At 43.4% G+C, this 60,333-nt stretch overlaps 2 protein-coding genes and 1 long non-coding RNA gene across 4 annotated transcripts; 2 read left to right on the top strand and 1 right to left on the bottom strand.

Annotated features, from left to right (window-relative positions):
• The first annotated feature begins 14,459 nt into the window (after positions 1 to 14,459).
• Positions 14,460 to 19,144, top strand: LOC146890459 (uncharacterized). The gene is made up of 3 exons (XR_014998863.1): positions 14,460 to 14,591; positions 15,302 to 15,423; positions 18,967 to 19,144. It is a non-coding gene; the product is annotated as an uncharacterized LOC146890459 (long non-coding RNA).
• A 123-nt stretch (positions 19,145 to 19,267) lies between these two features.
• Positions 19,268 to 29,695, bottom strand: LOC146890460 (interleukin-37-like). Of its 2 annotated transcripts, XM_085681204.2 has the most exons (6): positions 29,599 to 29,695; positions 23,194 to 23,281; positions 22,097 to 22,153; positions 20,808 to 20,927; positions 20,059 to 20,201; positions 19,268 to 19,606 (listed from the first exon to the last, which is right to left on the bottom strand). In XM_085681204.2, exons 2-6 carry the CDS (start codon positions 23,276 to 23,278, stop codon positions 19,379 to 19,381), a joined length of 633 nt encoding a protein of 210 aa, XP_085537330.1. In that variant the 5' UTR covers positions 23,279 to 23,281; positions 29,599 to 29,695; the 3' UTR covers positions 19,268 to 19,378. The 2 variants fall into 2 exon arrangements, with proteins under 2 accessions (XP_085537330.1, XP_087756047.1); XM_087899921.1 differs by lacking the exons at positions 23,194 to 23,281; positions 29,599 to 29,695 and adding an exon at positions 23,015 to 23,093.
• Positions 29,696 to 51,305: 21,610 nt separating this feature from the next.
• Positions 51,306 to 57,186, top strand: Il36g (interleukin 36 gamma). The gene is made up of 5 exons (XM_048426013.3): positions 51,306 to 51,385; positions 51,910 to 51,962; positions 52,441 to 52,548; positions 53,338 to 53,477; positions 56,296 to 57,186. The coding sequence occupies exons 2-5, from the start codon at positions 51,929 to 51,931 to the stop codon at positions 56,503 to 56,505; spliced, it is 492 nt and encodes a 163-aa protein (XP_048281970.1). The 5' UTR covers positions 51,306 to 51,385; positions 51,910 to 51,928; the 3' UTR covers positions 56,506 to 57,186.
• The last annotated feature ends 3,147 nt before the right edge of the window (positions 57,187 to 60,333 follow it).

Genomic DNA, 60,333 nt, shown 5'->3' with positions numbered 1-60,333 from the left:
GGCACCCAGAGGCAGAGAAGGGCTGTTGGGTTGGCTGGGGCAGACGAGGCTAGAGCCCCCACTGGTGCTCCCACCGCCACCACTGGACTTGCATAAGTTGTCATGGCCCCGGGAGAGCAGTAGAAAGTTAGCGACGTGCACTGTGAGGAAAAAAAAAAAGGCATTTTCTCTTACGCTTTTCCTTTTTTCCCTTTTCCTCCTTCTGTTCTCTTTTCCTCCTTTTCCCCCTCCCCGGTTTGTAGCTTAGGGTAGCCACAAACTGTCCCCCAGCCCCCGAGTGCTGGGATTACAGGGCATACCACCATTCGCAGACTTCTCTGATGAGGCATCTTTATTATCCTTGTTTATCTCCATTGATGTGTGCGTGTCCATGTGGCACATTACAGAGCTCACGTGATGGCCAGATGACAGCTTTCAGGAGTAGATTCTCCCCTTCCAGCATGTGGAAGGAACTGGAGGCTCGAACTGGAGAGTGGCAAGCTTGGTGGCAAACGCCCTTACCCACTGAGCCCCCTCACCACCCAGATATGACATTTCTGTTATTATTTTTCACCGTCACAACCCAGGTAGCTTTTCACCAATCACAGGGAATTTATCGACAGCTGTGTCAGCCCAGGTAGCTTCTCAGCAGCTACAGGGAATTTACCTGCGGCTGGGGGTTCCACAGTTAGGGTCCAGACAACTCTATGTCCAGAGAAGGCTTGCTTTTTTTCTTGAAATCTTTAATTCGAATGTCGTGGCTTGAACTGTGCTGGATGGTTCTAGAAACAGACACTTGCATGTGCGTTCTGCAGGTACTAGAACTCCCAACCTCTGAAAAAGCAGCAAGCATCCTTAACTGCTCGGCCATCTTGCCAGCCTCTAAAATAGATGTATAACTATGTCACATAGTATATGGCAGGCAGAATGCTGAGGTGGCTCCCCAAATCGCTGTCCAGATGAACCAACCATTTACACATCTCCCAGTTAATCAGAAGCACATCTAGGTACTCTTGGATTTTGCCGATGTAATTAAAATTACACATCTGCTGTTTGGAAAGGAAGGGAGAGGTACTTGACTAACGCTGACCTTACCTGCTGAGCTTCTACAGAGGAAGTGGCTGCTCTTCAGGAGGGATTTCAGAGCATGAGGTAACCTTGCCATGAGGAAGGGAAGATTCTTCACTGCTGACACTGAAGATAGATTGGGCCTTGGTGCAAGAAATGTGGGTGACTTCTAGGGCCTCAGTGGGCCACATTTGATAGCTGACAAGCAAATGAATACCTCAGCTCTCCAGTTAAAAGGTATTAAATTTGTCCGTCAAAAAGGAAGGATCTTTGAAGTGGTTTCTTTCTCAAATTAGACCAATCTCTAATCGCTGTGTTGGTGTTGTCTAGCCCATATTCACCGTACAAAATGCTGGTTGCATTGTGGCATTCCAATACAAGCATGTGCTATTCTTCAGTTGTGCAGGACCCCACTGCTCTCCCATACCCTCCTCCCCCATCTGCTTTCCTTTTCCTTGGTAGCTCCTTCCACTTTCGTGGCATTTTTCTAGGCTCCACATATGACAGGAAACACGTCGTACTCATTTTCTGTGCCTGGCTTTGTTGTGTACCTGTCCTCTTCTATTTAACATAACCGTTTCCCACTGGGCAGTTTTTCACAAGTCCTCCATACTGCAGGAAGGAATCTTCAGTAATGTGGCTGCCTAGAAGTTGCCCAGAGGGCTTCCTGGAGATGTAGCTGCCTCTGAGTCACTCGTATTTCTATCATTAACCCCAGTAAATGTTTGTTTCACCAGTTAGGGCATTTCTCCATGAGGAAATGCTAATGGGTCCAAGCTCACGCTGTTCACGTGCAGTTCTTTGGGCTATGAGCACCCTCCCTGTTTGCATAGAGATTTTGCAATTAGCTTATTACTCTCTTTGCTTGGTTATCACCAGTTCAGTGTATAAGATGCTTTTGTTCTTTTTCTGTGGCCAAATAATGACCCATTGTGCATGTGTGCATGCACACTCACACACACATGCACACACGCACGCGTGCACGCGCACACACACACAATCCTTTCCTTATTCATTCATCATTGACTGGCATCCAGGCAGATGTCATAACTTGGCCGCTGTGAATACTGTGTAGATATGCAGGTATCTCTCCTGTGGCACCTCTGTTCCTTCAGGGATGAGAACAGGGGTGCAAAACTGGGTAAGGTGTAAATTCTAATTTTAGTTTTCTGAGAACCTCTCCATGTTGCTTTCCATAGGAGATGGATAGATTTGCATTCTCACCAAGGGTATATGATCTCCCCCTACTGAATCCTTACTAGTATTTGTTGTTTGTTTTTCTAATTATCGTCATTCTGACTAGGTTAAGGTGGGTTTTTTTTTCTGTCTTGTCTCTTTATTTGCTTGAGACAGGGCCAGACCTCTGTCTAGCTAGAACTTGGTGCATAGACCAGTCTGGCTGGGAACTCACAGCAATTCACCTACCTCTGCTGGGCTTAATGGTGTGTGGCACCATACCCAACTCAATGTAGTTTAGATTTGTTCTTCCCTGATGCTAAGGATGTTGAGCATTTCCTATTGTAATTAGAAAAGCTATCTTTGATTTTACCTTTAGCAGTTTTTCCAGTTACATTATCATCAATTTGGGGTCTACACAAATGTGCCCTTACGAGATGATACTGTTGTGAATAAATATGTGATATTTATTTATCACATGGGAAATGAATAATCATTAGTTGTGAACAAGTCAGGCATTGTGGCTCATGCCTAAAATCCCAACACATGGTGAGAAGTAAAAGGATCAATTCAAGGCCAGCCTCAGCTACCTAGTAAACTCAAGGCTATCCTGGGTTACAGTATACCCTATCTTAAAACTCCAAACCAAAAATAAGTTATCAGTAGAAATCAGAGACCAACATCGTAGTGATCTGCAGCTCAAGCGACAAAGAAAGGACTATGATGTTATTGATAAACAAATTTTGGTAAAAGCTTGGAGGTAGGCAAATGTTCCTTCTACTTTGATCTTCGCAACTTTTCATTCATTTGAAGTTATTTTAAATGAAAAGTTTCAAAAGAAAAGACTAGTGACTGTCTTTTGGGGTGATTTCAGTTGTTTTAGTAAACATTATCTAAAACCTTAAGTTGTTTTTTGCTGGGGTTAAAAAAATTGGCATGCTTCCGTTGAATCAGAGCTAACTGCTAGCATCCTTAGGAGGTTACCACACTGGCTAAGGGCTTCACATATCTGGACTCTCTTAAGTGCCACAACAGAGCTGGGACTAAGCACCCTCCCCATCCTCTGCATCGCTGTGGGTTGAATCCAGGACCTCATACACACCAGGCAAGCATTCTGTCACTGAGCCACACCAAGTCAATAAGCACCCCTGTTTAGTTGCTGAATATACTGACTTATTTTTGTTTAGGAATTTATCATATTTTTTTACTTTGGCAAAAAAATGTGAGAAATAGAAAGATTGCAAACATTAGGGAAACAAGCTTTATCCAAGGATGTAAAGTCACTTTGTTTGCTTTGTCCTGTTTTCTTTAACTTTTGCTAATGGCAAGCTCTCTGTCTGAATTCCCGAGGAAGCAGAGTAGTACTAGGCTAGGAGAACTGGCTTTGGATTTGGTGTCCCTGCACAGATGAGTGACTGCGTCCCTCCGAGCCGCAATCTTTCTGTCTGTGAATAGAGAATATTTAAAGCAATTGCCGCTGGGCATGGTGGCACACACCTGTCATCCAGCACTTAGAAGGTTGAGGGAGGAGGATCATGAGTTGAAAGCCAGCCTGGGCTACATAGCAATACTCTGTCTCAAATCAAGCGCACAGACAAACAGAACAACTGCCAAAAAAAATTAACATGTGAAACTTTTGGTTCATTGCCTAACCATTCATGGGGATTCCAGATATATTTCTAGGAAACACACCATCTTACTAAAGCATATCATTTTCTTCATCCCAAGCTTTAAAAACCCTGCAGTAGTTTCCCCTATTATTGTTTGTAATAAAACACAAATTCCTAAGCATGGAATCAAAACCACAAAATCTCTCCAGAGTTCTGTGGTCTCCAGGCAACACCTTCAGTCTCTACCGCTCTCTAGCGGTATTCGCTGGGACGTCACCTTCCAGGCTCTCTCTCTCTTGGGACTTCCTCTTAGTCTACTTCCACGTGGATCACCTTCCCCTGATCTCCCGCGGCACAGTCATGGTGCCTTTTCTTCTGGATGCCCACATCATGACACTTGACTCAGTTCTGTCTGAACTTTGTTTCCCTGTGTCCTGTATTAGAGCGCTTTTTCCTTCAGTACGGAGCGGTCCTTGAGGAATGGTAAGCCAGGCAGCCTTCCTAGACACCGCCCTGCCTGGTAGAACTCCTATGTGATAGGAATACAGCAGCTCCTATGGTTTTTTAGCGGCACTTTACTTACAGAGGGGCTAACAGGAAATAGCTGGGAAGCAATATCTAGATTCCTTCCTTCCTTCTGCCTTTCACAGGAGCAGCAGCAGAGATGGGGCTTCTGGGTCTCTGGATGTTTGTGTGTCTGCCTGTAGCCACCTCCTGGCTGGAGAAGAAACAGAAATCCACCTACATCAGAGGCCAGCCAGGGCCCCTCCCTCCTCTGAGTCAGTAGGTATTAAATCAAGCTGCCATCCGCTCACCCCAGAGACCCACAAAGCAGCAACTCATTACCCCAGCATAGAAAATCATGAGAGTGAGACCACAGATGGGCAGCCTGGGTGACTGAGAGCCGACTTCTTTGGGAGGAGGTGGTGGGCCATGTTGCCTCCCGTTGCTCATCATTTATACGATTCCGTGACAGTGAAATTGGAAGCCAGCTGTCAGCTTCCAGGTGTTTCTAACTTCTGCAGCTGGCTGCACTTAGCTCTGCTTTCACGGTTTAGTAAAGATAGACTCAAACGCCGTTCCACATGCTCCAGGCAGTTGAGCTCCTTTCCCAAGGACCTTGAGAACTCTTGCACAAGGGCACATGAGCGAGTTCATGCCCCGTTTCCTCTCTCTGCTGCCACTTTCAAGATCTCCTCACTCAGCATTCTGCCTCCTACATGTCATCACCTTTGGGCATAACCCGACTACACATTGGACTCTTCCACAAACTCCCAGTCCTTGAGGGGCCACTGTTCAGGGCTGTGTTAAACAATGGTGTGTGTGTGTGTGTGTGTGTGTGTGTGTGTGTGTGTGTATGTGTGTGTGTGTGTATGGTGTGTCTCTCTGTGTGTGTATGTGTCTGGATGTGTGTTTTGTTTTTGTAGGTTTCACAGTTAAGAGTTGTTTTGACTGTCAGAAGAAACTTTGGACTTTTGAACAAAGTTGGAACTGTTAAGATTCTGAGAGTTTTAAGATGGATTTTTACATTACGCAATGAACATGAGACTTTAGTGGCCAGAAGCGGGATGTTAGAATTTAACATAATGTGTTTCGGCGTCATAGTGACAAACAAGGAGCAAACTTAAGATAGATCATGTTTATTGTCAACTGAATGTAGACTCACCTAGGAGATACACCTTTGGAGATGTTTGTCAGGCTGCTCCAGAGAGGTTAAACTGAGGGAATTAAGACGTTAAACTCTGAATATGGGTGCTGTCACTCAGTGTCCTGAAATCATGGGCTGAATGAAAATGGACAAAGTAGAAATACAGCTCAGTTCCAGTTTTTCCTGCTCTCTGCAATGTACGAAGGCAAGGATTCGCAGTGAGAACTGCTTCTGCTCTGAGCATTCCCTGCCGGACAGCACTGTAAGCTCAAGCATGAGTCAATGAGAAAGTCTTTCCTCCTTTAAGTAGCTTCTTGTTGTGTATTTGGTCACTGAAAAGAGAAAAGAAACATATCTGCAAACTTGGAGACTCAATAAGTTAGTTTCTCAGTTTTCATATGTGAAATGACATCAGTCCTTGCTCCACTTCCTTCACTGTGTTGACCTAGACCAATGCTGAGATGCCTTGAAGATTGTTTGCTTGTTTACTCTGTAGCCCAGGCTGACCTGGAATTTACCTTATTGCCCAGGCTATCCTTTAACTCATGATCATCTTGCCTCTGCCTTCCAAGTGATGGGATTGCAAGCATGAGCCACCGTATCTGGATAGTAGGAATTAAGCCTTTTGTGATCTCTGGAAACTTGGTTTTTTATGAGAGTTTATAAATACATTATTTTTGTTTTTGTCAGACAAAGATCAGGCTGTTTTAGAGAATCATAGAGCTATGCAAAAGCTCAGGTAGTATTTCCAACTTTGCTGGCCCAGTTACTCCTCTCTCTCTCTCTCTCTCTCTCTCTCTCTCTCTCTCTTTCTCTATCTATCTCTATCTCAACAGTCCTCCTATAGCATCTTTAAAGCAGCCATGGATGATAAGTTAACAGGGCACAACTATTTCCTAATAAAATTTTAACAAAAAAAGAAGCAATAGTCCAGAATTTGCACATGGGCTTTCTAGTCCCAGGTCCAGAGCTCTGTATTTTGAAACTATTTGATTTTTATAAAATACTTTGAAAAAACCCACAGAAATGTGGTCATGGTCCATATGTTGACACTGAAAGCCATTATTTGGAAAACACTGCTTTGGTGGAGGGGTAGGCAGAAGAGTGCAGTCTACCCCAAAAGCCTCCCTGGATGCAGTGAGCATTTCCAAACAGAGATGAAGGTTGACTGCCTCTTCAGTACTAATGACATCCTGAATGGTATTCTGAGGTGATAGCTGGCTGTGACAGATCCTCTGCCTGTCAACACAGATCCTGTGAGACTCCATCCTCCCTCCTATTTCATTAACATTGAGAACATATGATTTGGAGAAGAACTCTGATGTGGGATCCCCCTTTGTATGATGCAATTAATAAAGAAACTTCTTTGGACCTGTAGCATGGCAGAACAGAGGTAGGCAAGGAAAACTAAACTGAATGCTGGGAGAAAGAAGGCAAAGTCAGGGAGATGCATGTAGCTCCACCGGAGACAGACGGCAGAATTTTACCCAGTAAGCCACAGCCATGTGCAGATACACAGAATAATAGAAACTGGCTAAATTAAAATGTAAGAGTTAGACAATAAGAAGCTAGAGCTAATGGGCCAAGCAGTGATTTAATTAATACAGTTTCTGTGTGGTTATTTCTGGAGTCTGGGTGACTGGGAAACGAACAAGTGGCCTCCTACTACAGAACTCAGGAATAAAAAAGGACTTCAATGACTAGGGAAAAGATGAGCCCCAGTGCTACTCAGGTCAGATATTTGGAAAAATCCACATCAGAGACAAAGTACAACTTTGAAAGTAGGCACTTGCTAGTTCTGTGCCTCAGGTTTTGCATGGCTGGTAAACCTTAGAGCATCCCCAGCTGATGAATTAGATAAGAGAAGTCCTGGAAGGAAAAAGAAAGATTTGCTTCATGTACCCAACTTCTCAGGTGATAGACACGAATCATTTCCACCCAGAGGTTTGAGGTAGTAGGCTCATCCACAAAAAGAGACAGCTCTATATTCTTCTAATGAATCTTTCACCATCTGTCCTGCCCAGGCCCATGATGGGGCCCAATGGTACCCAGTGGTGGAAGGGCTTTCTAAGGCAGGTTGAAATTTTCATGGAGAAAGAAACCTGGGTGTCACCTCAAAGATGGCAATGAGAGGAGGCTTTTGGTCACATGACTTGTCCGATGTGTGGAATGTGAAGGATAAGACCTGCAATTTGTCACAGGCTAACCCTATGACTAGTGCATCTCTGTTTTACAAATATTTACATAGCTGTCTTTTTGCTATGTCTTATTTCACCCTGGAAAATCCTACTTGATTGTCTTCATCATCTCTTCCCATAGACCCAGAAATCCTCTGGAGACAGGTCCAAGTCACCCTCTATGACCTTCACTCATTCAAGTAAGTTTTCTGAATAGAGCAAGGGCAGGCTAGGTACATCTAAGGGTACTAGGGTGAGCTGGGATTTTTCTTTTTGCAAAGATCAATCCTATCAGGAGAGAATAAGAAAGATGAGCTGAAGGTGGGCCTTGGTAGAAGGGGCAGAGTACATATCCACTAAATGCAATCCAGTACAGGGAAAGCAGACTTGTAGCTCAGGGACCCTCTGAACAGTGATCTTTAGAAAGAAGAGGGCTAGAGAGATGGCTCAGAGGTTAAGAGCTGGCTGTCTGAGTTCAATTCCCAGCAATCACATAATGGCTCACAACCATCTGTAATGAGATCTGGTACCCTCTTCTGGCAGGCAGGGATACATGCAGACAGGACACTGTATACATGACTAATAAATAAATCAAAAAAGAAAAGAAAGAAAGAAAGAAAGAAAGAAAGAAAGAAAGAAAGAAAGAAAGAACCTGACCTTCTCTCAGCTCTGCTGAAAGGGAAGAGCATGTCCAGCAGAGGGTGCCCCTGAGTGTTCACTGCCACCATTTTGGAGTCAGAACCTTAATATGCTGCCTTGTGTACCTTACAACAACCCAGGAAGAAATTATTAATAACCCATTATCCAGGTGGTAAAGCTAGAGGGAAGTTTGTGCTTTGAAAGAAAATAACCCCCACAAGCTCATAAGAAGTGGTACTTTTAGGAGGTATGACCTTGTTAGAGTGGGCATGGCCTTGTTGAAGGAATAGCTTCACTAGGGGTTGGGTTTTTAGGCCTCAGAAGCTCAAGTCAGTTACTTCCAGTTGCTTGTGGATCAAGATGTAGAACTCTCAGCTACTTCTTCAGCCCCATATCTGCCTGCATGCCACCACACTTTGTACCAGAATGATAATGAATTAAACCTCTGAACAGTAAGTTGCATGGTCAAAGTGTCTCTTCACAGCAGTAAAACCCTAACTAAGACCTAGGTAACATAGTAAGAAAGTCTGTTTTGGACGATAACTATCACAGGATTATGTGGGAATACCAAGTCTCATTTCTTCCCAGGTCAAATAATAGTGAGGACCAAAGGAGATAGGAACATAAGGGTGCCTGTATGGCACCTTCCGGTTCCTGTATGGAGGGGCTGCTGTCATTGCTCCACTGTTGGCTGTTACTGCTCCTGGTGGCTGTTACTGCTGCTGCTGCAGCTGCTTTTGTTTTTAGTTGTAAGGTTGTTGGCTCCTGAGTAGTGTTGTGCTCCACCTGGGTAGAATCCACTTCACCTACCTATGGGGTCTGTTCTGATGCCTCCTTGTCAGTGTTGTACTTTCTATGATGTACAAGTTTCCCAAAATGTGGCTCTCAGATCACCAGCAGCAACAGCTTTTAGGAACATATTGAGAATGTAAATTCTAAGTCCCCAACATGCACCATGGACCCCCCTGCATCAGAAACTCTTGGATTCAGGCTCATGGGTCTGTTTTATATATGAGCTTCTAGGTTATAGTGATACACACAAAAGTCTAAGAAGACTACCCTACAGAAAATAGTAATAATCACCAGAGCCTGGAACACATGCCTGCCTCAACCTTGGCCTTGGGAAGGAAGTTTACAGAAGGGAATGGGGGCCAGAGAGTGAGAATACTGCTACTATACAGGTCTACGATGGTGAGGCCCAGTGACGACACAATGATTGAAAGACAAAGTGAAAACGAAAGCAGGTTTAAGAGACACTATTTAGGCGGTAGAAAAGCACAATACTAGTACTACCAGGGCAATGTCTAGGCTCAAATTAGACCATCTGAATATGACCTAAGAGGTATGTGGGGGCCTAGGCATTCATGGTCTGTATATATCACATTCTCAGTGCTCAGTGTAGAGCCAAGGTTGAGAACTTTTTAGGTCAGGCCACTCCAAGGCTTACTTCAGTGTAGCATCATGGGACCTTGGAGAGAACCAGGAAGACAGACCCTCAGCCCAGCCAGACCTACCAATTATAACCTTCAGGTGATTCAGGGCATGGTAAAAGGTAGAAAACCGAAAGGCTTAGTTTAGCTCAGTAACCCAATCAACCTGCACCTGCCTTGTGAATTCAGACTCTCTGGGGCCAGAAAAGGTTTCAAGGAGAGTCTAGCATAAACCAGTACTGAGAGGCTCATATCTCCTGTGGCCCATATCACTGTAGTGCGTTAAGCTCTTACCTAGAGCAAGACATCCACACCATCAGCACAGAGCATCCTGATACATTGGACACTGTGCTGCAGGTTGATAGGATAGGACCATGGGCATTTGTAAGCAGGTCTGAGTCATTATTCTGAAAGTCGGAGAGAATGCAGACCCATCCCAGAGAGGAGAACTACATGGAGGAGGCAGCAGGAGGGCCAGTGTGGCAGAGACGCTGCCCCATTTTCTGGGCAGGAGACTAGAGGAACACTTTACTGAGTAAGGGTCCACTGGTAACTTTGTGCTCATGCATGGGAAGAGTGAGATCTTAAAATAACTCTGCATTATAATTGCCTGCCATAGATACAGTGCATATTAGCACATCTGACCCATTATATCCAACTATGACTGAGAGTCTTAGCCAGTCCTTGGGGTATTCCTCTTTGACTTAATACAGAGGGAAATGCACAACCCCCAGGGATAAAGAATGTCAGATACTCTTGGGTATTTCTAAAGAGGAAGTGTGCCTTTGCTGTGTGAACAACAGAAGTCATCCAGCCCTCCAGCTGAAGGTGAGTGTTGTGTTCCAGTCCAATTTGGCACCCTCTGTCACCCCCAGAAGGAAAGCCAAGGCCACAATACTCTTGTCCTCTCTGTGGGGTCTTACTTTGGTTGATACCAAGAGTACCATCCTTCTGGAAGCACTGGACGGGAAGGTTTCTAACCTTACTGCCTCTGTAGCACTTCTAGAGAAGGAAAATGGGATCTACACAGTGGGGAGCCAGCAGGATCCAGTGCCTGCCTCAGACTTTGCTCCCCCTCTGACTCTCCTTCCCTGGTCACCCTGAGCCCTTCTGCTCCAGCAACACACTTGGGGGTAGGACCTTCGTTGTGCCCTATAGAGAAAAAGGACGCGAGACAGCCATCTGGAACAATCTGCTTGCCTCACAAACTCAGTCCTAGGATGGTGCCCTTTATTTGGTGAGAAATTTTAGTGAGAGCAAGTTTTTCTTTTGCTCTAAAATAGATTCTCTAATCCACGTTTAAAAGCTACACACAGACACACACACACTCATCTTTCGGCATGTCTGACTGCTCCTTCTGCCTCTTCATCTAGTGTGAATTGTGGAAGGGGCATGAGTTACTTCTGTGACACTCTCCCTGACAAGAAGAAGCAGAAGGGAGGAAGGGTTTGTTTGGGCTTGAAGTGGGTACAGTCCCTGGAGATGGGAAAGGCAGGGAAGTAGGAACCTGAGACTGATGGTCACACTGCCTTCTCCGTTGGCAAGGCTCACATTCTCCAGCAAGCTTTACTCCCTAGACATTCTAAAAACAGTATCCCCAGCTGGGGACTGAGAGTTCAAACACAGGTGTGCTGTGTGGATGGGGGAGAGGATTTCATATCCCAATCACAACAGAGAAAATGGAAAAAGGGTGAGATTCCCATGGCCTCTGAAAACATTAGAAATGAGGCTGACTCTGGGATACCTCTGGGGCTAGGGCATGCATGAGATTTTCAGAGATTTTCGACAACCGGAGCTCTGCAGCCTAAATAATCTTCCAGAAGTACCTTACAGAAGATGATTCTGAAACTGGTCTGGCAGGAGGCGATGCCTTCGTCTTTTATAAGGCTGCCTTGTGTCCCAGAACACCTTGGAGTCAGCTGCCTGCCCTGCTTGGCTCATCTGCACTTCTTGAAATTCTGGTGACGCTGTTGGAGTTGACGGATAAAGCAGACAGAAATAAACACCCTTAGTTCTTTTTGTAGGCTAGCAAAACTGAAAGGAGCCATTAAGACCAGCAGTTAGGAAAATACTCCATCAAATCCCTTTCTCAGCATCTTCTCTAACCCATATCATTTGCAGAGCATGAACTCTAGCAATGGCAATGGCTATGGGTCCTATTCTCATTGATACACCCATTTCTTCTTGCTACCTTGAACCATCAGGCATCTGTAGTGCATGTGATGTTGTATGATTTAATTAGCCCTAACCTAACAGTTGTAATAGGAAGAAGTAAACGTTGGCTGCATATTGTGCTTTGGAGTCAGCAATACCATTTGGCATTTGGTAGACACTGTAGGAATTGGCTCTCAGGTGGAAGTACACTGAAGTGGCTGATCCTGTGTTGGGGTATAGTATGCAAGGAAGCAGAGCAATAGTGCATTATCATCTAGTCGGATAATGGAAAAGGGTGGGTGGCTCTGAGCCCTGATAAAAGTGGAACAGCATATACCCTCTGGTGTGGGTGCTGCCAATCAAAACAGAGCCTGACATCTAAGTAGGGTTCTGATTCTCATAAAGGGTACCTGATGTGGGGTTCCCCTCTGTGTGCTATGAGTATGTTTATTCCCATTGGCTAATAAAGAAACTGCTTTGCCCTACGGCAGGCCAGAATATAGCAAGCTGGGAAATGCAAGCAGAGATAGAGGAGGAAAGAAGGGGAGTCATGCAAATGCTATGTAGCTACTGAAGGAGAGAGATGCCAGAAACTTACCAGTAAACCACAAGCCTCGTGGTAAAATATAAAACAATAAAAATGGGATAATTTAAGATATTAAAGCTATAGCCTAGATATGGGGGGGCGGGCTTTGTCCTGCCTCAAAGCAATGTGCTAGACTTTGTTGACTTACTGTCTCTGAGGAGTGGATGGGGGGGGTGGGATGGGTGTTGGGGGGATGGTGGGGGCAGGAGGAGGGGAGGGAGTGGAAAATGGATTTGTCATGTAAAATGAGAAAAGATAGTTTTTTAAAATAAATTTAAAAATAAAACAAAAATAAATAAGTAAGCAAAAATCAAAAGATATTAGAGCTAGCTAGGAATACGCCTGAGCCATTGGCCAAACAGTGTTGTAATTTATATGGTTTATGTGTGATTATTCGGGTCTGAGTGGCTGAGAATGAAAGCACCATCTTCATCTACAGTGCCAGTGTTGACAGAACAGAAACTCAGGGTCTAGAATCAAAATAATTGGAAGAAGACTTCGAAATAAGTTACCTTACCACTGACTTTTTAGTTGCAAGCAGTGATAGTTGCTTCAGGCTAAATTAAGAGAAAATGATACTAAAACAAAAAGAAGCTTGTTGGAAGAATACGAGACATAGTCATATAAAAGAGATTACATGAGCACCAACCATGGAGGAATTCCATCACATGGAACAGTGATGGCTCTGCGCTGGTCCCAACCAGGAGATGACCAGCAGAGGGCAGTGTGGAGAGATGCTTTTTAACTTGGCGCTCCAAGGCAAGGGAGCGCTGAGTAATCCTTCTGCCAAGTGACTCCCTTAGGGTTGAGGATAGAAGGTTGAAGAGGGCCGAGATGCAGGTTCTGACCTCAAGGAGATCAATCACAAATATATACGGAGAATTAGTACCCAGAAACCAGAGAGGAAGACATTAGCTTGCCAAGCAAGAGCTTTTTTTTTTGCTACCATTGAGGGGTCTTTATGACTTTACTAATACAAAAAGAAGGAGGAGGAGGAAGTAGAGAAAGGAGGTGGAGGAGACATGGACACCATGGAGCCAGCCATAGCTCTGTATCTGGTGAAGTGATTTATCCCAGGTCCTAGTATCCCCATCCCTCCATCTACATTTCTCTGGATGCATCCAACCCTGTCGGGTGCAGACGGAAGCAGCAGTGGTTTAAAGGTACCAGGAGTGCCTTGGAATGCTTAAACACGTTTCCTGGTCTCACAGATGAAACACGTTTTGCAGAAAGAACAATGAATGAAAATGGTCTTTGTGTACCCCAATGACATGGAACGGCCCACCTCTTCTTTGGGCATTGGGGACAAAGTGTACCTTTTTGTGCTTCAGGCTCCAGAGATGTTCTCTGCTTCCTCTACTCTCTGAAGCTATGGCTCTCCTCACATCTCCATATCAGCCTGACAAGACTCACTGTCTTCATCTCACCATGGAGTTGCAGTAATCCTCAGTCTGTGAGCCTCAAAGTAGTTTAGTGTAGGGGATTCATGCTCTCCTCAACATTTTACCACACTGCTAGGAATTCCCAGGGTGAACTGTCCTAAGTTCTCCCAGGTAGTCAACCCATTAGAGCATCTTGCTTTTGCTGGAATGACATGAACTATCTTGTAGTAACCTGTAGGCCTGGATGAAAGTTTGGGGAAAGTTATCAGAATCAATACAGTACTTGTGTCAATACTAACAAAAATTAAATGCAGACGGATGTTAAGAATGTTGAGATTGCCTGACAGTAACTGTCACAAGAGACTATCAGAATCACGAACTTGCATAGAGGTCAAATGTAAACACCAACTAAAAGTACATCAGCCGAGATGGGCCCAAAACTTTCAATTCAATTTCAGACTTCTGTCACCCTTGCTATCCATCACTGTGGCCAAGTGTGCTGATTTGAAAGAAAATGGCCCCTCAAAGGGAGTGGCACTATTAGGAGGTGTGGCTTTGCTAGAGGAAGTGTGTCCCTGTGGGGGTGGGCTTTGAGGTCACTTTTGCTCACGTTTCCCTCAGTGTGACTGACAGTTGTTTTCCTGTTGCCTGCAAGATGCAGCTCCCTCAGCTCCAGTAGCACATCTGACTGCGCACCACCATGCTCCCCGCTATGATGATAGTGGACTGGACCTCTGAAACTGTAAGCAAGCCACCCCAATTAAATGTTTTCTTTATAATAGTTGCTGTGGTTATGGTGTCTCTTCACAACAATAAAAAATACTAGCTAAGACACCCAAAAATATTGTTTCAAATAGCTGGTGCAATCTTCTTAATTTTTTACTTTAAAAACTAACCCCTTGCTTCAACCTCTTTGTCTCCTGTGACATGAATTTCCCCACAACAATGATCTGCTATTCTGAAATGAATGTCAATATTCTTTGAAGAACTTTTGCATTTAGGTTGACAATTATATGAGTATGCAAGTATTGATTTAAGTCCTGGTGATTTCAATGTCATCATAACCCTTGTTATTTTACCTAGTCGCAAGTCCTTTTTGGTATCTCTAGGAGTTTCTGGTTTCTACCAAACACTAAACATCATCTAGTGTTATTTATGCAATTAGTTATCGAGTCCATGGCATGGTTTGTGGTTAGAGTGAGTCATGCAGGTATTTTTCCCCCTTTGGTGGTGAAAAGACTGAATTGTTAGAATATCTAAATTTGAGTCCTCTTGCACTTCCCAGAAGTGAAAGCCTAGCAGGGCAGCCTTTCTGAGCTTTGGTTTCGGAGGCAAAACAGATATCAAACCAGAGATGAGAAATAGCTGAGCTCTGCAGGAAGACCATACAGTGCATTTATTCAATAGTTTGTTGAAATGACATTAAGGCCATTTACCCAAATATGCTTTCAGGCTGACCCCTGGGAGACTTGCCACGTGAGAATCTGGAAAGCAGTCTGGGAGCCTTGAATTCTTTCCCAAAAATGGGATCCCAAAGGAGACCAGAGTAGTAGTTTGTTGAAACTACACTGTTGGTAAGTAACTCAAGGCAGCTGGGCCCCACTTCTAACGGTTTTATTACTTTCCAAAAGAAAGTATTCAAAAGAAAGTTTCGAAAAGAAAAGTACTTATCACCCTTGGGGAAATATGTGTTTTAAACAACTCTGTGAGGTACGCTTTAAATTCAAGTTATAACACTAGTATGCCATAGCACACTGAATGAGATGTAGGTTTTCAACAGAAAACATCTCTTATCTATATCCACAAGGCTTCTGATCCCCTTGCACATTGTCTTTCTTGGCCCATCCATCCTGAACTACTAATGTTGTGTTGTCAGTTTACGCAGTCTTATCTACGTCCCCACATTGAAGTATTTATCTTAAATTTAGCTTCAGTCCTGACTGAGCAGCATGAAAGACGGGCACTCATTTGGAAGGAAAATGATGAACTAGACGGATACCAGCCTGACCTGTCCCGCCAGTGTCAGACTTGCCACCTGAGGGCTTTACTGCATGAATCAAATACACTTAGGACACATCTAAGACCCTATGTAGGGTTTTCTCTCACCGTCTACACATTCCTCCTTGACCCCAGGGAGTTGAGTATTGTAAATAACAGAGCCTGTGATTTGGCCTGGGCTCATTTGAGGGTAGCTATTAGCCAATGCGAGCTGAAGATCCATTGAGCCATTTTGTGAGATAATTAAGTCAAAACCAAATGCCACTTGTCACACAGACCACATACTACCCAAGGCTGTTGAGGAGTTGAAGGAACAAGGTCATTTCAAACTATCAGTTACTGTTAGTCTTTTCCTGCTTCACTCAATAAAGTGCTACTATCAAGGGACAGATTCAGACCCGTGATGGCGAGATGACCCCCGAGATGGAGGTAGCACTAATTTGTTGAAAGAAGCTATGGTCTGTGTCTGGCCTGCAGCTTGTAATCTAAACCCACTACAAATCCCATCATTTGAGATTCTGCTTCGGAAAGCGTCTGTCTTCTCTGTAGTAAACAGACACTACAAAGCAAGGCCTTTCACAGTGAGTGATATTGTCATATGCCAAATCACAAGATCAAGATCTGCCTAGGTTACAGAGTGAGTACAGGGAAGTACTTGGTGACTGGGAAAGGCACCAAGACAGTGTCTCAGAATAATTTATGACAGTGTAAAGAATTTCCAGCATGTACAAGTCTCTAGGTTCAATGCCAGCAGTGCAAAATAAATAAACAAAATATATAAAAAACATTTTTCCCAACTGTACTGTAAAATATAGATTTTGTTTTTATAATTCCTACCATACACCGAAGGTCTTTCATACATTGTCTTGTCTATTTGAAAAGTCGACACCTAACCTCACTATTTTGCCAATTTAAACTTCTGTGTGTTAGCTCTTTGGTTTGTAATGAGAGAATTAGCATGATTTTTTTTTAAAAAAAATAACCAATGACATGGTTTAGCCAACTGAGAAATTAAATAAGTGCTGTCTGAATGAAGCATGGAACCAGTTTAGAATGTGATTAAATCAATGTGGTTTAAAAATGCTAAGTGGCTATTAGTAAAATGTTTGTTAAGTGAATTAACCCAATATTGTAAAAAAAAAATTCAAAAAAGTTAAACTCTACTTCTCTGTGAGGACATGGTCTAAAGCCTTTGGTGGATTCTTGAAGCTGTGGAGAATATCAACAGTTAAATGCTGAATCTCTATGAGGGCATCATCTAAGCCTACCATAGATACCTACCCCTCCTTCTTTGTGAGGACATGGTCTAAGGCCTATGAAGGATGCTTGAATCTGTGATGTATCAACCATTAAATTCTCCTCTTTTGAGGACACGGTGGGAAGCAGTGGGTACTATCCACATTTAAACTTTCCTTCTGTGTGGGGGGACACAGCCCTAGCCCTATGGTAGAGGCATGAAGTGAGGATTATCTACAGTTAAACGCTCCTCTGTGAGGAATTTGTCTGAGGCCTATGGTGGAAGTTTTAATCTGTGAATACTCTCGTCGGTTAAATACTGTCACTGTGAGGACATGCTCTAAACTCTACGGTGGCTTTCTGAAACTATAGCTAGTACTGACAGGATCAAGGTCCTTGTCACCGAGGACATGCTATAAAGTCTACTGTAGATAAGTTAAGTTCTGAATAATATCAACAGCAAAACTCTCCTTATCTGAGAGGATATGGTACAAGGCCACAATGGGTGCCTGAATTAATGGGTAGTGGATAGTATCAACAGTTAAACTATCCTTCTCAATGGGGAGAATATAGTCTAAGGACTGCAGTGGATTTCTGATACTACCTGTGGATAGTATCAACAGGTAAACGGTCCTTGTCTGTGAGGTTGGTGTCAGTCCTCTGATGGATGCTGGAGCTGTGGACAGTCTCAAATCCTATACTTGCTGCTAGGTTTTTTTTATGTTTGCATACCTGTTAAAAAGCTCAGTTTTTTCAGTGGACACGTCATAACCTGTCATATATTTCAGCAACTTCAGCTTCTAATCTACCCTCCTTTCCTACAACATTGAAAACACAAAGGAAGCACTTTATAGCTTTCTTTGGTGTTATCTGATCCCTGAAAGTGACAGCATTACTGAGGACTCTAGGACCATGGGGCTGTTAGGAAGTTCAGTAAGGGGCTAGTTGAACACAAGCCCTGGGTACCATGAGAATAGAGCCAACAATTGAGACAACTAATAAGTAAGCAAAGTATATACAATGCAGATACACTGGAATGATTCCTAAGTTAGGGGATGTGAGGTTTCATCACTGTACACAGTATAAGAAACTCATGAGTTACCTATTTCTGGAATTTTCCATTTAAATATTATACTGTATTCATAATAATACAAAATGGAATGTTTAGTTTGTTATTATCATTTTCATTGAAATGCTAAATCTTGGTTTTCATTAAGTGCTGTTTGCTTTAATTTTGGTGTTAATCTTGGACTTTTTAAACTCTAAGCCAGTAAATGAGTCAAGAGTGACTAAGCTAATATAAGCATCAATATTTCCAGCTGGATGGCAATTGCTATCACTCACTAGTTGATAAAGACACAGTCGGAGACTGGGTAAATAGTTGACTTTTAGGTCACACACGTAGGGTCTGACTTTCTAACAGATACAGAATGGCAGATAACAGAGGGACAGTCAATCTTCTTTAGACTGTCCTAGTTGCAGAAGACAGCTTCTGAATAGGCAGGAATCTTCTCCATCAAGTATTAGATATATCACAGGCATCCCTCAAAGTAAAATGCACACAGCCTTCTCCTCTCCAACTCTGAGCCCCTGCTTCAAGTTCCCAGTCCGATTGTTTTCCCTGCATGTGATCCTGCGGAGAACTGGAGCTAGATCTCTTCTGACTGGAATGCCCCACTGAGGGCCAAGGGCCCTGCTGCTTGCTCTCAGGTCTCCCGGATGCCGGCTTTGCCTGCCACCTACTCCAGACCCTTTGGTCCTCTCCTCTTCCCATCTTTTCATACTTGATGTTCCCCCTTCTCCCTGGGAAGACTCATCAGAAGAGCCTTGCCATGCTCCAAAGCCCTGGGGCTCCACAGAAACCTTTGTGTTTGCACTTGCAGCTTGGCGAGTTTCTCTAGCATCTGCCTAACGTCCACATTCTGTGTGACTAATCTGAAAGCCGGCATCATCACTCCAGCCGTCTTCCGGGAGAAATAACTCACCGCCATGCCGGCTGTGTCATGGAATATAGACTCATCCAGAGGCAGTCAAATATGTTTCAGAAAATAGGAAAGCCCTTTGAGGTTTGTAAATGTTTTTCTCTATAAAGTTATTTCAACCTAGAAATTATCAAATTAACTATAAACACTTTGAAGAAATAAATGACACACACAATAAAAATCAAATCCCCAGGCTTGCTGATTGAAGGTAGCATTTGTAAGGAGAATTATTTATTCCTCTTTATTGATTGGTGTCAGACTGAAACCAAATTCTGCCGTCAGAGCTGATCTGGCCGTTGTCCTATTGCGGTTTTCAGTCTTCAAACTCACTGACATCCACATTGGCACTTACAAATTCAAAGTGGGTGTTTTTCTGTTTCCCCAGCTCCTTCGTCACCCCTACAGGTTGCCTGGGTGTACTGCAGGTGCAGATGAAGTACCCTCGATTAGCAGCTGACTCCAGGGTGTAGTAGGAGCCAGCCTTTTGCTTCAGGAAGGTGAAGGGCAGGAGCTTCTCAGAGCTCGGTGATCCTTTAACTTTCTTTTTGAAACACAAAGGAGAATTTATTAGTAGCTGCTACAGTTTGGATCAGAATGTACCCCTAAAGGCCTACACGTCAAAGCCTTGATCCTCATCTTGGAGCTGTTGGGAGGCAATTTAAGAGGGGCTTAGTCGTTGGGCAGTGTGCCCTCAAAGGGAATGGTGGAACCTCGACCCCTTCTTCCTCTTTTGCATCCTAACCATTAAATGAGCAGTCTGCAGCCCTCACTCCTGTGTGCTTCCACTGTGGTATACCAAAGGCCCCGAAGCATCAGGGTCAATTAGCCAAGACTGTGAACCAAAATCTTAGGTACCTGTTACTGTGACTGAGAAGTGGCTAACATAAGACTAGGCTACTTTTGTGGAGAAAGAAGGAATTTCGGGTTTATCGTAGCACTAAAGATTTCTACTTCCCTGAGGGGTAGGGTGGGGGAGATTTTCTTAGCTCTTACCTTCAATTCTAATGAGGGGCGCTTTGGTTTTTTGACTCTTTCACAGCAGAGGTAGCGTTTTCCCTTACAAACAGCCAAAGTAATCCGATTTGCCTTTGCACTCCTGGGTTTTCTTGTGGGTAAAGCCGACACATAAAAGATCTCTAGGAAAAGAAAACTGGGTCAGCTCTGGAATAAAAACTTTGTCTTTTTTCCCCCCTTCCTTTTCTTTTCTTTTTTTTTTTTTCCTGTTGAAGTTTTAGGCATAACAAGTTTGATAAATCCTCGTACTCACATTGATTCAGGAACCTAGAACATTCTGTTTCTCAGAATCTCCCCTCTCTGCTTTTGAACACCCCACCTGTCTGCAGAGACTTATTTTGGGTGGGGGACACCTTTTGGTTCCCTCTGTCACCTCACTCATTCATGCTCATCCCAGGTTCCAAACTCACCCCCTCTTCCTCCTTTTAAGAAGGGGAGGAAGCCAGGCAGTGATAGCGCACATCTTTAATCCCAGCACTCCGGAGGCAAAGACAGGCAGATCTCTGTGAGTTTCAGGGCAACCTGGTCTACAGAGTGAGTTCCAGGACAGCCAAGGTTACAGAGAAACCCTGTCTCAAAAAGAAAAATAAAAGAAGGAGGAGGAAGAGGAGGAGGAGGAGGAGGAGGAGGAGCCAAGCAGTCCCCTTGGAGTGGGGCAGGGCCAAGATTCACGGGCTATAGGGGAGCACGTATCATCTCCATTGGGTAGAAAAAAATTTGAGGGTCACCTCCACGTCTGCCGCACTTGTCTGGAACCGCCACAAGGGTGCCGCCTTCCAGGACAAGAATCTGATGGTTTGGGTCGCGAATAAAATGTTTATATGGGGAAGATGGCTTAATACTTGGACCTGAAAAACAGTAACAGAGGTAACAAAGAATGAACCAGTCTGAGTCCAACTATAAATCTTTGCTTCATGCTTCAGGCTCAGACACTATATAGCCCTCTTATTATTATTATTTTTTTTTACCCCCAACTCACTGATACAGGAACTCTGGACCCTTTGAGGCAGTGAGACCATGCTGACTCAGAAACAATCACCTCTCTTCAATCGTTCACAAGATAAGTTACTAAATTTCTCCAAATATTACTTTGCGGACCAATAAAAATAAGGATTAGGCAAGGTAACTCTCATGGGGTTGATATGAAGAGTCGAGGCACTGCAAGGGCTCCTCATTCTGAGTAGTCATGGTATTGAGAATTTGCTTGTCTCAATCCTCTCCCTGCTGGGCCTGTGCCCTCAGCTGTGCTATAATGCCATGGATCTCCATCCTTTCAAGTGGTGAGGACAATAGAGAGTGAGAGGGTGGGGCAGGAGGCGGCCAGAAGCAGCAACTCCCTGTCAGAAAGGGCGTGACAATGGGAGGTTGCCAGAGGGAAATACCTGCATTTGCTGAGACTTTCTATGTGTGCAGGGACAGTTGTGGCTGTGGCTGGGGATTTGTCTAAATATGGATTTACTACGGACAGAGAACTTGTTCATGTTGCCATCTCTATTAGAGTGGATGACTTGCCCATGAGTGACAGAGATCAGATTTTATGTAATGGATGAGTATGAACCCAATACAGGGCTGGCGACTGAATCTACTTAGCAGATGGTAGTGTCATAGGTCATCAGCTGTACTCTATGACTGTATATTATATGCATACAGTCATACACACGTGGGCTTATCCCTTGCCTCATAAACACGATGCCTTCAACTGGCACCCCAATTTGGACTCTTCTCCCTATTGTCTTCTGCCCATACATTGCCTACCCTGAGATTTGTGCTTAGCCTGCCATCTAGTTTGGACTTCTTCACTGAAATCTGACCTTTCACTTGGGCACCAAGTTGTGTGTTGATTTTCAGAGTTTGTTCTATCTGAAAAGCTAACGAGTGTGAAGTTTCCTTTATAGGAAAGGAAAAGTGCCACACTGCATATGACTTAGATGTCATCAGAAAGAGTTGCTTCCTTTGTGGAGGATGCTGAAGAACCGACCACCCTGCCCCATCACCCCAGGATCCCTTGGAAGATCACCTGAGTGGTTGGAAATCGTAGCAACAGGGTTGGGATCTGACAATAGAGGGCATTTTGCTGTTGAAACAAAGACAAGAGATTAGCACGTCATTAGTCCATGATCATAGTTCATTGGACTCCTAACGTCTACAGTTTCTACGTCATTTATAAGCACATATGCCGAAGGCACGCAAATGCTTTTTAAAGAAATTCTACATCCATTAATGTTGGGAAGTTCTGGATTCAACAACATGAAGTAAGATTATTTTGTAGCAAGAATTCTCAGATACATTTTCTCACACTATTTTGATAAGAATCATAAAAGTTGACGGCTGGAGAAAGTGTTGGTTTCTGTTCCAGAGTAGCTGAGTTCAATTCTCAGCACCCACAAGAAGACTCCTTACTATTGGTAATGCCTGTCCCAGGGGGATTGAGTGCCCTCTTATGGCCTGCACAGACATTGCATGCCCAGGGTGCACTGATGTATTTACAGGCAAAACACCCATACACATAAAAAATTAAAAAATAAAGATTTTCTAAATCACAGGAACATTGATAACTTATTGACCTAGCCAGATCCCTCCTGTCTGAAGGGTAATATGCTTTGGTGGTGTTTTGTCTGAGGCCTGTGCTTGCTCATTTGTTTTTAAAGAAGAAAACCTGGGGGGGGGGGCAAACCATCTACTGGAAAGCAGTGCTTCAACCTTCATCTGAACGTATATATGGAAACTTGATTTGCAGGACCAGCAAGGTGCTCAGTGGGTAGAGGCACTTGCTGCCAAGTCTGGTGGCCTGAATTTGATCCCTGGGTTTGGTGGTAGGAGAGAACTGAAGAGGTCCTCTGACCTCTACCTATGTGCCACGGCACCTGTCATCCTGTCCAATAGTTAAATACAATGTAAAAATAATAACATAAATCCTGTGTTGCTGATGATACACCTGAGGTCCTGAACTGGAACATGTCTATCTCCATCCGTGTCCTGGAGGAATTCCTGCCGCTCAGATGTCTTGTAGGCTGGTCGGAGAAAGCACGGCTTCTGAGGAAAGGTTTGAGTACAGTTCCCTGTGTTTGGAGACCCCGTTTTGAGACCAGGAATAGGTTCGAAGGGGTTTCTTACCTTCTGGCTCTGTATGGGGGTCAGCCTGGTCTCTGTGGCACTTGGGGGACATTTTCACATCTGAGCAGCCGGGTGAGGATGTCATAGCCTGAGCAGAGGGTAAACACAGTGGGAGAGGGAAGAGAAGGCAAAGCCAACACGCACAGGAGAATTTTGACTAAGGAAACTTTCAACCCCCGAAAGCCACCACACATCTTTGATACCTGCAGGACATAGCCCCTTCTCCACTTTGAAATGCTGCCTTAATGCCATGAGGCCAGCTTCATTCCCATTCATTGGGTAATTCTAGTTTAATTTTACTTACAAAAGTAATTCTGTGTTTTCTTTTAAATAAACATATACTTTTGGACATTTGGTATGTTGTATTTCCCATGTAAGTTTACTTTTCAGGAACCATGCAGAGTCTTCCTGAATGCAGTTCTGAATCAATGACCTGGAGGGTTCTGAAATCCTATATTTTTAATAACTTTATAATGCTGCAGCTGCTGCTGCTGGTGGTGATGGTAGATCAGAGGTCACACTGGGAAGGCAGCAAGACTCTAAAAGACTCAACTACTTGTGTCCTGGAATAGATCAGGCTCACGATCATACTCATGTTGTAGGGTCCAAATCTCACTTCTTTGGAGCTAAATAGTATATTGTAGTTTAAAAACAACAACAACAACTTTGGCAATCCTGAATAATAACAGAGCTGCTGGAGGTGTCACCGCCCCCAATTTCAAGTTGTTTCACAGGCTATAGTGATTAAAAAGAAAACAGCATGGTATTGGCACAAAAACAGATGTGTTCATCAATGGAATTGCATTAAAATCACAGATATAAATCCACACACCTATAGAAACCTGATTTTTTTTTGAAGAACCCAGAAACACACATTAGAAAAGAGCAACTTCAACAAATAGCGCTGATCAAACTGGAAGCATGTAAAAGAATCCAAATAGATCTACCTCAAGACCCAGCTATACTGCTCTTGGGCATGTATCAAAAAGATGCTCCATCCTACCCCAGTGACATTTGCTCAACCATGTTCATTGCTGCTCTATTCATAATACCCAGAAACTGGAAACAATTTTGATGTTCTTCAACAGATGAATGGATAAAGAAAATGCTCCATTTATACAATGGAGAATTACTAGGACATTTTAAAAAATGAAATCAGGAAATTTCGGGCAAATGGATAGAAGTAGAGTGAGGTAACCCAGACCCAGAAAGACAAATATGAAAAAATATGCCACATATTTGCTTATCTCTGAATATTAGCTGTTAAGTCACTGATAACCAAGTTACAATCTGCAGAACCAGAGGTTAGGTATAGAATAAATGATTATGGGGTACAGATAGATCTCATTAGGAAAAGGAAATAAAATAGATCGTTATGGATGGATGGTGTTGGGGCTGCAACAGAGTGGGAGGGGAAGAGGTGGGAAGGAGGGAATAAGGAAACACAGCTAAAATGATGGGCCATTTGAGGGGTAATATGGAAACCTAAGACAGTAGAAGCTTCCTAAAATATATACATGAATCAAGATCATCTGAATTAAATTGCCAAATAATGGGGGAGAGAAAGTCCCAACTGGCCATCTCTTGTCACCAAATGATGCTTCCAGTACTAGGATTTGGTTACATCTACAAGTCGTTGGCCAAAGGGGTCCCATGGGAATCCCCAAATAACCCAATTTGTTGTCAATATACTATGTACTATAAGTTGCTCTTCACAAAGTGACAGCAAGGCCCCATTGCTGAAGACACCTATACAACTCATTGAACATGGAAAAAATCGAGCTGGTACCTATGTAGAGCCTTCACCCTTACACTCCAGCATCTTTGATACAGGATGCTTTGATACTCTGCATGCTACCAAAAAATAAATGTAAACTCCAAGCCCTGTGATCTACAATGGTTTCCTGCCTGCAAGATATGCTAAGCCAATGGGGGCTCAAAGTTTGTACCACCATTTATTAAAGAGGGAGAGAGAGAGAGAGAGAGAGAGAGAGAGAGAGAGAGAGAGAGAGAGGAAGAAGAAGGAGGAGGAGGAGGAGGAGGAGGAGGAGGAGGAGGAGGAGAAGGAAGGAAGGAAGGAAGGAAGGAAGGAAGGAAGGAAGGAAGGAAGGAAGGAAGGAAGGAAGGAAAGAAGGAAGGAAGGATGAAATGACTCCTGATGATATTCTGCTATACTCAGATTAGTGCCTTGGTCAGCTATCATCAGAGAAGCTTCCTCCTGCAGAAGAGGGGAACAAATACAGAGACCCCCCCCCCAGCCAGATATTATGATGCAGGGAGGGAGAGACTTTGGACCATCCAAGCCCAAATGGGATGTCTCTATCAAGTCCCTTCCCTCAGGGCTCAGTGAATCCCACAAAAGAGGAGGCAGAAAGAGTGTAAAAACCACAGGTGATGGAGAACACCAAGAAAACAATACCCGCTAAATCAATATGATCCAAGTTCATATGAACTCACAGAGACCTAGTCAGCATGCATAGGGCCTTCATGGGTCTGCACCAGGTCGTCTGCATACATATTATGGCTTCCAGTTCAGTGTTTTTATGGGATCCCTGAGTGTTTGAACAAGATGGTCTCTGATTCTTGAGCCTTTTCCTTGGCTCCTTTTCTTCTGCTTGTTTGTCTTGTCAAACTCAAACGTATTCATTTTTGTTTATCTTATTATAAAAATAAATTAAATTAAATTAAAAAACCTTTGGCAGGTGTGAGTCAACAAATTCTCATCATAAGACTGCAAAGAACACGAAGAACTTTTATTGTACTTTTATAGGTACAGGAACTGGAATTGAGAATTGTCCCTAATTTCAGAGCTAGGATCACATGGCTGAGACATTCAAATCCAGGTCCTTAATGCTTTTATGACAATACATCAACCCCTGGTGGCCACCATATATAAATGTTTACACAAGCTATCAAAGTTCCCTGGTCTCCTATGGACTCACAAGGGTGTTGGTGAATACTGGGGGACACGGTTAAGCTCACAGATAAGCCCTAGGCCAAGCAGGAGTGTTAAACATGCAGAGTAGTCTCTTCAAAGGAAGAAATACATAACCTATTTTCTGTCCAGAGACTGGGAATGGAGGTGGCTAATAGTCTAGGTGACCTCCATGCTATCTATAGGGCCAGGCCACACCTGACCTCCCAGGCCCTAATAAACAGGACTGAAGGTGATTACTAGCCAAGTGACCTTTATGCTGTCTGTATGACTGAGTTCGTACAAGATCCTCCCTCAGTCTTTAAGATGAACATGTAGTCTGTCTATAAAGCCCTTCTTAGTGGAAAAAGTGGTATGTACTTTGAAAAGAATTTCAATGCAGTTATATCTTAAGCTTTGTAGTGCACATGGGATTATGATACAACAGGGGACTTTTTTCCAAATTGTATTGAACTTAAATATGCCTGAAATAAACCGCCCGGTGTCCGACTCTGGAAGTTTGAACCGACACTGGCTACTAAATTGTGGCGAACTGGACGTCCTTCTTGCCTCACGTTTGCCTTACTCTGCTGACTGTGGTGGTCACAGAAACACCCCCCCCCCCACACACACACACACACAAGCGACATGTTGGGAAGAATGACATTCTGTAATCCAATCTAGGACAGAGGATCTTCCCAAACTTTAAAGTGCATATCAATTAACTAGCACCCTTATTAAAATCCAGGGTCTGGTTTAGTATGTGTGAAGTGGGGGCCAAAGCTGCAGTACTGAGAAGTTCCCCAGGAATTGAGGTGCAGCAGACTCATGGGCCATACGCTCAACTCTGGCAGGATCTTGGTAGCAATGAGGAGCTTTCAAAATTCTAGATCTCTAGTTCTATCTAAGAAGCCGGACACAACCGCTCTGACACTGAGACATTTTAAGAGTGCTCCAAGAGGCAGAACGGAGACGCAGTGTGATGCGGGGTTGGGCTCCTAACCGGAAACCAGTTGGGCTTCTGGATGACCTAACTTTCAGACAATTGCTCAGCTCTCCACCTAGACAGAGTTTCTGATAAAAGATGAGTCATCGTTATCAGTCACTTTATTTCTTATACCTTCTAACTGCCAAACTCCATGGAAATCCCACTGACTTTTTGACTAGAGCAGCGTTATGGCCAGTTTGACCAGATTGCTACGGGCACTGGGGCAGACAACCTGGAAATCTCCTCTCCTATCGCATTCAGTCTCCTTTCAGAACAGATACAAGCACTAGCTTAGTCACAGGCATGTCCAGCCTGCAGATAGGGTATACATGCGATTGAGGATAACTCTGCAGTCCAACACAAATCATAGACTTACAAAACTGTGGGTCTTTTTTTAAAAAACGTAATCAATTTCATGGTTCTCAAGCATTAACTTCGTAGATGACAATGCTGTGTTATATTGTCAAAAACCTGGACATACCTGGTAGCATTTTCTTACCTTGCTGGGGGGAAGGGTTGACGATCACATTTCTATCAACTATTAGCTTAACATAGCCCCTTAAGTATAGGGCTGTAGGGCCCCTCAGCACACTCACATGAAGGCCCCGCGATAGAGTTCATGAGAGAAATATAGGAATACAGACCCAGGCAAGACAAACTACTAGTTTGTTTCAATTCAATACTCTTAGTAAGGAGAAACATCAAAAATCTCTTTTGGCTTAAAGGTACCTTGAAAAAGAAACCCCCAAATGTCAATTAGAAATAGGAAGGTTTAGGAAACTATGGTTGAGAAGTACTACCCTGGAATTAATAAAAAAAAAATAAAATAATCTTCTGACAGACATCCAGGGATTAGAAGAATGTCTTACAGTGCGATGGGGTGAGCTTGGGGACAGGACAAGGCTGATCTGCCAAATGATGAAGGAGCAAGTGGTACAAGCATAGAGAAACTGAGAGAGATGCAAGGACAAGGAGGGCAGGGATCTGAGATTTGCTGTGTAGGAAGGCTCTGAGGGGCACCGCCACTAACGCTTGCTAGGAGTGTGTCTGACGTTCAGTGTGAGCCTGTGCCTGCTAGCTTCTAGCGTACTCAGTGGATCTACAATACTAGGATAGTCCACGGATCATCAGAAACGTAGAACCTGCGGCCCAGGCAGAATCAGAGCTTGGATTTTTAGCAAGACGCCTGCCTGATCCTGCTCACACTTGCATGTGTGAGTACGCTGTGCTACGAGGCATTTTATCCATTATGGCTGACATAGGATTACCCAAAGATATTTAGGAGAAGGCAGACGCAACAGAGGTTGAAGAAGTATTGGGCTCATACATATGATTTGTGAGAGTGCTCATATTATTTTATTTGAGGTGGAGATGATCCAAGTTTGAATCAATTTAGTACCAAAGAAAAACAATTTCAATTTGTGCACCTTGAGAACAAGATCAGCAATTATAAGAAATCAGGGACCCACCCCCAACAAGAGCCATTTGTGAAATGTCAGGAATTTGGGTAAAGAAACAGAGATAGGGGTTTGAGTCCATTTTTACTTCAACTTTGCAAACAGGGTAACTCAGTATCTTTTGAGGATTGAGGACATCAGAGAACCGATGGTCAGACTGCTAGGGATTGGATGTGGTTCAACTCTCTGGAGTTCAAGTGTTGGGAAATTGGTTCCCAGCGCAGTGATGTTAGCAGGTAAGGCCTTCATCAGGTAGGGCACAGCTGCAGTCATTACTGGTCCCTCTGTTTCCTGACATGACTGATCCCTCTCCCAAGCATCAAGAGCTAAGGTGATGTAACTGGAAGAGCCCTTACAATAAGTGGTAGGCATCACACTGTTTAGGATTCGGCATCCAAAACCATGAGCCAAATAAACCTGATGTCCTTATAAGCTATATAGACTTAGTAGTTCATTATAATAGCAGTAAACTGATAAATATACAGGCATCCTTGGCCACACAACTGACAGAATTCATATCCGTCCTTTAGTTAGTATCTACTACATGTTCATTCATTTAAGGAAATGCTATATTTGCTATCAGAGACCACTGTCCACCTAGAAAAGAAAGCCCAACAAGGTGGCTCCAGAAGCAGTTTCCTGAGACAAATTTGCTGTATACCTTTAGAAGTCATTCACATCACTAGGAGAGGATCAAGTGATATCAACAACACTCTGCCACAGTGCACTAAGGGATTACACCTCAAACTCCAGTCTCTACCTCTGCCCAGACTTCTAAGATACTATCAATTTGGGGAACAAGTTCCACTGGGTAACATCTGCTTCTGCACCTCGAGCAAGTTGCTCAGCATACAACTTAAAGGTAAGGATTGAAAGGATAGAAGAGCCACAAGTGAAAAAAGCCAGGCCAACTTAACAAGTGCCGTTCCGTTTTCCTAGTGATACAAGCCTACCGCTAAGGAATAGTAAGATGCAGGTTTGGGTCAGAGCTGGTAAGAACTAAGTCACAGGTCCCACAGCCCAGAGGATATGTCAGGACTACATACCTGGGTCACGGATGTGCTTTTTGGTAGCTCTGAGAAGACGCTGGAAGCTCTGGAGTATCTTTGGATGCAATAATCCCAGAGACTATTGCTTCACTGGGAGTCATAGAATGGGAGTGGATAGATATGACATTGTGGTTATAATTATCATCCCATTGTTTCATTGGCTTGTCACCTTGAAGATGATTGTAAAGTCCTTGATGTTTTCCTGCTTGTCCGGTGAGATCCCCTCCTCTGACTCTTTGACTGCTGATCACCAATAACAAGCCATGGAATTGCTGGACCCATTTCCAACCTCTTTCCAGCAATAAAAATGATGTCTTTTGTTTCTATTCCCTTGACATACTTCTTACAACACAGTCGTGTGGGTGTAGGAAGTCTAAAGCTTCCCCGCTGCAAGTCAAGACCTACATTATTGACAGTCCTTGATGTCTGATTCTTATCAGCATCAACTAACCAGCCCAATAATCCTGTTGAGCTGCATGGAACCTAATAAATCAGCTCAGCTGAACCTTAAATTCTGCCTTAATTGCAGAATTATGCATGGAATAAGGTACGAATCTTTAGGCTAGTTTGTCCCAGATGGTCAGAAAAGAATTTGGTACTAGGACAGAATGCCACAGTAGCTGGTAAATAAATATTGGCTTTGGTTCTGCATTGCAGGCAGAAGATAGAGGACCACAGTAAAGCTGGTAGGAATGATGGAAGAATGAGGAAAGATCTAAAGAAAGCTAGAGAAAAAGCAATGAGTGTTACAAAGTGGTGCGACATTTGGCAGAACTGTAAGATGTAAGAACAGGAAAATGTAAGAACATGTCCTCCAAGAAAGGTTGGTGCCTGTGCACAGAGGGTTCACAAACAACTCAATGCTATCTTGAAAAGAAATGTAAATGTATATATTGTTTTCCCCAATCAAACTGGTCATAGAGTAATAATGTAAAACTGCTTCTAGTAATTGTACTTGCTTAGGCTGAAAGGAACAAATACACAAGGGGGGACTTGACACACTATTGTATATGCATTTTGCAAACATTTTCATTATTGAATGGGGTTTGGGGAGGCAACATAAAGGAAAGATGGCATTTTCATAGGAGAGAATATAATTTGTACCCAAAAGACTACAATAGAATAGAAATAAATGCAAATTCCTTGGCACTTCTCCTGAGAGATGTTAAGTGTGTCCTCCTATTGTATCAGTACAGACTCTGGGACTGATCAGGAGGCTATGACAAAATGGGCCCCATTCTCGACAGATGGATAACTTCTACTCTTCTTCCACGTGTCTGGAATGTTTACTGTTGGCATCCAGCTGCAGTCCCGCAAAGAAAGCCAAGAAGCCCCATGGAGAGAAGCTGCGCTCTTGTTCAGCAGCCTTGGGCAAACTACAAGTAACATTATACAGACTGATCAGGTTGTATTTAGAATACAAACATATACATAAATGTAAGTAAAAACAACCAACAAAAACAAGATATGAATTTGAAAGAGAGCAAGGAGGGATCTAGAAGGATTAGGGGGAAAGAAGGAAAGTTCATTATATATCATCATTGGAGTTACCACCAATAACCACACGACAGAGTCTATACTAGGCTGTTTTGAGATTTCCTCTGCCAAGGAATTAATTCAATACTCTTCACTTTAGCCTCAGGCAGACTCTTTGGACAAGGGCAAAAAGCAGCCACTTTCTACACTAAAATATCACAAGAATTATTTGTAGGCAACACACTAAAATTCTTCTCCTCTAAAACCTCTTGTGAGAGCCCCACCCCCACCCCATAGTTAAATAACTCTTAACACCACTGTCTTCCACATGCCAACTAGTATGGCCCTTGAAGCAGTGCCGAAAGCATCCCACTGCTTTCTAAACCCACAGTACTAAACCCAAATGTATGTTTCACCTGACCTATCACAGTCCCTGGTATCAACTTCTGTCTTAGTTAGGGTTTTGATTGCTGGGAAGAGACACCATGATCGTGGCAACTCTTATAAAGAAAAGAGTCAATTGGGATGGCTTACATTTCCAGAGGTTTAGTCCATTATTATCATGACGCAACATGGTGGCATGCAGGCAGACATGCTGCTGTCCACATCTTGATAAGCAGGCCATGGGAAGTCGACTATGACACTGGGAGTTATTCCAACTGTTATGAATTTTTTTTTTTTGCAATGAACCTGAGGACTACTTCTTTGACAGGCTAATACTCTTTTCTTTGGATATATTTCTAGGTGTGGATATATTTCTGTTAGGTCAGCTGGAATTTTTTTGTTAACTTGTTCCAACTGTAACAGAATCCTGACGTGATTTAAAGGAGTAAAAATTAAATTTAGCTTACAGTTTTAGAGATTTCACTGCTGGTCTAGCGGTCTGGTGAAGATGAGCCTCACAGTCACGGGACTACTCACTAAACGGACAGGAAGCTGCTGTGGAATAATCCTTCTGCACACTGTGAATGTGTGTTACTGTTGGGTCCGAGCATCATCGCCCAATGATGAGGGACACACCACCAAAGTCTAGTAAACCAGAAGCAAACTTTAGTCCAGAAAAAGAAAAAAAAATCACATTTTTGTGCCATGGGGCACAAAAAGCTCTAGCTGTGACCGCAGCCAGCTGGGCTTCTATACCTGTGGCAATGGGGATTGGTTTGGGGCCTCGTTTTATAGTAAAATCAAGCACCAGGTGTGGGTCAAAGAGCTTTTACAACCTTGAGGTCAGGCTTAAAGTCACAATGCATTTTAAGTTTTACAACCTTTGGTTATAGGACGTTAACTTCGGATGTTTGTAAAAGCCTGTGACTGACACCGCTGCTTCTGCTTTTCCCTGACAGAAGGCAAAGCAGAGAGCAGAGGCACATACGGTGTAGGGGGACAGCTGAAAATCAAGGGCACGCAAGCGGAGGATCTCACAGTGGCAAAGGTTAGAAGCTAACCTTTGTCCCCAGTACCTGCCTAGCTGGGAAGCTGGGAGGCAGGAGACAATTGTTAAAAGTTCATCTCTGTCCACAGTGGCTGCCAGGGTGTCTGCTCTCAAGGCAGAAAGTGTTTGTTAAAGGTGAACACTGACTGCCAGCTTTATTTATTTCTTTTTCCCAAAATGTGTTTGGGTTTACAACTTTATATTTCTCTTTTTGGAACCTACATTTCTGTATTCTTCTTCTTGAACTCTTCACTAGTCTCATTGGTTAATTAAAAAACTGACATGCCAGTAGCAGGGCAGGAAAGTCAAACTGAGAACAAGGAGAAGGGTGGAGTCAGAGGGACGCCAACCAGCCACCCTGGAAGCAGGACATGTTGAAGGACAGGTAAAACCACAAAGCCACGTGGCAATACATAGATTAAAAGAAATGGGTCAATTTAAATGTAAGAGTTACCTAGTAACAAGCCTGCATTATTAGTCAAGCATTTATAAATAATATTAAGTCTCTGTGTGGTAATTTGGAAGCAGCTACCGGGCTGAGGAGCAGGTGATCAGGACAGGAAAACTATTCCCTACAGAAGCAGAGAAAAGGGAGTGGCCAGGACAAGATATGTTTTTTTAGTGATCTATTTCCTCTATGTAGGACCTATCTCATAATGCATCATATCATAAATCTAGCAAAGGATTAGACCACTGTCTAGATCAGAGCCATTAGGGCCTAGTAACTTCTTCAAAGCCCATCAGCTTGTAACCAAACTCTCAATATATGAACCTGTAGAGGACATCCTATATTCAGATCACAAAAGTTAGTTTACTCTTTCCAGAAATCTTCATCAGGGCAGCATATCAGAACATGGTCCAGGAATGGAGTTATGTAAGGACAATACTTGAGTACTTGTGAGAACAGGTCAAGCAATAAGACAAGAGTCCAATGACCTCAGTTTCTTCAAAACGCAAAATTGTTCTTGGAGTGTGTTTTTGTGCTCCTCCCAGATGAGTTTTACTCAATATTGCTTGCTGTTATCAATCTATCAAATGTCTAGATTATCCTTTATATGTCCCCGAGGAAAAACATGTTTTGTCACATGTGGTTTTTCCTTGTGATTGTACACAGCTTGAACTCATGGGAACTCACTCAGGTGACCCTTCTTAACCCTCAGAGCGTAAACTGCAAGAAGGTCCCCGTGTTGGCCTGTTATGGAGGTGAATCCAACCCCAATAGGGTTGGGAGATATGAGCTCTAGAGAGGCTAAACAAAGTGGTACTGAATGACACCACAGAAGTCCAGAAGGCATGACGGCAGTCGTACAGACTTATGTCCTTCATGCTCCATTGAATCTCTGGGGAAGAGACTTTCTACAACAGACGAATTCAGAAATCTGTATCCTTACCTCTAATGCTGCCTGATTTTCACATGTGTGAGGCTACTGCAAAGAATGGGGAACCAAAAAGGAAAAGGATTAGAAAGAGTTACCCGGGGTCCCTAAATCTATATTCCCACAAGGACAGAATCGTAAACATAGATTGGGTTTTTTATTGTGGGGGGGGGTCACTGAAAAAATACTACCTCTAAAAATTACAAGGAAATCCAGTGAGCCTCTGTGGTCACCTCAATGGTCCCTCTCTAAAGAAAAGTCAAAGGCTCTTCACCAGTTAGTTGGAGAGCAGTTGAAGAATAGACACATAGGACCCCCTTTTCTCCCTGGAATGCTCCTGTTTTGTAATTAAAATCTGGCAAATGGAGACGGTTGATTGACTTACATAATGTTAATGCCACCATGTGGCAAATAGAAGCCTTACAGTCTGGTTTCCCTACACACACAGCTCTTCGTAAAGATTAGCCACTAAGCGTTTTGGATGTAAAGGATTGCTTCTATACTATACATATTCATCCTGATAATAAGATGCATCTTGCCTTTTCTGTTCCCCCACTCAATCATAAAGAACCTCAGTTCTGATATTAATGGCCTGTATTACCTCAGGATATGACAAACTTCCCTACTATGTATCAATACTACATAGGAAAGGCTTTAAAGCCTGTGAACTAGGCTTTCCCTCAGGCTTATATTATTCCTTATATGGATGATATCCTACTAGCCACCTCCAAAAAGAAAGGACTATAATCCATATATCACATGACTCAGGATATGCTATATAAAAATGGGATTATTATTGTACCTGGAAAAGTATAAAGGTCAACACTGTAAAATATTTGAGACAACTAGTTACTAGAACAGTTGTTAAACCACACACACCACACCACACACACACATTCACACACATACCACACACACCAAACACACACACACATAAACACACACATACACACACAACACACACACACACAACTGTCCATTTGAAGACTTTGGAAACAGCTACCAACTCTCAGAAATTATTAATTATTAGGAGGTATCAATTGTCTACATCCTACTTTGGGAATCCCTAACCCGTCTATTGAAAAGGAGAGAAGGAAAGGCAGCTTGGGCGGTCTTTGCATATGCTCTTAAGTGGCAAAGAAAGAACTACAGCTATTTGAATTTAGACTATAGAAGAGTCATTTGTGTATCATGTGGATCCATTACTGCCTTTAAACTTGTTTTCCCCACTGCATTGTCTCCTGCGGGTATTATAGCACAAGATGACAAACCTTGGGAATGGAATTATTTACACCATAAGGACCATAAAACACTAACTGCTTACTGTACTCTTCTAACTCAATTAGTAAATCAGGGGAGGACCCAATGTCAATAATTATTTGTATTTGATCCTTGCTATACCTTATTACCCTTAACGAACAATCAGGTTTTTGTTTCCAACATGGTATTTTTATTGATTATTTGGGAATTTTACATCATGTACCCCAATCACGTTCACTTCCCAGTCCTATGTCTGTCCCCCACCCTTGTAAAGTTCTTTTCCCCACAAAAAAAGGACAGAGGGGGAAAAACAAGCCCAATTTGTGTTGTCCATATCCTCACTGGAGCCTGGACAAACTCCCAGTGGCCAGTCCCTTAAAAAAAAACTTAATCCTCCCCCTGCACCCCTGCCAAAAGCCATCACTCCAGCACTGGGATTCAGTCTGCTATGGATTAAGAAGAGATTACATAAATAAGAAAGAATGAGAATAGGATTGCCAACTGGGTGTCAGTAATCGGGCTGTATGAGGAGAAGTCTGAAGGCCTGTGAGAACACACGAAGAAAACATGACAAGTCTTGAGAGCCTGGTTCCTTCCAAACATAGGCTTGTTCTCGGCATGTGTTTTTATGCCCCTCCCAAGTGCCGCAGATAGATGTCTGAGATGAAGAGTAGTTCATTTGCTGGACTGGACCTCCTCAAAAGACCTCCATGGTCTATACAAGTCCTTCGTCCTGACTAGCTCAGCCTGGGGTACCAACACTGCAAATGATCATTAGATTAGTTCAGCCCTGTACACTGTTAATAGGAAACTGCAAAACTAGCTGCCTCACAGAGGCGTCCTTACTGGCGAATGTGATTAAATCATACCTATCTTCTCCAGGACTTTCCACTGCCTCTCCTAGTAGACCTTGACCCATCCCTTCCTAGACCCCTGTGGCATCACGCCCCTACCTTCTGTTTTGTTTCTTTCCACTGGGCCACCATTGGAGTAAGACAGTTGCTTCTCCCTGATTTTTCTCTTCCCTTCTCTGCAGCGATATTTCCAGCTCCTGCCCCCTTCTGGCATTCTCTGCTACTGCAGGTATCAGTCATTTTCCAGTGGCGTTTACTGCCATTTTCCACAGCAGAACCCTACACTCTCAGCTGCTTTCAGTATGCTCGTGAACATTGTTTATCGGATTAACCTCTCGGGTCTTCTACTTTCTTTCTTGCAATGGCTTTGTAAGGTTCTGCCTCGTTTAGCCGTTTCCTGTCGGGCGACTCCAGCCCTTGATAAGTTTCGGAACTCAGCCTGCGTCCTCACATTGCAGATCCTTCACTTTCATCTCTGAAATTAGAACGTCCTTTGACCCAGGAGATCCAAAAATGATTTAATCTTTTACCCTCTGACCTTTCTTTACACTACTCGGGTTCTCGATTCCTTTCTTGTCCAGCTTAACTTCCAAGCCCCATCGCCACCCTCACTGCCTTGCGTCACGCTCGCTCTCAGCACCTCTTCCTTTCTAGTCTCCTTACTTCATTGTCCCATATGTAGCAAAAACACAGCCCTGGCTAAGTTGAGCCCTAATGAAGACTGGAGAATTAGATACGTATGCAATGCATGGGCAGGCTTTGATGTGTCACCCGACTCCTGGGACCATCGCACAATTTTCCTTTCGTCTTCTGGTTTCCTTGATGCCTCCTTCATGCTTCTCCTCTCTCCTCTAAACTCCAGCACCGCCTCCTCACTTTCACCTATGACCTCATTTTCTGTATCACTAAGAATACAGGAGCAACCAGAAGACAAATCCCACGCGTGCACCTGCTGTCCGTTACAGAGTCCCCTCGCCCAGTCCTCCCTTCCTTTCTCCCGTTGCTCAGAGTTCGCTGCTTATGTTCCCACCTAAGCTCGTTCTTTTCACTGGGAGGAAGTCCTAGCTCCTCTCATCTACTCAAGAAAGGCTCCAGAAGGTCCACTTATCACCCTGTAGCATCACTATTCCCTGGCACATGCCAGGGAATCTACCTGCATGCTCACGATCTCTTTCTACCCCTTCTCTCCTCCGCACAGCTCAGAAAAACTCCCGAAGCGCTGTGGGTGCTTTCTATGATTAGCCCCTTTAATCTTATCTCCCAGATCTGCCCCAAAGTGGCTTTTGCATTCATCACTGCACTTAAGCCAATCTTGCCAAGTTGGTCACTAACTACCCCATGTATCTTTTGTGTGACTTTATTCTCTCATTCGATCTATCGCTCACGTTATTTGATAAGTGAACATCTCTAAGGAAAGAAAACGATAATATTCCTATCTGTACAAGAGGCATAAACTGGAAAAGCCGGATGTATAGCCACGCTACCTCTGGCACTCGTGTAAAAGTCACCTGGGAGAGCAACCGCTTTTCCTTGGGATGCCTTTCTCCCTTGCTCTGCAGTCCGTGCTGTTCTGGTTTCCTCCTCCTCTGGCTGATCCTTTTAATTCCCTTCTGAGTTTCTCACTCTCTGTTCTATAACGCTTTGCTCCTCAGCCAAACTTATTTTCTTCACCTGGAGACATTTAGCAACCATGGCTCCTAGTGTTGCCGCTAGCAACTAGTGGATAGAGGCCAGAGATACTACCAGGTCAGTCCTCAAAACAAAGACTTAATTAGCCCCGAAGGTCAAGTGTCTACACTGAGAAATTGCGGTTAAAATATTAGCCTGTGTAGAAGGTTCAGTCCTTGGGCATTCCCTTTCCTTTGTCTGTATCCATTCCTTTCTTCTGTAGGCTTAGTGGTTTTACCATAGTAAGAGAGCATCCTCTGCTTCCCTGCTGGGCAGCACACTCGAGCTGACCCTGTTGTCCAGACAGCCCTGAGGGTGTGAAAACTCCCTCCATGGTGAACCCCTCCCCACCATGTCCCCTATAACAATCAAGAGAGAAGGCCCTGCACCTTACCTAGGCAAAATAGAAGAGCTGGCCCTAGCGATATAAGAGAGGGGACCAGGATCTGGGGCCCTGAGAGCAGAACTGGCTCCGCTCCTCACTGCGGGCTGCATTGGGTGAGCTAGAAAAGGCGGTGCTGGAGAGCTCGCCTGGGTAGTGGCCATGAGGGAAAGCTGGCGAGCTGACCAATCTAGGTACCAACCAGGTCCAAAACCAGGGCTATGAGTTGGCCCACACCAACATCCACCAAATTTATGGATGGTTGGAGCATGTGAAGGGGACAAACCTATAGATCCACAACAGCAGGATCTTCATGACACAGGACAATTACAGGATATTCAGGAGGAGGCCCAGTGAGAGCCCATTATCAGTGGTGTAGCAGAAACCAGGGTCCTCGAACCAGACCAATGACTCAGCAACGAACACTTACAAGTAAAGACGTATGGACTAGAGGGTAAACCATGACTCACGGGGCCACACTACAGCTTCCACAGCATGATTCTTCTTCTTTATTTTTCTTTCTTTTTTCTTCTTTGGTTCTTTGTTTTGTCTTTTTTTTTTTAATTTGGTTTTACTTTGGGGTGGTTACAAGAGCAGAGGGTGGATTCAAGGGAATAGGGAGGTAAGTGGAATCAGAATGCATGATGTGAAATCTACAAAACATCAATAAAAGTAAAAATGTTGGCATAATAATGCACATATGTGAACATAAGCACCTAAAAGATGCAGCCTGTGTCCTTAAAACGACCTAGGGAATGTCTCCAGTGAGCTAAAGAGCACATTCCCCCCCCACCTTCCTGTGTGTCAAACATACATTCATCTTCTCCCTTGCAGTAGTTCAGCGCCACCTTGTGGCAGCAGCTTTCTTAGGTTGTGGATCTGAATATTTGAATACAGTGGACAGGAATGCCATCAACGTTTCCAGTTCCTAGTGAGACTGTCCAGTTGGCTGCCATTTGTGAATTGGATCAGGAGAATCGCTGAACTGAGGTGCGCTCTCCCCTGATCCACATTTCCCTGTTTCTCGGACATGATCTGTTTTGACTATGCCTAACGAAGATGCGGTGGCTCAAAGTACAAGTGTTGAGTACCTGTCATGTGAGCGGAGTACTGAGAAGTCGGTAAAGGCAACCACTCCTTTACTGCTATAAAAAATGCCTCAGCTGAGTAATTTAAACCTACTAGAAATTTCCCATAATGCTAGAGGCTGGGAAGTCCAACAGAGTTGGGGTCTGGTGAGTGCTTACTCTTGGCTTCACAAGACAGAATGCTTACAAAAGGGACAACCGCTGGGCTGCATCTTCAAGCCCCTTTATCAGGACACTAATCCCATGAACCTAATTAGCTCCTGAAGACACTACTGCTTAATACTATTATACTGGGAACTAACTTACAAACATTCAAATCTTGCCAGTGTTTAATGCAGAAAGACCAGCAATTTGTTGTAAGAATGTTAAACGGAAAAGAGGACAATTGACACTCTCTAAGCTAGACTCTTTACTCCCGGGGACCTAGTATTAAAAGACTTGAGCCTAGGGGGTACATTTCTCATTCAAATCACTATAGTAACCAAGAGCAGTATCACTATCTCACTGATTAACAACTCCAAAATCAGCAACCCATTCATGGTACTGGGATCTTTGTTAGCCTATGACGTCTAGAAAGGGCATTGTCATTCCCCCAACCCCTGCTACAGAGTAACTTCATTTAAACTCTTTTATATGTATATATGCGTATATTTTAGGACGTTTCTACAATAGTAGATTTCAATACAGCTTTTCCAAAGGTCTTTAGTGTTAGTTACTTTTTCCCTTCTTCCTTCTCCACCCTGCACTCGTATCCCCAACACCACTTAATCCTTCTTGTCCCATTATTCCCTGTTTGACTATATTTATACCACCTGCATTTTATTTGTCTTCCTTCTCTTATATTTTTAAGATTTATTTATATATTATATAAATGTTCTGAGTGCATATGTGCCTGCAGGCCAGAAGAGGGCACCAGATCTCATTACAGATGGTTGTGAGTCACCATGTGGTTGCTGGGAATTAGAAGAGCAGGCAGTACTCTTAACGGCTGAGCCATCTCTCCATCTTCTCTACCCTCTCTTCAAGACTCTCCCCAGGGCCTCTTTCACAGCTCCATGAGATCCATGGTTATTCAGATTAATCACAGATTAATCTAAACTCAAAGCTAGTATCTACATGTGCTCAAGAACATGTGAAGCTTGTCTTCCTGGGTATTAGTGAACAAGTGGTTCCCATTTTCCCACATCCTCACCTGCATTTGTTGTCTTAAAACAATAACAATAACAACTTTGCCATTCGGAGGAGGGTAAGGTAAACTCTCCAAGAAGTTTTGCTTTGCATTTCCCTGGTGGCTAAGGATGTTGAATGTTTTGCAAAAGTGTTTCTCAGTCATTTTTATTTCATCTTTTGAGAGCTCTCTATCTAGTTTAGAGGTTCTCAACCTTCCTAATGCTGTGATGCTTTAATACAACTCTTCATGTTGTGGTGACCCCCAACCACAAAATTATTTCCATTGCTACTTCATAACTGTAATTTTGCTACTGTTATGAATATAATGTAAATATTTGTGTTTTCTGATGATCTTAGGTGACTTCTGTGAAAAGGTAGTTCAACCTCCAAGAGGCCGCAACCCACAGTTTGATAGTCACTGGTCTAGTTCCATTCTTCACTTTTGATTGTTTATTTACTTGATATTTGCTTTTCAAATTATTTGTATGCTCTAGATACCAACCATCCGTCAGATGTTTCACTTTCTACGAAGAATTGCATTGGAAGTTTGATGTGGATGATTTTTGGTAGAATGACTGTTTTCAAAATATTAATACTACCCAGAACATGGAGAGCTGTCTATCTTTTGGTATCTTCTTCAATTTCTTTCTTCAGTGTCTTAGAATTTTTCTTGTCATGTTTTTAATTCCTTGGTTAGATTATTCCATGATGCTATTTTTATGCTGTTATAAATGGATTGTTTCTTTAGTTACTTTCTTGAAATATTTGTTGTTGGTCTTCAAGCAATATATTATTTTTAATTCATTTTTGGTTTTGTTGCTTTTATTTTTATTTATTATTTCTCTCGTACATTATATCCTGGCAGCAGTTTCCTCTCCATCAGCTCCTCCCAAACATACCTCCCCTCCCCGCCCCAGATCCACTTCTCTTCCATTTCCCTTCAGAAAAGAGAGGCCTCCCAGGGATATCAACCAAACATGGCATAACAATATGAAATAAGACTGGGCACACACTCTCATATCAAGGCTGGATGATGCAACCCAGGAGAAGGAAAAGGGTCCCAAAAAGAGATACCCCACAGTTCCACTGTTAGGAGTCCCACAAAAACGCTAAGCTTCACAACCATGGCATACAGAGCAATGTCTTCTTTCTCCTCGATCCATTCTATTGGTGAAGTTTTGTGGCACGCCACGTCCGCCAGCAGAAGAGACGACCACAACAGGATTCGTCTTAGAACATACTTTATTGGGACCACATAACTTAAGAATGATGGCGAAGGACCCCGGACCCTGGCGCGCACGGCTTATATGCCGTGCAGAACAAAGCCTGAGATGTGTCTATGTCTGAATGGCTCTGGCGCTTCTGATCATACGAGTCAGCTCACGATTGGCGGCTGGATCGCGCCATTCGGGAAGGCACGCCAAGTGCCTCGGGGCGGGGCCGAAGCTGCTTGATAGGCAGGAAATAACAGCAGGGTTGTGGCGCCTGGGCGCCCTACAAGGTTTCCAATGAGCTTTTTATTTCCCTCACTACATTTTTCACTTCAAGTTTTATTTCGGTTTGACGTTTCTTCCTAAATTCTTTCTCTTTATTAAATTGCATTTTTACATCTTATTTTTTTTCCTTTATTTCATTTGCACATTTGTGTGTTTGCAATCTCCATGATGGCATTTATTCATGTTCTTTTTGTGTGCCTTGAACACAGATGTTCTTTGTGTATATAGGGAGTGAGAGGTCTTTAAGTGTCTGTCTTTGTCACTTTTCAACCTTATTTTTAGAGACGGGATCTCGCACTGAATCCAGAGCTCGCCAATCAGCAACTGATCAGTAAGCCCCATGAGTTCTGGGGTTACGGATGCATACCACGCGGCCTAAAATTTTTTTTTAATGTGGATGTTAAGGATAGGAACTCAGGTCCACATGCTGGCACAACACTTTACCAGCTGAACTACCTCCCCAGTCCTGCATCCAGTGATTTCCATCATAACCCTTTACCTCTGCTGATAAAGACTGAAACCAAAGTGACCTACTGAGAGTTGAGTCTCTGCATTTTGGAATCATTGACAATTGGAGGTTTATACAATGAGTGGTGGTCAAGCCCTATTTAAATCAAACCAGAGTCAAAGAAAGCATTTTCTAGAGCACTTTATGGCATGCAACAGCAGAAGCAGAACTGAAGGGTGGGTGTCTTGGTTTTGGCTTGTCTATCGTTGTTTTCTGAAGTGGAACGCTGGGAGGTAAAGCAGTGAGATCAGCAATGGTGTGTAGTAGGTGACACACTCCAAGTAAGCAGTGGCTCTGCCCCTCAGGGAGGTGCATGACTCATTCAGCAAGGGGAGCTTGTCCTCCCAACACAGCACCCTAAGTCCTTTCATAATGACTAACAGACTTTCTGGAGTATGCATCATTTCCCACACCTCTGCAGATGAATCATGTCTTGGTAAAACTCACAAAAGTCAGTCAGGCATGGCAGACACAGCTTTAATCCCAGGAGGCAGAGGCAGGTGGATCTCTGATTCCAGGCCAGCGGGGTCTACAGAGTGAGTTCCAGGGCAGCCAGAGCTACACAGAGAAACCCCATCTCTAAAAAACAAACTAAGGAACAACAAAATAAAGCCCATAAAGAGTCTGATACAATTGGATACATTATCCTTCCATAGAAACAGTATTCATTTCATTTAAGCGTTACACAGAACTAAAAAGAGTTAATCTTTGTTGTTTTTAAATTTCCCTTTGCTTTCTCCATTCTCATTTCCCAGTTACATTATTTGGCACTTTTCTAACGTTTGGAACAAGTCTTGATGTGATCCACAGCTATTCTACCATTTGGCTATACCTCCAGTCTAGTCAGTGGAAAGAAACAGGACTTGGCTCCGCCATTTTTTTTTTAAGCAGAAGAGGGTTAAACTACCTATCATTTGTTGGTCTAAATAGTCGCCCGGCACACTTTTGTTGGACTCACGTCGGTGTCAGTCTTCAGTGCAGGAAGATACGGGTCGTCGAGAAGGCACTGTGTCTTATGTTAGAGGAATGGCAACACCACAGAAACAACAAAGGAATGAGAAAACAGAAGCCATACTGAAATAACTATTCTCCTAAATAGAATCGAATAACACTATTCTAAAAAAAAAGAAGAAGCCAGTCAACACAGAAGGAAAATGGAAGAACATTCTAAGATCTCTTTTCCCCAAAAGCACTGGAGAAGGGTCATTTCATGGACTAATCCTACCAAATTTTTGAGGAACAATTAATTCCTGCTGTAACCAAGTTATTCCAGGCAGAAGGTGTGTAGCATGGGGGGGGGTGGCTTGTTGGGGTTTTCTGTTCCCTACCGTCCCCCCAGCTATTTAGTCCCAGAGAAAGATCACACAAAGAAATCTCTGTAAGTTATAAAGTTGATTGGCCCATTAGATCAGGCTACTTATTAGCTAACGCTCATATCTTGATTAACTCATTTTTTCTGATCTATGTTAGCCATGTGGCTCAGTACCTTTCTCAGCTGGCAGATCACATCCTGCTGCTTCAGTGATCTGGGCAGGAGTGGGAGGAATCAACTTCCTCCTCCCCAGAATTCTCCTGCTCTCCTTGCATCATTTCCACTTCCTGTCTGTTTTTCCCGCCTATACCTCCTGCCTGGCCAATCAGCGTTTATTTAAAACATGATTGACAGAATACAGACAATTCTCTGGCACCAAAGGTGAAAAGTTATCAGATGCATGAGGATAGTATGCTTTTTATTTTAGAACCAGAAACGAATGATGATATTAACAGGCAATGTGGTATCATACCATCTTTGGTTGCTAATGAAAATGTTTCAAAATCTGAAAACAAATGAACAAAATGCCCATAACTCTTAAAATATAACAATGTATTAAAATATTTCTTGTCATAAAAGGTTTACCCTATGAACAAAAAAGTTCACCAGAAAAATTGTTACATTAATTAAAAGTTAAAATTATAATGCTATTGTACTTGACACAAACAAAAAACACTTGCTAGCTTTCAACATTTACTTCCAACTTTGAAAAAAAACTTCGCATTAGAAATAATGGGAAAGTGTTTCTTTAACCTATGTGTTGATTCTTTTCCAAATCAGCAGATAGACAATAAAGCAGATTTATTGTCTCTATAAGACAATAGAGCCGATTAGTAGTGCAACTCAGTTCCTGGAGAGTGCTTTGGGATAAGAACTGAGAAATCTAGGTGTGGTGGGCCACCCTAGGCAAGCTCTCTACCACTAGGCTATGCCTAAGTTCTTGGGTTTTTTTTTATATTTTGGCACTATCCTGGAAATTTCATTGAGGAATAAAGTTAATTTGTTAACAAATTTGGGGTTTATCAATTATTTTGTGGGACTTGGGGTGAAATATTTTTAAAGATAGTAACTCTTAAAGAATTAATTCTCAGATGGGCATGGTGGTACATGACTTTAGTCCCAGCTCTTGAGAGGTAGAGACAAGCAGGTCTCTGTGAGCTGAAGGCCAGCCTGGTCTACAGAGTGAGTTCCAGGACAACCAGAGCTACACAGAGACACCCTCTCTCAAAAAACAAAAAAACAAACCACAACCAAAAACAAATTAATTCTCTGAAATGTAAAGTTTTCTATGAGTTTTTCATGTAAATAAATTTTACTGTATTAAACATGCTTATTTTACAGTCAGCATTATGTATAACTTTTAATTGAAGCTAGAAAGTCTCAGATTCCCAAGCCACCATTATTTTCATGTAAAACAAGAAAAAATTAAAATTACCAATCAGGGGCTACATCACAGAATACCTCAGTTTCAATCTGACTACCCCATTCATTACTTTATTCTTTAGCCCAGATATTTTATTTACATAAAAAATATTGAAAGCATCAATGGAACTGCTGCAGGATTTCTTTTTGTTGTTTTGTCTTGTCTTGTCTTATCCTGTCTTGTCTTTAGCACAATAGTACAGTTCTTGGCTCTGTTGTGCTTAACCCAAGTGCCTGGGACAGAGGCCCCCGAGTTCATTTGTTCATGCCAATGATGAAAGAGGCACTCCTGTAAATAAGCAAAGCAGAAGCAAGTCTTATTAAGAGATATTAAGGAAAAATAAGAAATTAAGGAAAGGCAAAATACCCAAGTGTTAGGAGGGGTACCCAACAAGAAAAAAAAATTGATCTTCCTTATCTGGGGGTTTTGGCTGTCAATGGCAGAAACTGGGCATAGGCTGAGGCAATTGCTGTGACATTGATTAGTTCTCTGGACTGTCATGGCTGAGTCAATGGAGGATGCACACACTCAGCTGGTCCTCCTGAAGGTGATCATGCATGGCTACACAGGAGTGGCTGGACCCCCTCACCTTGTCCGTACCTGACCTTGGCTTTGTGAGTCATTTGCTGGCCTTGTTCCTTCTGATCTTGCAGGTGTCTCAATAATTATGCTGAACTCCCTCTTGTTCTGAGAGCTACAGATGTAGTTGTAGTGGTTCTTAGTTAATACCTTTCTACAGAGTAGTCCAAGGTCTTTTTTTGAAATAGGTGAAGCCTTTCTTAGAACCCATATTTACTTTGTTACAATAGCTGAAGAAGCAGCCAGGGGCCACCGGGACTGCTGACTCCAGCCAAGAGATCCATCTTTCCTCTTAATTATAGTTTGGTTGTCTCGTGCACAGCTGCGAGCTCTTTGTTTCTCATCCTGCCTTTACCGTTTTAACCCTAAAATTCTTGTTAGCCTCAGTTTTCATCTGAGCCCGTTTCTAGTACTACCCACAGAAAGCCAGCTCTTACACCACTCCTTTCTGTTAGATGGGGGCAGGAACTGGAGGCAGGGGCTAAGCAGAGACCATAGAGGAATAAAGCGTTACTAGATTCCTTCCCATAGCTTGTTCAATTTGCTTTCTTATACACCTACGACCCAGGACTACCTACCCAGGAGTGGCACGGCACCCAGCGTGCCGAGCCTTCCCTTATCAATCAAGAAAATGTTCCTATGTGCTTACCCACAGGCCAGGCTGATGGAGCCAATTCCTCAGATGAGGTTCCCCCTTTCCCAAGTAACTGATTTGCTTTAAAACTAACCAGTACAGGTAGCACTTTGATATTAATGAAATGCTGAATCCTTGTGAGGGCCTGTGTACTGGTGATACAGGTGCAATAATGGAAATGTATTATAGACTTTCCCCATGAAAATTAGGAGCACTGAGAGTCCTTGCAGGCACCTAAAAGATGATCAACATCACTGCTGTGTTTCTTGCATGAACACTTTTTTAGTAATGGTGGCAGCCAAGAATGTTGAAGGAGAGGGCATCGCTAAGAGGGTTGGATCTGGAACTGCTAGTGGGCATTTCAAACATGGAACCTGCCTTCAAATGTGCTGTAAAAGCAAGCTCCAGTTTTCCACTGAAACTTAAGAAGGTTTTAATGGTGTCAGGTTCTTCAGGATGGCTTTTCCAGCTCTTGAAGCTAGAAGCCACCAAAACGATACGTTCTTGTAAGCAGAATTACCAAGTCAGGGGCACATGCATTAAAATTTTAATACCTTCTGTAACTAGTTTCCCATAAATCCCCTATGCTGATTCACACATGATACGTGGAGAAACAGCCACAGACTCCGTTTCCTCACACCATTGCGTATTGTCTTTGTAATTAGTGACTTCCTGGTGAGTGGAAAGGGAACCTCATTTATTGCTTTGATTTGTATATTGCTAATAACTATTGTAGGTAATTATAGTTGCTTATATTTAGTGAATATTTGTAGTTCATATCTGGTAAGATGCTTTTAAATCTGACTTTTCCTACAAATGGTAACCAAAACCTTCGGGTATGAGTTGCTTCTTTTTTTCAGTGTGTTGTAAATAATTTTTCCTGAGTATCTTGTCTTTCTGATTTTCTTTCATGGTGTCTTTGGTCCACATTTTCTCAGCAATTTGAGCATTTTGATGGCACCTAATGTCTCAGCTTTTCTTTGGCAGTTTTTAGGATGCAGACCATTGGGCAATGACTAAGAATTCTCTGTCATTGGCTTTTTATCCACAAACTTTAAATGCTAGGCACTTAACCATTTTTTAAGTGATATTGTGTGTTCTGTTCAAGTTAGTACTTTGTGTTGCTTTAGTTTTGCACTTGCACAGAACTGCACAATGATCCATAGCTGCCATGAATTCTGAGAAACAACTTCATGGTGGTCTCTATGATTCCATTCTTTTACAAGAATTCTTCCGATACTTCTATTTATTTCTTCTATTTTGTTGAGTAATTCAGGGGTTACTTTTGTAAATTTGCCCTTCACGTTCATGCAAGGGAGGGATGGAGTGAAATAGCGTATTGGCTCACATCATAGAATGAAGATTTCATGGAGACCAGCTTCAGAAAGATGTGACGGAAGCGGGTCTTAGGCCATAGGGTCAGGCTGCTTGACAGAGCAGAGCCTTTCAACATGGACGTCCATACTATTGCTTTATCTACAGGGGCTACACCAGATGCTGCCCCAGAAATTTCCACGGCACTTTCTCAAGTCTATTAGACTGTAAGTGACCCCTCAGTGGTCTCTGTGGTTCATGGTGTACCCCTGATCCCCTAAAGGATGTATCATTTCCAGTGGCAGCCCCTGTCCAGAATGCTAGCCATTTTTGTAGATTGCTCTTGAGAGATGGCAAGCAACAGTGGATTTGGTCCTCTGAGTGTGTCAGTGGCAAATTCTGTACTTGATTTTGAGATTCTAGTGCTCCACTAGCACTTCTGTATAGTTGATAAGTGTTGGGGAAGGGTCAAATGGCCTTTATTGTTGCATGATCCCTGACGTTTTAGTTTTGATTGTCAACCTGATTATATGAGTGCAGATTATAGAATGGAGACCTGCAAAGTAGTTCTACAGATTCTCATGATACAGAAGTTCTCTTACCCTACCCAGTTTCCTTCGATCTTTCCTCAATCTAATAAGGTGAATCAATCTGTAGGATTAATTACTATCCTCTCTATCTTACTCTCTCTCAAAAAAAGAAAAAGAAAAGAAAAGGAAAAAAGCCAGTGGATAGTAGCTTCTTAGAGTCTAAAAATTAGGATATGGACTAATAATTATCTTGAAACTCTTTCCATATCTAAGACATTTAGCCTTGTGTGTACTTTCCAGGATTCAGCTCAAAGCACACTTAATGTCCATTGTTGTCACTATTCTATATGATGCCAAAACATTACTAGGAAGCAATGGCAACTGAATTATTTTAGCAGCAAAATTCTGCTGTGTTTTTTAGCAGTCAGAAATAACGAAGGACATTGTTACAGCTCATAGAAAGAAAGCTGAGAGGAGCCACTCTGCAGACGAGAAGTGACATCATCACGGCTCAAAGTGGGAAAGCGAGCCTTCGGGCCCAAGGAAGACCTGCGTCTGGGAAGACAGCTTGATGTAGGTTCTGGAGGGGATCCTCTTCCAGTCCCCTGAATGCCTAGGAATGACACAGCGCTATTGTTATGGGCGACTATGAGGAGGCCCTGGAAGGAGAATCCTTCAATTCCAGAACACAAAAGGAACTTCTCTGTCCTTTAGGTTTCCGAGAGTGGGAAGGAAGATTACCTACTACGTGATCTAGCCAGCTAGTCAGAGGCTGGAGGGTACTAGATAAACATAAAATCATACTTTAAGGTTAACTTGGGTTTGCTCACAGTTGCCATGGGCAACAAGGGGGGGAGACTGCAAGGCCATAGTAAACTTTGCTTATCAGTTCTCTGTAGAGAGGCAGGGAGGGAGAGGCGGGGGAGAGGAAACTGGGGAGGATGTGGCTTGAGTTTCAGGGGAAAGATAACAACTCAGCAATGAGAGGATCTGTGCTCTAACATTCTAGCATAACTTAGGGCACTTCTGTCTTGAGCAGGACCATGGGGTTGTGCTCACCTGCAGCTGCAGAGATGGGAGAGGGACCCTTGATACTAACATAGCTACTTGTACCTATAGAATAGAAGAACTGGCACCAGGGCTTCAGGGAGGTATAACTAGAACCCGCTCAGCCTGCCACATCTCTCAAGGTGGCCTCATTTTAAAGCAACATGCTCATGGTCTAACATCTAGTGTCAATATTGGTAATCATCACAAGTGTTGCTAGGGGACCTTATATTCACAATATCTATCCATTTCATTTTTGAGAGAAGAATTCTGGACCACTTTCTCAGTAGCTTTTCTCCAAGAGTGGTTTTCTGTTCCTCTTCATCATCATCATCACTCCTGGTATGGTCTGGATATGCCTTGAGTATGGCCCACAGCGTTTATGGAAGACTGGTTCCCAGTGTGGTCACACTAAAAGCTTATTAGACCGTGTGAAAGGAGCCTAGAGAAAAGGGATTATGTCACTGGGTGTTCCAACCTCAGAGGAGATTAACAAAGCTAATATCCTATTTCACTCTACTAGCATAATATTAGATTAATTTAACATAGATTGACATAGTTTTTGAGGGACCTGAGAAATAGTTGCTATGAAAGCCTCAGATCGACTCCCCCGTCCTTTCTGGTGTCCTCTCTCACCGTATAATCACTCTCACCGCTGATATGTTTCTTTTCTGCTCATCATCTCCCCAGCCTGGAATGTTTTTAGCACCAGATCCAGGTTTCCACACTCCCATTTCCTCTAAAGTCTCTGTCCTTTGAGATCCGCACTGAAGTCTGGACCAGTGACTCGAGGATGGCCACTTGAGAAGGGCTGTATCTCTAGATGCTAGGAAGATGAGGATGGGTCAAAAGCAAGCGGAGCCGAGGGCTGAAATTAAAGAGACACACAACCAGACTACACAGGTTCTTCCAATCTTCTTCTAGCCATGGAGGATGCAAGATATATCCAGAGACTTTTAAATGCATGAAAATATTTCCCTGTGAGTATCTGCTAGCTGATCTCCCTCCATCTCCACGGCCCGTGCATCTACAAAATGGCATATTCTTTTTAGTTTTTTTCGAGATTAAAATTGCAACATGTCTCCCTTCCCTTTTCTCTCTCCAAACTTTCCCATCTATCCCTCCCTGCTCTTCTTCAAATTCTTGTCCTCTTTTTCCTTAATTTGCTGTTTTATATACATATATATTCCAAAACATAACCTGTTAAGTTCATATAATGTTGCTTGTATGCATGTTCTCAGTACTGGCCATTTGGCACTGGGCAGCCAATCGGTGTGCTCTTTGCATACTCTTCTTAAGGGCATCAGTTGGGCGCAGGATGTCCCTCTTCCTAAGGCATTACCCCAAGAGCCTTCATTCGAGCTCCTGGTTATTTTTTTCCTTTCATTACCACATTGTTACCATATACGGTACCACAGTTCTTTTTATTCTTCCGCCTCCATGAACCGTTCTGTAGGAGTAAGCCCAGTTTCTTGTCTTTGGTTCTCTCCATTTAAAGTCCTAGCGCAGATTCTGTTTTCCAGATTGGGTTCTGTCTGAAACAGAACACTCAGGGATTTGGGCAAGTAGTGCCTTTACAATGCTGTTTTGTGATGAGCATCCCAAGGAAGAGACATTTTGACTGATATGTAATGGAAAGGGACTTGGGAAGTGACAGGCACCGAACCTGATTTTGGATAAGAGTGATTCTCAATTCATTTTTACACTGTCTTCCAAGGTAACATAGGAGCACATTGCTCAAATGCCAGAAAGAGACCCAGGTGGAAAGTAACAGTTTGACTAGGGAGACCATTGTGGGGAGGTCCAGGTTCCAGGAGCCAACCCTGTCTTTTGTGTTTCTTGAATTTGCACCCGAACCCCAAACTGACAGGTCAGGTCAGCTGAGCTCCGGGAAAACCCCACAGTCACTCCCTTTTGAGAAATCTAAGGTTTGTCATGACCTCTGTTTCCTGATGACTGACCTGTGAGGCTGGGCTCCTCATGATTCCACAGGAGCTCAGACAAGTCACACTTGTGCTTATTCTGTGATTTCTTCACCTGAGACTCCCAGGTGCAAGGCTCAGGCAGGAGGAACTGGGTATCTTCCACGTTGTCACACCCCATAAAAGAGTCTGGAGCCTCCTGCACTCACCTAGACAAATTACGCAGGCTCCGTCAAAGCTCATCACGGCACCTGGGAGCTGTCCCAGCTGTGACTTGCTCTCCTGGATTGCCCATAAAGCATCTTCTTGACAGGTACAGTCCATCCCTACAGAACTTTAGACTCTGAGGCTTTCTGGACCTTAGGGCTCAGTGAATGGGAAAAAATCTAGCCATGACTCTGGGCCCTGCTGTATGTGTGAACCTCTGTCTTTCACTTCTGAATTGCTGGGATTCTGGCCAAACTGCCCAACATGAAGCCCTCCCTTGCCTTAGGCAGAAAAAATATGGCAACGAAGGGGAAAGGCCTCTGGGGAAAAGATGTACAAGGAATTGGACACGGGGGGAATGTTTAAGGCTAAATGTTATTTATGGCCTTAAAATCTGTAGGGAGATAATGTTATTGAGATTTTGGGGTAGAGGAGAATTCTGCCTGCTCTTCTGTCTCCAGCGCCTTGAGGTTTGGTTCCAGGAGGTAACTTAGCTCTTCTGACTACAGTATCCTGTCTGGTTCTTCACTTCGGTTCTGTTCTGAATGAGAGCCCAGGGATTCAGGGTTTTGAAAAATCTTGGCAATGTCTCCTGAAGCTTATCTTTCCTCCTGATGTCTCCTCCCTCAGGTACCAGGACAAGCTCACTATGGCAAACAATCCAGGAAATGACAAAATTGAAGGTGATGCTGGGAATGGGACACTAGAGCGCCGGACTATTTGCATCCTCATATACGTCCTCTGGACACCCGAGAATTCCATCCTGTCCCTCAAATATGGCTCTTGGCACATAGCAAGGTGCCCATATGCCACTAGGCCTTCATTTTCTGCAGGATGGAGACCACTACTTAGCCACTGCTCTAACTACGGCTCACAGCGTCAGACCAAGCAGCTGGGTCTCAACATATACGAAGTGTAGAACTACTTGGTCACTTTGTCTTTATTATTTGTCCTCTTAGAACAGTAATCCTTAGTGACCTTTGCTTACCATGGATTTACTGCAAAGAAAGTCCAGGTTGATGGGCTACATGAAGGCTGTCAGTTTGGGGATGTAAACCCCTGGATGCAAACCTTCATTACAGAAGGTTTAGGTTTATCTTTCTCCTATTCTAAGATTTGAGACTTAATCTTCATGTCTATCATTTGTTTTCATGCAAACAGCCAGAAGTACTCCTCAGTCTGGGAGGGTTTCTGACTTGGAGCAGCAGGTGTGGATCTTTCGTGGTCAGGGCCTTGTGGTGGTTCCGTGGAGTAACAACATAGCCCCAGGTCGGTGGTCACCTGTCACTGCTTTGCTCCTTACATAGTCTCTGTGAAAGAAAGTGTCAGTGCCCTATCATGTAGCAGGATGTTAACCACAGTTAACAGTAGTCAGAAGAGAGCTTCTTGAGTGTTTGACCATAACTAAACACTAAATATATGAGATGAAGAATATACCGATTCTCTGGTTTCCTCATTGTTGCATGGCATAGACGTGCATTAAATCAATACTTTGTACCTCCAAAATATGTCTAATTCTGTGTCAAAACCGAGCTTAACTTTCCATGGGGCTTACCTGGAAGGGGCAGAACTTTACTCCTGCCTTGAAAGACAAATCAGGGAGAGGTTTGTACCAGACTAGAGCAAAGCAGTCACCAGCAGATCTGTCCTATGGAAGAGGAAGATAGATGTCTATATACATTAAGGCATCCTAAAAGGATGAAATGAACGGAAAACACAGAAAGATAAATTTCAACATCCTATTAGGCTAATGGTCACAGCTCTCCAAGGGTCAGAGAAACGGCATAGGGTAGGAGCTTCGGCCTCCAGGTGTTTAAGCACAGATGTGAACATCTCAATCCATCTGCTTAACTCTGTGCAGGCCCCAATAGCTAGGACAGTGCTTGCCTGTCAGGTTGGATGGGTGAGGGGGTGGATGACCACTTGGTTAGTCTGGGTAGCAGGGGTTATACTCGTCAAGCATCCTCTGGCCTTGCTTGACAAACGCTAAGTTAGAACAATGAGGGCGCTCTGTCTTCCCGGCCTCAGAAAGAAATTGCTATCTTCTTACCCTTACAGTCACCATCACGGTCCTCCCATGCAAGTATCCAGAGTCTCTGGAGCAAGGCAAAGGGGTTCCCATTTACATGGGAATCCAGAATCCAGACAAATGCCTGTTTTGTGAGGAAGTTGATGGACAGCCCACTTTGCAGCTCAAGGTCGGTGACCCAGAAAAATCAAATAAAGATAAAAAAGCCTGCATTTCTTTTCTTATAATTTTCATTTTTAAGTTAGCATAGAAAGCGTTAGGTTGCGTGTGGCAGTATTTGAGCAAAGTGTGTTTTAGTGGATTCTCAACATCCCAGCTCCCTCCTATGATCTCACATCTAACTCTCCACCAGCTTCCTTTCTGTTGCATGTCACACACGTCCTTTCTCCTTCCCCCACTTCGTCACTGCTCCCCCTCCCCCCTTGGTTTCCTTTCTGGTGTTCAAGAAAAACTTGTGCATCTTGACATGGTTTATTTGGCAGGATATCAAATTGCAGAATTAACAAAGACGTTTATTTTCCTAAGCATGCCTAGGTTTAGCCCCTTTTAAAATACGGGCATATCCTGCAGCAGCCTACCTCAATCGTCAACTGTGGGAAAGCCAAGCCCTGCCTTGACTTACCAGAAGCCATGGGCTATAGCTTGGTATTTTAAGCCAAATAAACTCTTTCTCCCCTGGAGCAACATCAAAAACAGACATGCAATAGGCTTCAATTTAGCTGCCCTTCTTTAGTTGAGGATTTTAGTCTTTCTTAAATGTTAAGATGTCCTCTGTCATTGTGCCTTCACGTGTGTCCTTTTCCTAACTCTCCTGGATTTCTCAGTTTAGAATTCCCAGTCACCAGCCAGAGGCCTCGCCTTAGCATTGTCTATGTCTTATGTCATTGCCATGCTTTCTGTCCTCCCCCTCTTTATGTATTCACACATTGGCCTTGCCTCCTAGGAGAATTTCTCAGCCAGTTTATAATTGTGCTTTTGTCTTGGTTTGCCTGCTAAATGATCCTTCCTCAACCTTTTCTGAAAGGTTCGCCTTTGCTCTTCCAATTCCTAAGCTGTCAAGTTGGTTGTATTCATTCTATATACACACAGAAATATATATACATGAATATGATTTCATTTATACGTATGCTCCATAAACCTCACTTTAATTAGGTTAATTCAACTCAATACAATGTAACGGAGCAAAATGTGCAGGAACTTAATTATATCACATGACTGCATGGGATAACCTTTAAGCAGAATGGCAAAGGGCTCTAAGCTTGTCCAGCCTAGATTATAGAAGAAGAGGAGACAAGCAAATTTTAGATATACTAGTACACTTGTCACGTATCCTAGGAAAAGCAAAGCAAAATAAAACAAGTTCCACCAGAAAACAAAGCAAAACAAAATCAGGTCAGGGCTGAGCCTGGGAGTAGAAGAAATAGGAGTGGAGTCAAACCCCGGTGTACATTATTTGGTAGGTGTCATTGTGTAGGAGGAATTCTTGGAGTGAGCATGAGGCTGGGAAGTCAGCAAGTGAGGGTTGGCCCCAGGGCCAGTATAGACAGGTGTATAGCAGTGAACTGAGATCAGACCTCTGCCAGGACCTGGCCACCCACCCAAGTGAAAGGAGAAACCTGGGACACCTTGAGCGGAGTGACCCAAAATAACTGAGGTCTAAAGTGGATCACTCTGACTCCAGGTTGATCACAGAGGGGGAAAGAGAGGAAGGCCTCGGGAGGCTTTATGGGGAGTTAGGTGGGAGTCGATGGCTCTGGGATGGTATGGCATGGGCGGGGGCAGATTCTGAAAACATTCTCAGTGTCAACAACAAGATTGTGGACAGAGTAAATGTGATTGCATTCTGAGCTCTGGCCTGCCTTTTTCTAGGTCTCTCTTCTCTTGGATTTTTGACCTCAGTCATTGATAATGGATGGATTTTAGGGGATCTTAATGAGATAGCATTGGGGGTTAAATCTTGCTTACACAGAGTGAGTTTAAGGAGATAAACCAAACAGCAAATATTGGCAACTATTGCAAGGGGTTTTCTGTAAAGTAAGAACTGACCGAGGTGTTGGGTCATTAGAATACAGTTATGTGACACATGACATTGGTTTGACTAACAATGGATTTCATACACAGTGGTCTCCTAAGATGTCATCCAGTGACACTGTCGCTGTTTTGGGTGTGTAAGCACATTTGCAACATTGACACAATGGTGAAGTCATCCACGATTACTCTCAGCGTGTGTCTGTTGTTCAGTTATGTTTCTTAAGATGAAAGCAAATATAGAGACAAAACAATGATTGAGCAGAGAAAGTAAAAGTGGCTGCTGCATGAGAGAACAGGAAGGCCGGCTAGAAGAATATCCATGAGTAAAGGAGTGGAGAGAAGTCGTGTCTAGTCGTTCTCAGGTAGAGAGGACAGGTATAGATGAGATGCATCCGCTCGGTGGTTCGTTAGGAGAGCTTCTCATCCAGGCCTTCAGCTTCCTTGGGGAGTTGGAAACTGGGAGTGAAGATGACGGAAGTGGGGTGGGAGCTAGAAATGCGAAGGCAGACCTTCCCTGTTTGACAGTCAGGCAATCTCTGCTGAGCCGAATGTCAGGATAGTCTGGGAAAGTCTGAGAAGCATTCATGGTTAGTGGGTAGAAATGCTAAATGCAGAGGGTGTTTGCAAGTGAAGGAGAAAACACAGAACTGAGATAGTGAGAGGCAGAGAGAGTTGACACATGTTCCTCTGCCTTCCTTCCTTTCCCTTCTCTTTCTGCTTCTTTCTTTTTTGGGGGGGTGGGGGGAATGCATTAGTGGAGACTGAACCGAGGGCCTTGCACTTGCTAGACATGCTCTACCACTGAGCTAAATTCCTAACCCCTGAAATGTCCTTTTCTTGTTCAGTTGTAAGAGAGGCTTCCTTGAATTCGGGAATATATACTGGTTCTTCAAAAATAGCTTTGCCTATCAGAAGCAGCCTCTATTTTGCTCATGTGTATTCTCTCTCACATCCAGGAGGAGGAGATTTTGGATTTGTACAACCATCCTGAGCCCAAGAAGCCCTTCCTGTTTTACCATACCCAGACAGGCAGAACGTCCACCTTTGAGTCTGTGGCTTTCCCTGGTAGCTTCATTGCATCCTCCAAGAGTGGCGAGCCCATCTTCCTCACGTCAGAACAGGGGAAATACTACAACATTAACTTCAGTTTAGATATAGGGCCTTGAACTCAGCATAGAGGGAGAAGGTTGGCTGGAAGTCTTTGTCTTAAAAATTTTATTTGATCTGTGGTGTTTTCATCCTGAGAGGTGAGCAGGACCAGCATTATCTCACTTCATAGACGAAGGAGCAATAAAGCAAGATGTGTACTCCGAAATAGGTGGGATGGGAGCCGCAAAAGGCTGTCCTCTAAGGCTGCAGTGGTTCAAGCCCCCAAGGCATCATGCCTGAGAAATAGGGTGCTGTGTCACAGTGTGTAAAACCTGGAACGGCCTGTGAGTGGTGACATCCTTGTGCCCAAGCCATGGGCCTAATTCACACCAGGTTTTACACACTCAGAATATCAAATCCTTGCATTTGAGTAGCAGAGGCTTCTCAATAATCTTTACTGTGACAGCCAATTGCTTTGATCCTTTAGTGGCCGACTGCTGTGTGGAGCTGGACACACCAGCAAAGGGATTAGATTCCTGGGTGAATTAGTAGTCTTAAAAACATGTTTAGAGCTATGCCAACTATGTTGGGGGACAGGGGTTGCTCCATGAAGAGTGAGGATGCTGCCTGGTGACTCATAAACAGTTAGATTAAGTAACCTGGCTTGAGCAACCCTTTTTTGAATCATCCCGGTAGAGATGAGCACCGAGACCAAGGTGTATGAGTAACAGGGCATGTCAATAAAACATTAACTCTTATTGCTTTAGACTTCCTTAAGTGTTTTAATAGTCCTTCCATTACAGTGCATATCTGTGGTTAGAGCATTAGTATCCCACCCTAGTCCTGCCTCTCTAAGGTTCCTCATCTTTTTCAGTTCCTTTTTCCCCTGCAGCTTGCTTCCATGCACCGAGGTACAAATGGGAGCAAGGGGAGTAAGCACTGAGTCACGGGGAGTTGTACCTTCCAACAGTGAAACTAGGAGAGCCTGTTACACAGTGGCCCAAGATGATCTTTTTGCCTGTTTTTAGGATCTGGATAATTTACTTTATTATTTTTAAGAGTGTGTGTGTGTGTGTGTGTGTGTGTGTGTGTGTGTGTGTGTGTATTCATGAATGCAGGTACTATTGGAGGCCATATGAGGCCGTTGAATTCCCTAGAACTGGGCATTGCAGGAGGTTGTGAGATGTCTAATATGGATACTGGGAACCTGACTCAGGTCCTCTGCAAGAGCTGTGCATATTCTCAACCACTGATCCATCTCTCCAGTCCATAGATAATTTTTTAAATGGCATCATTTTCTCCTGCATTTTTATTTTATGAATGAGGACAGGAAGAAATGTGGAGTGGGTAAGAAATGCAGAAAACGGCACTAACATTGAATACTATTAACTGAAAATAATGACGTTCTTGATTTGGGGACTTCAAATTTCTGTCTGCTGGAGTTGAGCCATTATGAAACACAGTGTAAGAAGAAGCTGGAGTGTTATCTGAAGGGTGAGAATCCTTTCGCCAACAGCCTAGAGGAAGAAGGAGCAGGAACAAGACGAAGTGGAGGGTGGCGCTCTGGATGAGAGAGCACCAGGCAAAAGTGACGGGGCTCTTAGAAAGCTAGAGAGTGTGACAGCACAGCCTCTGGTGCCCGGGAGCCTGCCCTGGAGACTGCAACACCACCACCTCTGCCACCTCCTGATGGGCAGGGCATTGCAGTACCAGATCTGAGGGATACAGTGCCTCAATGTGGAAGACCAGGAAGGCAGTAGGGGTGCTCCATAACCTTTACTGAGAGCAAGCAGGGCTCCCATGGACAAGGCTGGAAGCTCAGCCTAATAAACTGCTTTCCTACACCCCACCAAAAAAAAGAAAAGAAATCAATAGAAATGACCCTGAACAATATTGAAATGGTCCACATGAGATGGGTGACATGAGTACTGACAACTGCACTGATCAAGTCAGTTAAAAATTTTGGGTTCTTTATTAATAGCCAGACTAAGAATGGACTCACATCTCCGGAAAGTCTCTTGGTGCCCAAGTTCAAGGGTACAGCGTTTTAAAAGATAAAACCATAATTATCTCAGTGCTAGGGGGCTGTGTTACATTAGTCTGGAAGGTTTGGGAGTTGCCTAGTAGCATCTGCTTTCTTTACAAGGCTCAGCAGTATCTTCCAGACACTACACAGTATGGTTGGACCGTGGTCAAGATCATGGAGGGTCCCAGGAGTTTTGTCAAGGAGAATGTGGCGGTTGGGGGTAGAAGGCCGAGAAGCAACCAGGCAGGCACAAAATAATATTGGTATAGGATGGTGTTACCTTAATCATTTCATGATGTCATGATGTACGTGACAAAATTTCTCCTAGGGAGACACAATACACATATCTACTTACCCAAAAGAGGGATCCCATGGCATGACAGACTAAATTACTGATACCACCAAAGTCTAGCTTGGTAAATCAATGAGTTTTATTAGGGTTACTTACAGGAATATAGGTGAGGAGTTCCTTACAGGAGAAGAATCGACTCAAAGACAACTGCGTCACCAAAACCCACCCCAGCATGGGTGGCAATATACAAAGGCTAGGAAACTTGGAGCACACTGCACTGCCTGCAGGATACTCAACAGGCTGGAGAGTGTCCTTGCCAGGTGCCTCAGTTGGTCTAACTCTCTTCCAGCCTGCTCTGCCGGTTTTGGTTCTTTCAGGCAGATGGTCTGGTCTCAATCTTCTCTGCACCTTAGCTCCTCTGAGGAGACTGTGCAACTTTTATTGTTTACTCTGACTGGGCGGGGCCTAGTGAATCCGGTCAGTTTCAGGAATTTCCTGAAGCTATTTTGCGTTGTTTACTTTTTGGCTTAAGGAGCTTCCCTGGAGGGATAGAATGTTTCAATCTTGGTAGAGATTACCTAATGTGTGGCAAACTCAGAGGCACCTCCCTCCCATCCTTGAATCTGGCCTTATTTCGCAGGGTATGGGCAGATGACTCATCCAAATGCAGTACCTCTGGCCATCCAAATATGATTGTGTAAGCACACAAGAGTTGACGTGTACTTATTTCACTGCATTTCTCAGACTTGAAACAGCATCAGACTTGCCAGGGACATGTGCTAGACCTTCACAAACCCCACACCTAGTAAATTAAAACTTCCTAGACATTGCAACATGTTCCCTAGGGCCTGCTGGTTGACTAACGCTTCCCTGGATCTTCTCAGTATAATTTGCTAGTAGATATACTCAGATTAATCATAGCTCGGACTATATGTGTGCTTCTGTAGAAATCAAGTTATCTTAGTATATTTCTTGCTGATGCTGACATTTTCCCCCTGAGGCCTTTGCCTCTTGAGCAGTTTAAAATTGAGCTGTGCAAAAGGACTTGCATAAAAATGTTCAAGCCTTGGAATCAAATTTCATAATACTTCAAGCATAGAAAGAACTCAAATTCCTATCAACTAGTGACATACACAACGCATTTAATATTACCCAGTAAAGGGAAATTGCTGATATTAGATAAATGACTTGAATGCCTTAAGAATGATAAGCACAGGAGGGATAAAATGTATGGGTTCCTTTATAAGAAGTTAAAGAATAGGTGAAACCAATTTTGATGATAGAAATCAGCATCGATGCTTTGGGGAATGGGGACACAGTGGCAATTTCTTAAAAACTGCTAGAGAATAAAAACGAGACCCATTCAAAGGACGGAAGAACCACAATCGCTTTGCACTCCTCACTGTGAGCAAGTGCACCAGAGGCCGGTGGAGCAACACTTCGTAGAGGAAAGTTATTTCCATGGCAGAAGTCCTTACACACATACTTTATTGATTAAGAATAAAAGTAGAAGAAGCCCATTCAAGAAAGTTTGTTTTCAGAGTTGGCAAGATGCTGTCCAAGCCTGATGACCCAAGTTCCATCTCT

This window comes from Myodes glareolus, chromosome 21 (genome assembly GCF_982192425.1).
Source record: "Myodes glareolus chromosome 21, mMyoGla1.1, whole genome shotgun sequence".
Lineage (NCBI taxonomy): Eukaryota > Metazoa > Chordata > Mammalia > Rodentia > Cricetidae > Myodes > Myodes glareolus.
This window is presented reverse-complemented; position numbering and strand designations above follow the sequence as displayed.

Bases quoted from the DNA above. Each gene is read 5' to 3' on its own strand.
- Il36g (XM_048426013.3), top strand. From the start codon at position 51,929: ATGGCAAACAATCCAGGAAATGACAAAATTGAAG. The intron at 51,963-52,440 runs GTGATGCTGGGA...TCATGCAAACAG, and splicing joins AGGAAATGACAAAATTGAAG to CCAGAAGTACTCCTCAGTCT. The intron at 52,549-53,337 runs GTCGGTGGTCAC...TTACCCTTACAG, and splicing joins GAGTAACAACATAGCCCCAG to TCACCATCACGGTCCTCCCA.
- LOC146890460 (XM_085681204.2), bottom strand. From the start codon at position 23,278: ATGACATCCTCACCCGGCTGCTCAGATGTGAAAATGTCCCCCAAGTGC. The intron at 22,154-23,193 runs GTAAGAAACCCC...TTGTTTCAACAG, and splicing joins CCCCCATACAGAGCCAGAAG to CAAAATGCCCTCTATTGTCA. The intron at 20,928-22,096 runs GTGATCTTCCAA...ACTGTTTTTCAG, and splicing joins TACGATTTCCAACCACTCAG to GTCCAAGTATTAAGCCATCT.